This window comes from Spermophilus citellus, assembly GCF_964194105.1.
Source record: "Spermophilus citellus genome assembly, chromosome: X".
Classification (NCBI taxonomy): domain Eukaryota; kingdom Metazoa; phylum Chordata; class Mammalia; order Rodentia; family Sciuridae; genus Spermophilus; species Spermophilus citellus.
In genome coordinates, this window is record NC_138190.1 from 47,705,018 (window position 1) to 47,777,106 (window position 72,089).

The 72,089-nt window shown below is 36.6% G+C and overlaps 1 protein-coding gene across 6 annotated transcripts; it reads left to right on the forward strand.

Annotated features, from left to right (window-relative positions):
• Window positions 1-7,069: 7,069 nt before the first annotated feature.
• On the forward strand, window positions 7,070-50,065 carry KLF8 (KLF transcription factor 8; the record flags this gene model as incomplete). Of its 6 annotated transcripts, none has more annotated exons than XR_014019989.1 (7): window positions 7,070-8,014; window positions 21,828-21,901; window positions 31,275-31,839; window positions 34,783-34,894; window positions 35,566-35,705; window positions 43,844-44,082; window positions 49,637-50,065. XR_014019989.1 is itself a non-coding variant. In XM_081277261.1 (7 exons), exons 3-7 carry the CDS (start codon window positions 21,830-21,832, stop codon window positions 44,023-44,025), a joined length of 1,071 nt encoding a protein of 356 aa, XP_081133387.1. In that variant the 5' UTR covers window positions 7,070-8,014; window positions 18,973-19,156; window positions 21,828-21,829. The 6 variants fall into 6 exon arrangements, 4 of the variants coding, with proteins under 4 accessions (XP_081133387.1, XP_081133386.1, XP_081133388.1 ...); XR_014019990.1 differs by having other exon boundaries at window positions 49,846-50,065; XM_081277261.1 differs by lacking the exon at window positions 49,637-50,065 and adding an exon at window positions 18,973-19,156 and having other exon boundaries at window positions 43,844-49,313.
• Between the last annotated feature and the right edge of the window lie 22,024 nt (window positions 50,066-72,089).

Here is a 72,089-nt window from a genome sequence, read left to right on the forward strand (position 1 = left end):
GAAAGTAACCATAAAAATAAATACATACTATTAGAAAATATTTATCTATGTACAACCTAAAATAATCTTTCATACCACTATTGCATGCCACATGTTGAAAAACACTGAATGAAATAACTTCTTCAGGCCCTTCTACACCAACATTCTGTGATTGAGTAAATAACTCTTGCTAGGATGTGTGACTCCAAAGTTTTATTTTCAGCATATTTGTGTATATTCACTCAATTTGTTTCTCATGTAATCCGGATCATTTCAGCATGTCTCCACCATGTAAACAGTTGTTATTGGCTATATCTTCATGACAAAATCGACTTTCAATCCTGATCAAACCATTTATTTCACCGTAGAAAGTGAATTACTACTGATAATCTTCCTGCTATACTCTTTTAAATTCACTACTGGCCAGGCATGAGAAGGAAGTATCCTGTCACTGTGGCTCCATGGTAGACTGCTCCAACTATATTTGTAGTGTTGACCTGAGAGGAGAAAGGACTACTTTAATGCAGGGCTATTTGGTCAAACACAGAACAGGAAATAAAGAACAAAGCTACAATATTTCAATAGGTGTGTTTGCAGAATGGTTTTAAGAAAGCAACAAAGACCCTTCCTTTCTCTTCTCCCTTTCACTTTCTGAGGGAAGTGATAAGACTTCCATGGGCAGAAAAGTAAAGGCCAATCTCCTGTTGGTTTGGGGGACAGTGGGAGATGGACACCACCCCTCTTTGGGGAAGTGAAAACTGCCTGTGGTAAGTAACATGAGGATGATAACTATGAGCCTGCCTCTGGTGGCCTGCAGGGCCCTGACACATCTCTGGATTGGCTCAGTGATAAAGGAGTTCCTGTTCTATTTATACATTTCCTTAGACAATCTCATATTTATTTGTTTAATACAAAAGCAAGAATGCAAGTCTTTTTTTGTACACCCAATAGGAACCTTCCCTGACTCAGGAATATACATTTTGGGGACAAGGCCAAGGATGTTATCCATTTCCTGCAGGTGAGGCTGAGGCTCCCAGTTTTTCTGGTTTGACTTGGTTGCTGATTATGAAGCCTCTTCCCTGCCCCAATTTATGGGTGTGGTGGCTTCTAGGGTATAAAATGGTGTGGAAAATGCATGGACACCCAACTCCCTAACCCTACCCCAACACACACACACACACACACACACACACACACACACAGCCCTAGTCAAGCTCTTAGCTCATAAAGTTAGCAGCCTGAGGCACAACTAACTTATAGGAGTTAAAAGGCCTGCTAGAGCTTGTCTAGGATGGTGGTATGCCAGTAGAATTTCAAACCCTGGCCCATTGGCCATTCCTTAGGTAAATTTAATCATGCCTCCAAATGTCTTGAGCAAGAAGTTTAGTTATTAATTTTTATAAATTAGTTTACTTATATACACAGGGAAAGGGGTTATGTGGATCATGGGATATGTTCTCAATATATTTAGCCAGAGACTCAAAGTTCATAGATTTTATAACTGCCATTGCTAAAAAATAATGGTTAACCTTTACTGAGACCTTCATTTGTGGCAGGTGCTGTGCTTTGTAGGCTACAAACTCCTCAGGGGCTGATCTAGGTTTGGTAGGGCCTAAAGTTTATACGACTATGGGGACCCTTTCTAAGGAAAACATAGGTTGATTCCTTCCAGAGTTTTGGAAAAGGGCCTGAAGGCTCAAATTCATTAGTGTCACTGTGAAAGCCACCTCTGCATCTTATTTAATCTTTTTGATAATTCTGTTAAGTAAGTGCTAGCAGTATCTCTGTAAAAGAAATAGGTGAGAAAGCATGTTTAGAGATATGAAGGCACTTGCTCAAAGTTGCATAGTTTATAAATTAAGCCAATTCCCATAATCTCCTTCAAGGTTTTCTCCTCTTAGCTAAATAGATTTCCTCCTCCGAAATATCCTTATCCTTTGCTGGCAGTAACCTTAGTGCTGTCCTCTGGGACACGTGAGGAACTTAACACTGGTTCAACATTAGCAGTGGAGCAAAAGGTCTCCTTCTAGCTGATTTTTCAGGAGGAGTAGGACCTCTGGGAAATTGCAGAGCAAGAAGAAAAGTGGGTGAGGAGGGCAATTTTGTTCCCACTAGGTCAGAGCCATGCACTAGTTTTAGCAACATTTTTGTTGTTCCGTGAACAACAGTGACTTAAGAATGCATATTTTTCTGTTTATGTACTGCTTGACTTCTCTCCCCCTCCCCAGGCCAGCTCTCCCCAGCTGGGCCCCTAACTCTCCTTCCTTTCCCCCTCCCTTGCTCACTTCACCCTATTCTGCCCCACCTTCCCTTCACTCCCAGCTCTTCAATCCTTCTTTTTAAAAGTGTTGTTGTTGTTCTACTGGGAGCTAGGAGGGTGGAGTCCTCTTACTGAGGCTTTTCCTCCTCCCCTCCCTCTAGCCCTCAGACTGGGCTCCACCCTGGTAGTTTGTCAGTTGGCTTTCTGGAGGAGGAGGAGAAGCAGCAGGATGAAGAAGGGGGAAAGAGAACAGCATCTTGTGAGCACTGACACGTGGTGTGTCTACATACTTCTCAGCTATCTTTCACTAAGTTAAACATTTAATTTAACTCTTATCTTCCTCATCTGATTCTTTGGGTACATAAAGGAAAGTGCGGGCTGCTTCCTCAAGCAGTGGATTTCCCTCAGGCTCTGGGTGGAATGGACAGAGTTGAAGACATTTCAGGTTACTATTTGGTATATTTCTTAAATCTGCTAAAGAAAGGAGAACCTGTGGTGCTTCCTAGAAGGAAAGGGAAAGTGATCACAACTTTTACTTCTTCATACCTGCTCTCAAATCCTTTCTTCAGACATAGGCATCAGTCACATGCTTATTATTAGTATCAAGAAGTAAAGAATATAAAGAAAAAGCCCTGCCTTTCCCACCAAATGTGGTTATGGGGTACAAAGTTCTCTGTGTGTCACTTTTGACTCCTAATTTAAGTGAGACAGAGGCCATACCTAAAATATTCAAAAGGAAAATGTGGACTAATAGACTGAGTATGATAAAATCAAGGGCTCCTTACTGGAGCCCCTTGGATAAAATGAATGCTCTCATTTCTCCCCTTAGCACCTAGCATCGTTCTTGATACAACCCAGATGCTTAATTTACTTTTATTTACTAAATAGATAGAAGAATGGATGGGAAAGAATCTAGAGTTTGTTTATAAAAGGTTCAAGAATTTACTTCATGTTTTTCAAAAGCTGAATTTGTTATATGAGGTCAAGTTTTCTACCCAAGTAAAATTGAGGCATAAAAACAATAACCCAGGGTTGGGCTGGGGTTGTAGCTCAGTGTTTGAGCACTTGCCTCACGTGCGTGAGGCTCTGGGTTTGATTCTCAGTGCTACATAAAATATAAATAAAACAAAGATATCGTGTCTATCTACAACTAGAAAAAATGTTAAAAAAACCAATAACTCAGGGTTAAGATAAATTACTTAATCAGAAAAAAAAGTTTAATAAGAATATAGAATGTTTGGCTATCTGCAAGATAGCTTTTATTTTTTAAACCAGGGACTGAATCCAGGCATGATTAACCACTGAACAACATCCCCAGATCCCCAGACATTTTTATTTTGAGATATGTGTCTCACTAAGTTGCTAAAGCTAACTTTGAACTTGCAATCTTCCTACCTCAGCCTCTTGAGTCACTGGGATTACAGGTGTGCACTACCATGCTGGATAGGTCTTCAGCCTTTCCATATTGAATAAGGAACTCATGGTGACCTTAAGGCACAGCCAACCTAGACTGGGAATTCTAGTGGCTACTCTCCTCAAATTTTTACTATAGTTATCTACTCATCTTCATCTTTACAACATAAAAATGCATTCATGATATAAACAACCTAATACATTTGAATCTGAAACTCTTTCCAGTGTTGCTTAAAATTGCCTTGGTTGGAATGGTGAAAATCTTGAGTAGTACTTCCTAAATTTCATATATTAAGAAACTAAGGCTCGGGGCTGGGGAATGTGGCTCAAGCGGTAGCGCGCTCGCCTGGTATGCGTGCGGCCCGGGTTCGATCCTCAGCACCACATACAAACAAAGATGTCAAAGATGTTGTGTCCGCCGAGAACTAAAAAATAAATATTAAAAATTCTCTCTCTCTCTCTCTCTCTCTCTCTCTCTCTCTCTCTCTCTCTCTCTCTCTCTCCTCTCTCACTCTCTCTTAAAAAAAAAAAAAGAAACTAAGGCCCCAAATGATAAAGTGATTCTTTTTTAAAAAAAAAAATATTTTAGTTGTTAATGGACCTTTATTTTATTTATATGTGGTGCTGAGAATCAAACCCAGTGCCTAACACATGTTAGGCAAGTGTTCTACCACTGAGCTACAACCCCAGCCTGAAGTGATTCTTTTTAAAGAGAATTGTACTCCTGACTATATGATTCCCTGTCATTTACCTTGTAAGCAGGGAAAGGGTACAGGGAATGGTGGAGAGATATGGTATAGTAAGATAAGGAGTTATTTATAAATCCATACTACAGGAACATTCATGCAGCAAATATGTATATATGTTCTCTAATCTCTGTCCCTCGGTTTTCTCTTTTATAAACTGGTGATAGTAGTTTTAAGGTCCTTGCTTAGCATCTGGATGGCCATCTTAAGTGACAGCCATTTTAAGGGAAAAATTTTTGCTTTCCCGCCCAAGGGCCCCAAAGGTATTTCTGAGAAAGGCTTACCACTCCCTCATACCAACCCAACCCTTAACTGCTGCATTAGGACCCACCCACTGTGATTCCTGAGCCTCCCCCATAAAAGTCCTAGAACTCAAGCCTATTTTGCCTCTCTCTTCTATAGAGAGATGGCTTTTATTTGTCAGCTCTGACAAATAAACACTCATGTGTTTTTCTGCCTGGTCTCCCTCTTTCATTTATCACTTACCTGGCTCTCGTTTCTCACTTTCCCTTCAGTAATCCCTACTCACAGGATTGTCAGAGTTTTTAATGATTTAATAGACATAAAGAGCTCTACAACAGAGTTTGTCACATAGTTAGTGCTCAATAACTATTATAATTGTTAAACATAATAATGCCTGTCATCCAAGTTACAGATATTATAGTATCTGGTATCTAACCTCAGAGACTTTATTAAGGGAAGAAATTATATAAACAAATATGTGTTTGGAGTGAAGAAGGCAAAGAGGAAGAAGCTTTGCCTGAAGGAAATAAATAAGAAGGAAAGCTACCTTGAGTTAGTCCTTTTAAGAAGGTAGACAGAGAGTTTAGGCTATTTCAGATACAGAAAGTAAAGTGACTCCAATAGCCAAGCTATGGAACCAACCTAGATGTCCATCAAGAGATGAATGGATAAAGAAAATGTGGTGTATGTATACACAATAGAGTATTACTCAGCCATAAAGAAGAATGAAATTATGATATTTGCCAGTAAGTAAATGGGTGGAACTGGAGACCATCATGCTATGTAAAATAATGCAGACCCAGAAAGTAAAAAGTCAAATGTCTTCTCTGATATGTGGAAGCTAGTCCAAAATAAGGGGGAAAAAAACTGAGGAAGGGGGATTCCATCAAAATAGAAGAAAGATCAGTGGAATAGAGGAAAGGGATTGAGGGAAAGGAGAAGGGATAAGTACAGTCAAATGAAACTAACCAAACTTTCCTATGTACATATATGAGTATACCACAGTGAATCTCACCATCATGTATGTCCATAAGGCAACAGTTTTCAAAAAGTAAAAAGTAAGGTTGGAAACAGGCCAGGATTCTCAAGGATTTGCAATCCAGGGAAGACCTAGGACAGCAGTAAAAGCTCTGGTGCTGGAAAGGTAGACAGGGGCCAGACCACAGCAAGTTAAAAGACCCCAGTCTTGATGTCATTTAGGTGGCTAAACTATGGGAGAAAGAAAAATATGTTTGGGGAGATGAGGATGAAAAATGAGATGCTTAGAAAGTATGCAGGCAGAAATAATAATTAAGTGGGCCTACCTGTTGTGAAGTACTGGGCTTTGACCCTGTTTCCTTAAATTAACAAAGGAGACATGGAGGGTACAATAGTACCTACTTTCCAGAGTTGTTACCAGGAATAAATAGAGAAATGATGAATGTTAAAGCACCTAGTCCAGTGACTTGCCCATATTAAGTGCTGAACCCATAGCAACTATTATTATTTCTCTTTCCTTGCTGCTCCCTCCCTTCCTCTGCTTTGTTTCTTGTCTCTCTTCTCTTTCCTCCTCTTTAGAAGAATTGTGGTAGGCAAGAGCTACTGAAAGGGGGCTGTGGTTGCTTGTTACTTCCTGACCTCCCATTAAAATTAACTAGAGAAGGACTTTCAGGCAAGGGCAAAGAAATCCTGGAAATGTGGCTCCTATCCTATGGATGTAGCTCTACAGGGATCTTCGCCAATGCCTAGCTGAGAGGCGGTCCCAGGGGGTTGAGAACACTATTCTTAGAGATCTGGTATCTGGGAGACTGAGAATGCCTTTCTTAAGTCTCCCAGCTGGGCCACACAGTATTTGCAATTCTTCTTACCCATCCTCTCCTTTACCTTCACCTCTTTCCCTCCTCTGTTAGTAGATAGATATGCAACCAGCTCCAATCTCCTTTCCTCTTAGCATCCTCCCTGAGAAGGCACTGTGACCTCACTGTCCTTGCTGGTGTCACACGTTACCATGGAGAGCTAGGAGGGTAAATATCGCTTCCAGTTGCCAGTTTTCTTTTCTTTTCTTTAATGGAGAATATCATGCTAAGTGAAGTAAGCCAGCTTTCTTATTTCTCTCCTTTCCCTCTCCCTTTCTTCCTAGGCATCCCCAGCCCCAATCTCTACACCCCTCATCGTCCCCTGAGAGTTAGCAGAACGCGAGTAGATAAATGACCAAATAGTGTGTTTACAAGCTTCTTTCTGGGACGGATAAGGAACTGAAATTGATTCGAGTTGTACCTGCTGCTGCTGGAGACACAGAGAGGCAGCCGCCAGGGGCGAGGCCAGCTCTCTCCGCCCAGGGCCCCGCCCCAACCCCTTCCTTCTCCCTCCGCCTTCTCAGCCCCACCCTTCTCCACCTCCTCCTACTTTGCTCTCTCCTCTAGCGGCCGCTTGTCCCTTTTAAGGAACTCCACCCTAGGTGGAGTCCTCACGGTAGTCACACCTCTCTTCTGGGCCTAGCCGGGCGGAGAAAGACGGAATCACTCCACCCACTCAGGTTGCCCAGAGAGCACTTCAGGTTCTGACCCGTGTGGGGCTCGAGGTCCCCAGTGGTGCAGCTAGGTGCCTCCAAGAAACCCCGCCCCAGAAGACCCGCAAGAGTTGCTGCCGTTTTTCGCTGAAGCCCCTTCCCTGGGCTGGTGTTCTATATGTTTCGACCAATCGTCGGCATTTTCTCCTCCCTTCTTTCTTTTTAGGAAGGCGCTGGGGTGTGCGGCGGCAACCGCGGTGGTGAAGGGATCCTCTCATGGTATCTCCTCGTGGGGAACGTTCCTGTCTTGAATGATTCCTTCTCCGCCTCAACTTTGAGTTCAAGTAGTGTTTTGAGGTTTAGGGTGGGGTTTTTTTTTTTTAGCCCCCACCCCGGCCCTCTCCTTTTCAAGGGTGTGCGGAGTTCAGAGGATGGGTGGAGAGTGGGCTTGGCCGGAACTAAATTGGTGGAGGTAAAAGGGGAACGGAGGATCTTTAGCATTGGCCCCTTCGGCCCAGCAAACCCACTTTATTTTTAGCCAAGGAAAAGCTGCAGGGGGAGGATTCTTTTTAGAAAGTCTGCTCTGCCGGCCCTGATTTTTGGGTTGGATGCTTGAGAGCTTTGTTTCCCTTGTTCTAAGGGTGGCCCAGCTGGGGCTGAATCGACTCCCTCCCTTTTCGCCTTCCTCCCCATTTTCCAGCCAAGAGAAAAAGGGGAGGTGGGGGGCCGAGAAATAGAAGGCAAGAGCTAGTCGCCTGGCGCGCTGTCAGACAGGGGCGGGTGTGAGGGGAGCAGCTGTCTTGCGATCAGCTCAGGGGTATGAACCTCCTGGAGGACGGCATGAGCTCCGGACACTTCAGGAGTCCTCAGCTAGAGACATGGGCGGTAAGTGACTCCGGGATTAGAACCCACCCACTCTCATCTCCTCCGTCTAGATTCTACCCCTCCCCCCTACACACACCCACTTCTCTTTGGGTTTTAGAAGTGGAGGGGGCGGGGGCGGGAAGCGGAAGGGTAAGAACACTGTGTGGAATCCAATGAAACTCAAGGGAAATGACTTTGCTAAAGCGTTGAGCAAAGAGGGGCTAAGAAGGGGAAGAGATACTTTTGGGGGGCTTCGTGAAAGTAGTGAAAGAGGACAAGAATGGATGGATTTGTCTAGTTTAGTCCACCCTGGCTCAATGCTCACAAATCCCCCTTAAGCGGTAAAGGTTTGTCTTTGACTTAACCCCACATAGCCAAAGTCGTAGCCAGCAAGAACAGTATTCAGAAAGCCGAACCAGGTAACTCCCTCCACCCCCAGCCAAGCACTAGCCGGTACCTAGAAATGCTTCTAAAAAGGAGGAGGAGGGGGCAGGGGGCTAAGGTGGGAACCTGGGCTATTAGGGACACGAATCGCGAGACCCTGGAAGGAGCCGCAGGGGAGGAGCTGCTTAGGGCGTGCCAGTTCTTTAAGGAGGGGCTGAGCTTGGTTGGAGGAGGAAGCCCAAGCCTAAGGCCCAGCCCGGGCCCTTTAAGACGTGGCCAAGGCGGTTGGTTCGTCTGTGTAGGTGGAAGATTGGGCCGAATTGCTGCGATTGCTTGAGCTAATGGACTTACTCGGCCACTTGGTGGAGCTTTTTATGTGTGTAGGTTTTTGTTTTGTTTTGTTTTACCGTAAGAATTTTGGGGAAAATAAACACAAATAGGTAGCCAAGGAAACGATGTCATATTTCTTTAATATTGTCTTCATTGTGAAGAAAAACATATACTAAGCACCTATCTGTCAGCAAGAGTAATAATAGCTGGAAAAAGAGAATAATCTCCAAATCTGAATTTTAAACTAACAAAAATTGTGATGGTTTGACAGTAACAGAAATATCTGCTTTGAAACCCTACTACCACCCCTAACTAGTTGTGTGACCCTGGGCATTGCTTTTCTCTACAGAATGCAGATTAATAATTATATCTCAAAAGACATTCAGGTAAATTAAATACCATAGTGTATGTGACACAGACTGCTACTTGTTGTATCTTAGTTTCACTTTTCTTACTCAGTTTGGTACTCTTTCTCTGAGCACTCATGATAAAATTGGTACTTTGCTGTCCTTAAAATACCACCTAGGTGAAGTGAAAGGAGGCCTAGGAAGACTGAATTAGCTTGCCCAAAGGCTGAGGCTAGAACATAGGTTTTATTTGCTTCTGATTTAACATTGTTCCCACTGGACTTTATCAGCTCTAAGAGAAAAGGCCACTAAACTGCCTTTCCCCTCATTCTTTGGGTAACTTAACCAGGACAATATAGCCAATGGGACCTTTGGACAACAAAAACCAGTGACACATAAATGACCTCATCGTACTCTTTAAAGTTTGGGGGAAACCCTTACTTTGGTAAAGGTTGGGGACAAAGAGAATACACTGGGAACAGTGTCTTCAGGTTAGCTTAGGGAACAGGCAGGCAGAAAACATAAGAAGGGCAGAAATATAATTTTAAAAGTAAAAGCAACAAATGCATTTATCTAGTCAATTCTCAAGATAGAACTCATGTCTCTACTTTCATAGCACTAGGGAACTATAGGTCCCTTTTGCTTAGGCATTCAGGTTACAATAGAAAGAACATTAGGAGTAACAGAAACATTGGGGGAAAAAACATCAACTAGGTCATCACCTTCACTCTCATTGTTCTAGTATATTCATTTTGATGGGGGGAAATACTGGGGATTGAACCCAGGTGTTCTATTACTAAGCTATATTCCCAAACCTTTTTATTTTTTATTTTGAGATGGGGTCTGGCTCAGTTGCTGAGGCTGGCCTCCAACTTGCAAACCTTCTACCTCAGTATGCACTACCATGCTGGGCTAGTATATGAATTTTAGAGATGGAGTTCTTAGTGGTTCAGATATCTGAATTCTAGTAACCAATATATCAAGCCCAGTCAAGTTGTTCATCCTTCCAGATTGTCTTTGATGATGGGGAATATCAACCATTCATTCTTCCTCTTTCTGGCAGAGGCTCTATTATTATTTGATTCACTTATATGTTCACCTTTGCCCTGAGTCAGTTACACTGTATGGCCTCATTTAATTGGTTAAATGAAGACAAGATTGCCTTTGGATACATAATTTATTTAGTAAATGTATATTGACATACTATGTGTTAGGCACTGAGAAATTTTTTTAAAAAAATTAATTTCCTATTTCTTTTGTCTTGAATGTCTTCTTTATCCTCCCATCCAAACCTGAATCTTCCCTTAAATTCTACCTTTGCCCTGGCCTCCCACAGCATGTCTATTCTTTAGATGTCCTTGTCTGTTCTGTTTCATTGATACCACAAATAAAAATGCTTATAATGTACTTATTTTCATGATTTTTCCTGAACAGTATTTATAGTATTCCTTCCATCATTAATCCCAACTTAAATGCCATTTCTATGATTCTTGCATCTAGAAATGCTCTTTTGAGGTTCCATATTACTTTTCCTGCATTTTCTGGAAACCGCATTACTCTTTGTCCTGCATTACATATCTAAGCCCTTACCCCTTTTTCCGACTGCAAAGGCACTCAGTGACGCATAGTGTCATTGTATCTTTATAATACTTAGCTAATCACCTTTCCCTAGTAAATGCTTTGTACATATTTTGTAGATTATTGTCTGAGGTCTAGTTCTAAAATGCCATTATTTTTGTAAATGAAGGAAAACTTGATTGAGATGATTGACCAAAATGATCATCTAGTACACTTGCCATCTAATTGCTAAGTAGAGTGTATACACTAATGTTTTTTATTTAGGCATTATACCTATAATTCACATTTCCAATCTATTGATTATCCCCAACTTAGCTTCATTATCTAGTCTCTCATTATCATCTCTAAAATTATATTATAATTTGTGATTATAAATAATGTAAGTAAAGCATTGGACTCAGTGCCTGACATGTAATACAAATTTCATAAGTGGAAGGTCTCATCATTTTTGTTTTGTTTTATTTAAATGTTTCTGTGTGTTTGTGGGAGAGGAATATAGATTGATGGGACAGGAAGTTGGATATAAATGTTTGGAACATAGCTGCTGTATGTAATATACTAAAAGATATTGTCTGTGTATTTAAATGAATTGGATATATATATATATATATATATATATATATATATATATATAGAGAGAGAGAGAGAGAGAGAGAGAGAGAGACACAAATCAAACTCTGGGATTTTTATTTTATTTATTCTATTTTGGTACTGGGGATTGAACTCAGGGACACTCAACCACTGAGCCACATCCCCAGCCCTATTTTGTATTTTATTTAGAGACAGGGTCTCACCGAGTTACTTAGCGCCTTGCTGTTGCTGAGGCTAGCTTTGAACTCACAATCCTCCTGTCTCCACCTCCTGAGCTACTGGGATTACAGGTGTGTGCTACTATGCCCAGCTGCCCCAGACTCTTATCCATCCATCATTCAAGACTTCTCCTTTCCACTTCCCTGGTTAAGAAAGTTACATTACATCATTATCATAATCTTGGGGAATTTAATTAAACTTTGTACTTGTTCTCATCTGTGTATTGAGAATAATAATAGAAACTAATTTATGGAGTGGCAGTGAGAAATAAATATGTTAATTTTGTTAAACAGAAGAATGCATGAAAACATAGTAAGCATGTAGTTGTTATGGTTCTTATAACTGATGCTCAAAATGCTGGCATCAGACTTTTCCTTCTTTCTCTGTTTCCTCATCTACCTAGGTGCCAAAGGCTTTTTTTTTTTTTCTCTTTGTATCTGGCATTTTCTTCTAACTGCCACCCCCTGAATTTAGGCAAGCAGTGCAAAAAAAAAAAAAAAATAGCCTATGGATCAAATACAGCTCACATGTATGTTTCCCCTAAAATTTGAAAACTCTCATTTATAAATATATTTTATCTGGGCGTGGTGATGCATGACTGTAATCCCAGCAACTCAGGAGGCTGAGGCAGAAGGATTGCAAGTTCAAAGCCTTCCTCGGCAATTTAGCAGGGCCCCAAGCAACATAGAAAGGCGCTGTTTCAAAATAAAAAGGGCTAGGGATGGGGCTGGAGTTGTGGCTCAGGGGAAGAGCGCTGGCCTAGCAAGCCTGAGGCACTGGGTTCAATTTTCAGCACCACATAAAAATAAAATAAAAGGTATTATTTCCACCTACAACTAAAAAATAAGTGTTAAAAAAAGGTCTGGGGATGTGGCTCAGTGGTTGAGCACCCTGGGTTCAATTCCCACTTCCAAAAAATAAAAAAATGTATTCTAGGTGTGGTAATGCATTCCACAGAGCTTAAAATCCAACATACACAAAACTGTACAGTGGACTCTCTCCCCTATTCCTGTCTTCTAGCCACCCATTTTTGCCTCACTAGAGTTAACTACAGTTATCATTTCATAAGGAGTATTTTCAGGGATATTTAACGTAGGTCAGATAATAAATATGTATGCTCCCACTTCCCTTTTATACACAAATGGTAACACATTCTACACATTGTTCCACAACTTGTTTTGTCTACTTAAAAATATACTTGAGATCTTTCCATATAATACATAGAATATGTCTCATTCTTTTGTGTGTCTGCATAGTTTTTCACTATATGGATGAACCATGATTTATTTAAACAGTTTTCTATGGATTGACAGGCTCTTTCCAAACTTTTGCAATGTTGTAATAGCAATAACAACTTTGTAAGTTCTATATGAGAGGAATAGGGCTGTCATAACAAGATATCACTGACTGAGTCTGCTAAACAACAGAAATTTAATTTTTTGACATTCTGGAATCTAGAAATATTAGATCAAGATGCCAGGATGTTCATATTCTTTTGAGAGCTCTTTTCCTTGTCTACATAGCTGCCTTCTTGCTACATACTCACATGACCTCTATGCAAGGAGAGAGAGAGAGAAAGAAAACTCTATGGTGTTTCTTCTTATAAAGACACTAATTCTATCAGATTAGAACCCTACCCTTATGACCTCCTTTAACCTTAATAACTTCCATAAAGGCCCTGTCTCCAAATACATTCACATTGGGGGTGAAAGTGTTAACATAGCAGAATGTCAATTTTCCTAGTCTCAGACTTTAAAAATTGGTTGACTTCCGACATTTCAGAATCAGATTTTACTTTAAAATTCTAGAATTCAAGATTTTCCAGAATAATCAGAAGATACTAAGCCAGTATTTGCTCCTGGCAAAAATTGCCTAGAGTTTATGAACTGCTCTCTCTATCCCTTTTAGACAGGACATATATTATCTGTTCATTGTGTTCCTCATCTGGCCTAGGTGACCTTAAACTGGTCATTCTAGGTATTGAATTTGTGGCAATTTTGCAAGTTCTTACCATAAAATAAATAGAATATTCTATTAGCTTCTAGTTTTGCATTGATTCTTCCTCCTCTTCATTCTCTGAGGATTATTGCCAGGATATTGTCCTTAAAACACATTTAAAAAAATTATTCCTCTTTTCTTTGCCCAGTCATTTTACTAAGCACCTACAAAATTCTAGGTATCATGCTAAAAGCTGGGGTTATAGTGGTGAATAATTTTAAGTGGGAATCTTCGTCTTCATAGAGTTTATAATCTACTTTTTCTCTCATTTGAATTCCCTTTAGGACTCTTCTTAGTTCTTCAAGCTCCACTTCGTAACAAACAATTCTTTGGGGATTTTTTTTTTCTGACTGTTCCATTTTCAGTAATCTCTCATAGCTTCAAAGGCTCATAACTTCAAGTTACAATTCACTGAAACAGCATCCATTACTTTCTAATGCTTTTTTTTTTATTTATTTGTACAGACATTGAACCCAGGGGCACTTAACCACTGAGCCACATCCCCAGCCTTTTTTGTATTTTATTTAGACAGGGTCTTGCTGAGCTGCTTAGGGGCTCACTAAGTTGCTGAGGCTGGCTTTGAACTTGAAATTCTCCTGTCTCAGCCTCCCAAATGGCTGGGATTACAGGCGTGTGCCACCATGCCTGGCTTCTTTTAATGCATTTTTTGAGGGTTCGAGGAATAGAATCCAGAGCCTTAGGCATGATAGGCAAGCACTCTGACACTGAGCTAAATCCCTAGTCAATTTTTTTTGAGACAGAGTCTCACTAATTTGTGCAGGATGTTCTGGCACTGGTGATTCTGCTGCCATAGCCTCCTGAGTGGCTGGGATTACATGTGTGTGCCACAGTTTCCAGCCTTTGTCTTGTAAAGTTTGACTGCTATCTTTATGCCTAGTTTTATTTTATCACATGAACCTGGAATCTTAAGCTCAAATCTCAGCAAGACCCAGTAAAAAGAGAGGAATGCCATGTCTAAAGGGAGCAGCCACTGATCATCTCCAAATATTTTTTCAATGTATACTCCGTGTTGTAAGATCTGTCAAGTGTTCAGAAAAATCAAGAAATAGATTTTCTTTTTAAATGAAATTTCCTGTATTTGAAAGTTTTTTCAGCTAATCATATTTTAATTTATAACATCTTGATGGGAACCAATTCTGTGACTTCAGTTACTAACCAATTAATATGACTTTGGTATTACTTAGTCTCTCTGACCTTTTATTTCCTCATGTGGAAAATAAGATCAACAATAGTAGCTATCTCACAGACAATTGTGAAGATTACATATCCCCTGTTAGAAATACCATAGGAATGAAATGTTATAGTTTCTAGGATTTACCTAAAAATATCCACTGAGATGGGGCAAGTAATTTGGAGTACAAATAAAATAGGATTTGCCTTTAATTGAATATATTTGAAGCTGGGAATAGACACATAGGAGTCTGTCTCTACATTTGTATGCATTTGAAATCATCCATAATAATTTTAATGCCATTGGAATGAAACTCAAGTTTACATAGTGGTTTGTAGGGAATTTAATTATTTTTCTTGACATCAACCTCACTGGTCAGCAGAAACTTGGATGATTATTATGGATTTTCCATCTATGGACTTTATCATGCAATACCCTGGTGGAATTTTATTTATTTATTTATTTATTTATTTATTTATTTATTTATTTATTTATGAATGAATATTATAACTGGAAGGGGCCTGAAAAAGAAAGTAGTTTCAATAACATTTTGAGTAACAGGTAACAGTGGAGCTTGGTCTAGAATCCAAGTCTACCACCTCCTAGTTAAATTATTTTCCCTTTATTTCACACTGCCTTCTTTAACTAGAGCACTTTTATTATAAATTCTACCACTGGCTGAGTGTGGTGGTGCACACCTCTAATCCCAGTGACTCAGGAGGCTGAGGCAGAAGGTTTACAAGTTGGAGGCCAGCCTCAGCAATTTAGTGAGGCCATAAGCAACTTAACAATACCTGTCTCCACATAAAAAAAATAAAAAGGGTGGGGGTGTGACTTAGTGGTTAAGCACAGCTGGGTTCAATCCCCACTACCTATAAATAAATAAAATTCCACCAGGGTATTGCATGTAAGATTATTATTTGAACATAAATGTACTTGTTTAATGGTGTTTGAGGACAGAGGGACTAATTCTAGAAATCTGAGGTTACATTTGTGCAATTTTAAAAAATCTGTTCTTTCAGGTCATCCTCACAAGGATCCTGTGATGTAAGTGAGAAGAAGTTAATTCCACTTTCCACATTAAGTGATAGGACTTGCCCAAGGTCACCTAACAATTTGGTGATTAAACTAGAACCAAAACTCATATGGGAGTTTATCATCATTCTCTTTAGCTTTTATTTTTTTTCAGAATGAGGATTCCCTAGCACATTTCAAGGTGATTTATCAGTCATACACATTTGTTTTATTTCTTGTAGTAAAGAAAATTGGGCTTAACATCAGTATCTGAGGAGAGGACAAATATGTGAGAGCATTAGATGCCATGCAGGTGATACTATAGAATATGAAGTCATAGGAAATAGAGATAAATATATCAAAAATAATAAGATAGGAATTGTTACTCTAACTGATTTGGATCTTTAAAATATGACTTTGTTTTTGAACTTTATTTTGTGATTTTTCTGACAGAAATCATCCTAAAAATTACATTGAGATCTTACAATTATGTCTTACAAATTATTATATGTGTTACCATGATTTATCTTCTTGACAATCAAATGAGAGGATGTATTTCCATTTTGTGTATGAGAAACTGGGGCATAGAAAGGTCAAATGACTTGCACAAAATCATCCAGCTTTGTTCTGGTGTGTCTTATCACCTTATCTTTTCATTACCTCACACTACTTCACTACTTCAGACTTGACTAACTGTTGTGATGGTATAATATTCAATTTCATTCTTTCTGTCACTGAAATTCACACATGGTATGTGCTGTCAGACCGGACTCATTTTTGTGGTAATGTGTTCTTTCCTTTTAAACTTCTATTCTTTTTACCATCCCAGTTGCCCCCAACACACACATATTTTCTTTTATCTCATTCTAAGTAGCAGGAAATGCAAGTTATAGGGGTTTTCTGTCTTGAAGTCACTTCTGAGTACCTGCTGCGTGTTTGGACTAAGTACTTCAGAAACCCTCCAGCTTTTGTGTATATTGAAATCTTTCCATAGGAAAGTCATAAGGATTTGTCCACTGAGATACTACTGTTGGGATTTCTTTGAGGTTGAGTTTTCTGATAATGTCCAAAGTGATAGATGTGAGGCTCTTTGAAGGAAATAGGATAAATTAGAGGATCTTGCAATCTCCTTTTATTGGGTAGTTTGTTTTTAGCAACCATTTACCCTCTGTTATGGGACCTGCTTCAAGCAGAAGTTGGGGATCCATTTGCCTCCAGATCAAGACGCATTATAACTTTATTATGGCTGTATTATAGCTCCAGGCTGTTGAAATTCAAATCCCCATTCTGCCATTCCTAGGTGGGTGATTTGGGGATAAACCACTTCATCTCTCTCTCTGCTCATTTTTAAAATGGGGAGGATTGGGGTATGGCTCAGTGGTAGAGTGCTGGCCTTGCATGCCTGTGGCCCTGGGTTTGATCCCTAGCACTGCAAAAAATAAAAAATAAAATAGGGTAGTACTCACTACAAGGATTGTGAGGAGTAAATGTGATAAACCATCTAAAATATATATGTACTCTAGTCCTTTAATTATTTTTTCTAATAATAAAAATATAGGTAGCACTTTTCAAAAAATGATCCATAATCTCAAAACACTAAAAGATTGTTTCTCATATTTTAATAGTTTCAGCATTTTTTATGTTCAGAGGATGTAGGTGAATATCTGTATAAGGTCCTCCTAAGTGATTATTTTGTTGTCTTCAAACTTGATCTTTTAGCAGACAGTTTTTCATGAAGAATGTACTCACCAGATTTGAGGTATTCAAAAGTAGTGAGAAGGCACTAAGAGGATAAAAGTTTAAGTTCTGATTCCAGGACTTCTAAACTGTGTGTCATTGAGCCTCCAAATCAGTGATCTGTGAAATGGGAATTATATGAATGCTATCTCTTTCCCTGTTGTAGAGTTGTGCAGATACAGAAGAGGGATTATTATTTGCATTGCCCAAAGTCTCTATTCTCTTAAGGCACTAAGTCCCTTCTTAAATGTGTATACTATTCCCTGTTTCTTTTTAGTTGTAGGCTCTAATAACTCTGCTTTGCTTCCCTCCTTAAAGATCTTATTTCATCTCTAGGCATTTTTCCTCTTCCAAGGTTGGCCAAAGGGTAGGATGTGGTCTTCTTAGTGAGCCATCTCCTCCTATCCCTTGGAGGCACTGTTTACTTTCATAAAACAAGCAGATAATTATAGGAAATGCCAGTTGGGTACAAAAAAAATACACTTTGGAACATGACAGAAGTACATAATCTTATCAACTTCCTGTGCCCATGGTCTTCTATCTTACATATGGGAGACATTGACCACTGGAGATGTGGCTCAATTCTCCTTTATTTCCTTTCTCCAATATCCCTGTCCCTAGAAGAAAGACCAGGAAATATAGCTTCTAAACCCAAAGGCTTGAAGAGCCAAACCAAGCAGAATTATAGTTACCTTAAGTATGTAATTTTCATTTTTGATGCCCTCCTGCCTGGGTGATTCACATCTGAATGGCCCAGACCAGTACTATAACTTCCTTTGCATATTTTCTCACTACTTCCCTCACTGACAGCTTCTGTGCATCTGTCTGGTCTCTCCTAGATACTTAGAGAAGCAATTCTGACTCTATAAAGTAAGAGGTTTATAAAGCCCTCTTTTTCAAAAACAGCTTTTTAAAAAACCCTCAGTGGGCCCTAATTCCTTATTTTTTAATTTTACCTGACTAAACATTGAAGATACAAAATTTTTAAAAGGGAAGTTTTTACATCTTCCCAAAACTTTTTCTGTAGTCACTCCTACCAACATGTAGAATATAGATGAGAATTATCTAATGACTATTTGACTATTCATTTGATGACATTTGGCTATTTATTTTTTTTACCCAACTGGCATTTCCTATAATTTCTCAACCAGAAATGGCTGAGACATTCCTATTTGTCATCTATTCCCTTTGCCGTTTGACTAAAATTTTTGTAATGTAGATAGGGCAAGAGATATTTTTAGGTTTCTTGACAATTATTATTAAAGCTTTAGGAGATAAGCAGCTGTGGTTCTGGATGTGGCTCTAACTTTGCTTATTCCCATGATCATATATTCATTTACTCACCAGACATTAGGTCATAGTATATAGGAGATACTCTGCTAAAAGAGAGAGGAATAAAAGTAGGTAACTATGGATGAGCTTACCTGGTATTCAGAAAAAGAGATAATACTTCTTTGTGCCAGGTTCTGTTGTAAGCACTTGAACATTTACTAACTTTATAAATCACAACAACTCTGTGAACTATTATTATTCCCATTTTACAAATCCTCACAACAACTCTATGAACTAATATTATTCCCATTTTACAGATGAGAAAACAGACACAGGGAGCTGGGAAACTGCCTAATATCTTACTATTAAGAAGTCTCAGTACCAGAATTTGACCTCAGGCACTCACTCCAGAACCCACACATTTTATCACACTTCAGTAACAATATGGAGTGTACGAGAAGGAGAAGTGGCTGGCAAATGATGAAGATCCAGGTTTAAGAGGTATTTCTGGAGTAGAATTTGTTGTGGCTGATGACCAGTTGAAGAGAGAGAGAGTGAGAGCGAGAGCGAGAGAGAGAGAGAGAGAGAAGTGTCAAAGTGAGTGACCCTCAGATTTTTAGCTTGATAGATTAGCTTGATGATGATGCTAGAAATAAAATATGTAAAAATAAATGAGCATTTTGTGAGCTTATTGAGTATAAAGGACCTGTTGGATACTTAGGAGATATTCTGAGCCACAGCTCAAGATTCTGACTATCAGTAATAATGAGGGCTGGAGATTGTAAATTCAGAAGCAGAGTGCTTGCCTAGCATGCACAAGGCCCTGAGTTCAATCCCCAGCACCAAAATAAACAATAATGATAGTAATGGTTGTGGTGATGGTGATGAGAGTGGTTAATAAGGACTTTTTTATATGCCAAGAATTGTTTTGAGTGCAGTTATACGTACTTAAAGGCAATATGATTTTTCCCCATTCTTGGCAGGTAAAGAAAACGAGCTTCATTGAGGCTAAATAGTTTTTCAATGTCATTCTTCTTCCTCAGTCCTGTTTTCTCTTAATCCATAGGAATTAAAGAAAATCAGATAGAACATGGCTCTTGTAAATTGTCCTGGCTAGAAAAATGAGGCTTAGTCAAGGTGTTGTGACTTCAGAGGGACAACTGAATTCTCTCCACATTCTCCTATAAATTTCCCTGGTAACAACAAAGCAAGTTCCAGCTTTTTTGTTTCCCTCCAACAATGTAGACTATATAAGAATTATCTGACCTAACACTGTTTTTCTATCATCACACTCCATTTCCCCATTGCAGGAATCAGAAAATGCTTTGCTGTCCTCTCTGACACCTCTTATTTTGTAGTTAATCATACAACAGGCATCTCTCTTATATGCTCTCTCTAATTTTCTTTCATTCTGTCCTACTGTTTTCCAATTCCTTTGCTTGAGAAAGCATATTTCCTTGCCTTTTTTCCTATCATTATCATCAAAAACATTCATAAACTTATTGAACATCTAACATGCATCAGGCAATGTTCTAGGTCCTTGGAATATATTAGTGGAAAAAGCAAGGAGGTCAAATTATTTTGGAAATTATAATTTTTCTGAGTTCTGGACTCAACTGTTCTTATTCTTTCTCATTTTTTGCTATACTTCTTTCTCCATTATATCACCCCTGAGAAGTTCCATAGAAGCCTTAGGGCTATGCAGAAGATAGTTCAAAATCCTTTCATTCTAGACAGATGAGTTGAATCTTAAAAAAAAAAAAAAAAAAAGGCCTTGTCAAAATTGTGAAATGGTTCTTGTGCATCAGACTACCAGGACAGGATTCTGCTACATTTTTCTGGATCTCCACATGTCTGGTTGGCCCAGAGCCTAAAATCATAGTAATGTTCCTAGTACAGCCTTGGACACACAGTATCTATGTTTGGTGAATGAATGGAGGTTATGTGTACAGTTCTCATATACCTGCATCAAAGATGTCATGAATTTTTAAATAAAATTGGACATATGGTGCTTTAAAATGTTAAGTTTCCAGGGCTGGGGATGCTCGCCTGGCATGCACGGGGTGCTGGGTTCGATCCTCAGTACCACATAAAAATAAAGATGTTGTGTCCACTGAAAACTAAAAAATAAATATAAAAATAAAATAAAATGTTAAGTTTCCTTGTATGTTTCTGCTCTAATTAGGGATGATTTTCTCAATTCTTGACATTCAACAAATGAAATAATTGTTTTCAGGTTCCTCCTTTACATTTTTGTGTTACAATATTATAATTTTGTATCCTTGTTGATTGTGTATTTGTTGTATTTAACTGAATTATGTTTTAAATGGCTGTTGTGATGTGACCTTTAAAATTAATATTTCTGTGTATTTGACATCCCAAACAATTAAGATTTATGAACTTTTGAAATGTAATCAGGTCATAGGCGAGAGAAATAATTGTAATAATTGACTTGGGAACACTTAATGTGATCTTATATCTCACTGATCAAGTCATAAGTGAGTTGTGGATTTGGCTTCCTTACTGTGTTTTTCTCTCTAGGGAGATTGGACTATACACAGATCAAAGAAAATCTAGTTGAAGAAGAGAACTTGATAGGTGCTTTAGGAACAATTGTGATGTTTCAAGGCAGCTGAATGAGGCTACCAACTCTCTCATTTCATAAAAGGAATAGATATCTAAAGAGGAAAGGGAAGACTAGTTTTTATTAGCCCCCCTCCCCGTTTGTTCATTTAAGAGAGGTAAACAGATAAATACTTCTCTGGAGAATATTTAATCCCAATGTATAGATATTTTAATTGGGTCAATATCCATACAGGAGCTTAGAACTCAGGAGAATAGGAACTGGATCAGGAGGAGAGGATTCTGGAAATTATGTAGTTATGCTGATATTCCTATGAAGTTGAACTGGTTGGAGAGGTTGGAAGAAACAGATTACCTGTATGCAGAATTTGGGGGCAAGTGGGAGTCTAATATGTTGGGGACACATCAGGGCTATCTTGATGAGTATAATAAATCTAAATGTTTTAATGACTTTTAAGTATCTATTAAATCCTGAAAAAGTGTATTCTCAGAACACATACAGGGGTAACCAAGGATAAGTGGCATACTGTATATTCAGAGTGGGTTAGGTCTTGTTCTAAAAGTTATCTTTCCCTTGTATTTTTTCCAGATATGGATCAACTCATAAACAACTTGGAAGTCCAACTTAATTCAGAAGGTGGCTCAATGCAGGTATTCAAACAGGTCAGTTATCAGGTACTAATATTGAGCCATAAGAGTGTTGAGGATCAGTAATTATTGCAGAGCTGAAGCTCATTTTTTTTTCTAACATGTTTGGAGTCTGAGACAGGAAGGAGGAAGATAGATTTCCAGGAAGTATTTGAATGCCTGGGGTTTAGTTTCAGCTATAGAGTAGATCTGACCTAAAAGAAACAACCACTGGGATCAAGGCTATAAGAACAATATTAGACCTTTGGTAGACCATAGCAATGATTTATCTAGCACTATCTCATATTTCAGGTATTGTGAAGATTAAATACATTCTCTTTTTTAATCTCCACAATAATCCTATTGAATATTGTATTAGCCAGGGAAATAGAGGCAATAAAATGTATATATAGATAGATACCTAGTAAATATAAAGAGATTTTATGAAATTGGCTCACGTGCTTTACAGAGGCATGACAAGTCCAAAATCTGATGGGATAGGCCAGCAGACTGGAGACACAGGAGGAATTGCAGTTTGAGTCCAAAAGCAGACTGCTGGCAGCAGATGTCTATCCACATTATGAAGGTTAATGTACTTTACTCAAAGCCAGTGATTTAAATGTTAGTCTCATCAAAACTGAACAATCAGTCCATCAGTCAATCAATCACAGAACCATCTACACCAATGTTTGATCAAATATCTGGCACTGTAGTCCAGCTAAGTTGGAACATAAAATTAACCATCACTATTCTCAGGGTTCCCATTTTACAGAAAAGAAAACAGACCTTGAACAAGGATTCAAAACATTATTTTTTATAGATAAGCATTCTGTGCTATATATTGAAGTTCCATCTTTCTCACAGTTAAATTTTAATCCACTGTATAAATGAAACCCAAATACAGTCAAAATTATCTTTGAAAGTTGCCTATAAATTTGAGTATCCAATTTTGTGTATACAGTATTTATCTGTTTTTTTCTCATTCCCAGATAAACTATATGGATTACTTTTGGTTTTAGGAGTCATATTTATCTTTTATTTATCATTAAATATTTGGCCCATGGTATATAATTGAATTTGTTATATATATGTAACAAATTGAATTTGTTACATATATATTGCTGAGACTCCTTTGTAGTATTTTAGCGATATTAAACTCAATTTAATGTCTTGTTTACTTAGCTGTTGTCATTTAGAAACTATTAGCACATAAAAACTTGCTAATTATTGCAAAACATCTGCTAGTTGCTGGAGTTTAGTGATAGTTAATACCAAGAGGAAGGTGAGTTTTTGTATTGTTAGATAAAAATATCTACTGTATGAATGTTGTCCAGCATGCATTGCTACTTTATTTTACAATCTCAGTGTGCTTAACTATGATACCAGATATGTTTTTCCATGCATTATTTAAGTATAGTAAAATTCCAGAATTTGAAGGGACTTTGAAATTGGTTCAGTGTGTAGAAAATTCTAGATAGTAGGTGATTAAAGCACTTTGTATTCTGCCATTTTCAGGATATATTTACATTTAGTAAAATAAGATGCTTGTAGTACATAGCCATAGAACACTAGCCATGTCTTAGGGCACAAAAGCTAGGGGCTGGTGCTCTATAACCACACAATGCTAGCATTGTGGAAAATGCCTCCTGGTTTGGTTCATTATATGGTTTGTTTATGTCACAAATTATGATCTGTGATCGAATGTCTTGCTGAGAGCATATGTACTGCTCTCCCTTCTCTGAATTCTTATATCAACATATCATTACAAATGAGCACTTGGTTGTCACCTGCCCTTTATTTCTAGTTTCTAATTATTTCCTAGAAGTTGGATTTCTTGATTGAAATGTATGAACAGCTTTAGGGTTATTTATTGTTGTTAACATTTTGAAACATATTTTTGCATAGTTTCATATTCCCCCCTCTTTATTTTCTCTTTCCCCACTCCCTTCATCCCTCTCTCTCTTCCTCTCTCTCTCTCATGTTTTCTTACTTTTGAAAGTAAGCTGCATCAGTAAATTTTGCCCCTAAATAATGTAGCATGCATCAACTGCAAATAATGACATTCTGCTACGTAGCTACATGAAAGAAAATGAACAGGATTTCCATAATAAGATCTAATTAAGTGATACATTTCTAAAAGTTTCTCAGTGCTACCTTTTCTTATACTGATTTTTTTTTTCTGCTTGGACTCTGCCTCAGTCAGCCTAATTTACCAACCCCTACTACTTTTTTTAAGGTCCAAATTCCAATTTTATCTTTTCTGTAAAACTTTAACTGACAACCCTAACTCACAAATCTCTAGTGCACTTGCACCCCTGAAATACTAACTTTTTGTACTTTCATGTAGCTCTGCTAGTTACTTGTTCTCCATTGTGAACAAATTCATATAAATATCTTACTAGTGATATTATTCAACTATTAATTTACCACCTTCAAAATTTTTATCTTGTCTCTTGCCATCAATATTATTTATGTTTAAAAATCAACTAAGTATCCAAATAAATAAGTGCATGCATAAATAAAGTCCTATATTAGTTTTGTCCTTAGCAATCTGGAGAATTATGGGATTTACATGAGGTATTAGTTTCCTAGAAATCATGCAGCAAATTACCACAAACTTGGTGGTTTAAAACAAGAGATCCTCACTATCTTGGAGGCCAGAAGTCCAAAATCAGGGTGTTATCAGTCTTGTAGTCCATCAGAAGTTGCTAGGGGAGACTCTATTCATTATTTCTTCCAGCTTCTCATGGATAGGGCATTTCTTGGATTGTGGCCCCATCCCTCCAATGTCTGCTTGTGTTTTTACATCACCTTCTTCTTTTGTATCTATCATTCTTCTGTGTTCCTCTTTTATACATTAGTCATAGAATTTAGATGATACCCAGATAATTCAGGATGATGGCCTCAAGATCCTTAATTATATCTACAAAGAAAACTTTTCCAAATAAGGTATTATTCAAGGTTTCTAGAGATGAGAATGTGGAAAAATCTTCTTTGGGGTCCACCATTCAGCCTACTACAATGTGTTAAATTTTTATTAGAATGAGATTACTTCATCCATATATCATCCAGAAATTTTCTCAGATGCTTTGAGAAAGAAAAATTGTTTTATCTTATTGTTTTTCATTTTCCATAGTTTCATGCTGAATGTTTCCATATTTTATATGAAATACTAAGTAAATACCTAATGAAATAATATAGGCATACATGTAAATATATACATATATATAGCTTATACATATATATGTACATACATACATATGTACATTTCTGATCTCATTTTCCATAGATGTGGCTGCTACTATCTTATTCCCTTAAGATTGCCTAGTTCATCAGTTTGTACAAATTGATGAATTCTTTTGTCTTACAGTGCTTTATTTCCTGATGCTGTTGAGATGGTGGTGATATAAGATTCAAAATTCCTCTTGATTTAGTTTAAGTCTAGCTTTCTAATAATATCCATCTCCATCCACCTCTATTTTCTCTAATACTAACATGTATGATGTCCTTAATGTAGAAGGTTTAGAGTTTCAGAGGGTTAAACTGATTTTTGACCTAAACAATGAATGTGCACAATATATGTGTGTATGCCCACACATGTGCACCCAGGCATGAAAATGATTAGTTTACACCCAGAGAAAAGCTAGGAGAGACCTGTGTACAAAAACAGCATTCATCTTTCTCTTAGGGAGGAGCCTGGGCTTTATCTTGTTACCATGACAACGCTCCTTACTCTCCTTTCCACCTACTGTGCTGTCTGAAGTATTTTGTTCTTTCATTTTCTTTCTAGTCTTGCCTTCCCACTTTAATGTTCCACATCATGGCTGTTTCAAATAAATGAAAGGTGGAAACTTTGTTTTTAATAGTTGATTTTTCTGACCATTCATCACCTAAGGCTTTTCATCGCTATTTTATCAAATACTCAAGAGCTTAAATCTTTGTGAAATTGACCGCCTTTTCTCTGGATTTCTTTCTAGAATCGGGGATTCCTAAGTGCCTTTCTCTATCACCTTTGGTAATATATCAATAAAGATTTTTTTTTAAATTGCCAACTCAGATTGGCTTTAAAAACTGGATTAGGATTCTGGGAATTTGAGGATGAATACTGTGTAAATTAAAGCTTCTCTCAATTTTCTCCCAAGTTTCTGTCTTTTTTTTTTCTCATGCATGACCTTCATAGACTCAAAAATTCTAGAAAGCTGTAGCTTCAGGTTTTAAAATAGAAAATGGGAAAAGTAGCCATTATCTTTCTTGAAGAGTGATAATGATTGGCTAGAGAACACTTAAAATCTGGAGCCATCCCAAAGTATTTGCATTTGTCAAGTTTTTGTTGCTGTGACAAATACCTGAAAAAAAAACAGCTTAAAGGAGAAAAGGTTTACTTGGGCTCATGGCTTCAGAATATTTATGCCATTGCTTGGCTACAGCAATGGCTCCATTGCTTTTAGGCCTTAAGCAAGGAGAAACATCATGGCAGGTTGGCATAGCAGAGGAAAGCTATACACCCCATGGCATCCAGGAAGCAGAGAGAGAAGCAGAGTCCCAGGACAAGATATAGATCCCAAGGGCACACCCCGAAGGACCTACATCTTCTAACTAGCTTCCACTTCCAACAGCTTCTATGACATCTCAGTAGTGAATTAATCCATGGATTAATCCACTGATGAGTTCAGAATCCTCTTGAGCCAATCACTTTCTACAACTTCCACCTCTGAACATTGCTCATTGGGGATCAAGTCTTCAACACATGAGCCTTTGGGGAACAATACATATCCAAACTGTAACAACAATTAAGATGAAAAATGTGACTTAGAGTGAAAAATCTGATGGCAGAGCTTTAAATCAATGCTCAGATTAACTTTCAAAGTTAATATTCAATGAATAGTAGAATAGGGAGCCAATCTGAATCATCTTAGTGAGAATTTTTTTTTTTTTTTTTAGGATGGAGATACTGGGAATTATTCAGAGGCACTCACCCACTGAGCCACATCCCTAGTCCTATTTTGTATTTTAGTTAGAGACAGGGTCTCATTGAGTTGCTTAGTGCCTTACTTTTGCTGAGGCTGGCTTTGAACTCCCGATCATCCTGCCTCAGCCTCCCAAGCTGCTAGGATTGCAAGTGTGTACCACCGTGCCCAGCTTAGTGAGAATTCTTAAAGTCACCAAAGTTCTAGGGTTGAAAACACACCCATTCTTTACATTATGTCTTCTTCAGAGTCTTTAAGTATAATGCACTATGTGGAAAGAGAAAGGAAAGCATATAGTGTGTTTTTTTTTTAACAAGAGGGATCCTTATAGTGATAATATAGAATAAATCAGTGTAATTAGGATCCTATGAAAATAATTTTAATCATGTTGAAAAGAGAATCCTCAGTGCACACAAAAACTTTTCATTATGTGACTGTATAAATATTGAAAACTTGTCTTTAAGCCACAAAGCCAGGAATAGTAAGAATAACCTTGAGAGCTGCTTTCGAGAGTAATCTGTTTTGTTGAGGAAGCTTGCTTGCAGAAGACAGTATTGAAACAGAAAATACTTGCTGTGGGCTGGATTCACTTGGATATAACAAGCACTCTTGAAAGTGATATGTACAGAAGGAAAATGTGATGATATGCTTTGAGGAATTTTACTATTAAAACACAGAAACCCAAACAACTAGCCTTCTAACATTTCTATCAAAGTCATGTGATGATGGTAGGAGAGGGGAATGATTGAAGTCCTGTGGCAGACTGGGTTTTGGTCTGAAAGACTGCAAGGCAGACTTAATCTATAAAGGGCAACTCAGGATGGCTTATTAGAGCAGGAAAATAATATCTCATCAAGGCAATAAGAATAACCTATTTGTTCTTCAGTTTCTATACTTTCATGAGTTAGTTTCCATTTTGGATCTCCCTAAATTATGTGTTTTCAGTGAAATGAATAACTGTAGATCAAATACCAACTAGGCAACAGGCCTTGAATTAATACTATTATTGTAGGTAGTCCTCAGCATCTTGGAAATGGCCTTTGTTTGGCAAAAGAGAGAAAAATTACCCAAATAATTTTCACTTTATATATTTAGAGTTTCAGCCTCATAAAATAAAATCCAGAAAGTCCCTAATAATTTAGCTACATCTTTTCTTGATGTTATTAGCAGATTGTGTCTATTTATATACCTGCACCCACAATACACATTCTTATAGAAAATAATATTATACCTAACTACTTAAGCTTTTTTTTTTGGGGGGGGGGGTACTGGGGATTGAACCCAGGGGTACTTAACCACTGAGCCACATCCCCAGCCTTTTTTTATATATTTTATTTAGAGATAGGGTCTGTCTGAGTTGCTTAGGGTCTTGCTAAATTGCTGAAGCTGGCTTTGAACTAGTGATCCTCCTGCCTCAGCATCCCAAGCTGCTGGGATTACAGGCATACACCACCGTGCCCATTTCTTAATATCATTGACAGCTGTGATAGACTATGGAAACAGAAACCCTTCCTGTTCTCTTTTAGAGATTCCTTGGATTTGGCCTCTTTTATCTGGGAATAAAACAAAACAAGTGGGAAATGTAGGAAAAATAAAAACTTAAATTGGTTTGGGGGATTCAGTGGACTGGGATTTTTATGTCCGGCAAAACTATTCTTGATATTTTCTTCTCTCTTCTCGCTACACCTCACAAATACCACTGCCTAAAGATTCTACTGCCTTCCCCTTCCCCAGATGAATTGAATCCACCCATTAAGGATGGATTATATTAGAAGTATATGCAATAGTATGAAAAATCACAAAAATTATGTCCTGGATGAGTAGACTAAAGCAAGGGTTTAGATTACAAACTAGGCCTGAGTTGAATTAGGGATTTTAAAATCAAGAACCAAATAGTGTCTCAGCATAGCAAAAGGTAAAAATAGGCAACATTCTGGTTAAATTCTGAAGATAAAGCATGGATGCTTTGGGTGCCCTTTACCTCATTCCCAGCATGCTCTGAGGGTTTTTTAAATAAAGTCAGAGCAAGAGAACAGTACCTCCCCAAACCCTTCACCTTTCTCTGAATTAAGGCCCTTATGATCTCAGCTAAATTTAAAAATTATTTATGAACATAATATTATTATCAAACATTACATTTTTTAAAATATTCCTTAGTTATAGATGGACACAATACCTGTATTTTGTTTATTTAGCTTTTTGTTTATGTGGTGTTGGGAATTGAACCCAGTGCCTTAGGAGTGCTAGGCAAGCGCTCTACCACTGAGCCACAACCCCAGCCCCACACATTACATTTAACAATAATTCTTTAATATCCAACATCCAGTCAATATTCAGATTTCTCCAAATGTCTCATAAATATCTCACTAAGATGTTTATACTTGCTTTCTTTTTGGTCCTTTTGTGTCCAATCTTTTCTTTAACACTACCTTCATTGAGGAGCTAGTTAAATCTCATAGAGGGTAGGGATATAGCTCAGTTGGTGGGGTGCTTACCTTGCATGCCCAAGGCCCTGGGTTCAATCCCCAGCAACACACACACACACACACACACACCAAAAAAAAAAAAATCTCATAGGAATAGTTCTGCCATATCACTCCACTCTTCCAAACAATTGTCTTCAACCTTTCCTTGAACTTGACCTTCCCTAATCTTCCAAATATAAAACACCAAAGGATGTTTCTATTTTATATAAAGGATGCATTCTTGAACATCTCTCATAATTTAAAACTATTATGACTCAGAATATCATGGAGACTTGTTGTCAAGATCCAGAGTGCTGCTTGGCAATGGCATACATATTTCACAGTATCTTTTGATGTTTCAAATTACGGAATTCTTAGAAAGTTTTTAGTTAGGTTGGAGCTCTACATTGTTTTATATTACATACAATGGTAATTTATTAGTATTTAAAAATATTTCTTTACTGACATAGAACATAAAATTTTACATAATAATGGGGTACCATGTAATGTTTCAATACACATCTGTTGAGTCATGTTTAAATCAGGTTAAACATATCTATCTCCTCAAATATTTGGTATTTCTTAGTTGTGAAATTTTTCACTCCTTTCTTTCAGCTTTTTGAAATGCTTTATTGTTATCTAGTCACCATAATGGGCAATAAATAGCCCAGAGTCTCTTGTTCCTATCTAAATGTATCTTTTTTTTGTACTCATTGTTCAACCTTTCCCATCTCTCCCCTACCACTGTCCCCAATCTCTGGTAGTCACCTAGAATGGTAGAATCTCTAAACTTCTGTGGAATAAACTCTTAGATTCCACACACGAATGAAATCATGCAGTACATATCTTTCTGTGCCTGGCTTGTAATTTCCAGTTCCATCCATGTTGTTTCAAATGACAGGATTTAATTCCTTTTATGGATGAATACTACTCCATTGCTATATGTACAGCATTTTCTTTACTCATTCATTAGTTGATGGACACTTGGGTTGTTTCCATTTCTGGGCTATTGTGAATAGTGCTACAGTGAATATGGGTGTGCAGGTGTCTCTATGACATATATATTTCATTTTCTTTAAATGTATATGCAGTCATAGGCTTTTGTATTTTTTAAATACAAAACAATTTGGAAGTTGGACGATTTAATTTTTCATATAATACAACTAACTATACTGCATTGATATTCATTAAACATATTTGTTTGTTATATCTCTGCAGACAAGAAACATCTTTCTTACCTCTTTCTTCCTAGAGAAATCCTATTATTTTTAAAACTCATCTAAAATATCACTTCCTCTATGAAGTTTTCCCTGTCTAGATAAAATGAACCATTCCTTTTTCTTTTTCCAAAATACCTTGTTTATGTGTCACATCACATTTATGGTATAATTCATAAGATACTTGCATTATTCTATACTAACACACTAGTCTGTGTTCTGTGTTAGTATGAACTCCTTAGCTGTACCTTCTTTATGTATGCTGTCACTGGACTTGGCATAATGCTTATAGTACATGCACAGAAAGTATCGACTTTAATTAATATTGCAGGATTATTGTGAAAATTAAATGAAATGATTTCTATCAGTTACCTGATATAGTACCAGTACTTACTAAAGCTTAGCAGACTTTTTCTCTTTGGTGTATTTGTACCTAATTTTCCCCAACACTTTGTGCTGGGGAAGGGGCACATGTATTTTGTTGTACTGGGAATTGAACCTAGGGGCACTCTGACACTAAGCTATATCCCTAGCCCTTTTTATTATTTATTTTGAGACAGAACCTTACTAGAGTTGCTGAGGCTGGCCTGAAATTTGCAATCCTCCTGCCTCAGCCTCCTGAGACACTAGGATTATACGTATGTGATTGCACTCAGCTATATTTTTTCAGTGAGAACAGAGATTTTTTTCTTTTGTTTCTCACATGTCTCTTTAGAATACTTACAGTATTTAGCATCTTTCATTTGATTATTTATTTTAGGTCACTGGTCCTGTTCAGATCAGAGATCCCACTGACACAGCTGACGGAAGTAATATGACATCTCCACCACTCCTGGATGCGAGCCCCATGGAGAACCCAGCCCTATTTAATGATATCAAGATTGAGCCCCCAGAAGAACTTCTAGCAAATGATTTCAACTTGCCCCAAGTGGAACCAGTTGATCTCTCCTTTCACAAACCCAAGGCTCCTCTCCAGCCTGCTAGTATGTTGCAAGCTCCAATACGTCCTCCCAAGCCACAGTCTGCTCCCCAGGGCCTTGTGGTGTCCACTTCAACATCTGAAACGACCACTTCAGCAAACATCCCTACTATTCTGACTCCAGGTTCTATACTGGCCTCCTCTCAGGGGACTGGTGGCCAACAGATATTACATGTGATTCACACCATCCCCTCAGTCAGTCTGCCAAATAAAATGGGTGGACTGAAGACCATACCAGTGGTGGTGCAGTCCCTGCCCATGGTGTATACCAGTTTGCCTACAGATGGAGGCCCTGCTGCCATTACAGTCCCACTCATTGGAGGAGATGGCAAAAATGCTGGATCAGGTGAGCATTAATGTTTCCCTTGTCCTCAGCCTTGTTTTCCTCCATCTTTTCAAATCATTCTGTCTCCTGCCTCTTTTCACTCCCTCCAATTATTCTTCCTCACTGCTTTAAGGATAGTCTTTCATATACACTGTTTTTATCATATCTCTTTAATGCTTAAGAATGTATAAGAAGGCGGTGGCGCCTGTAATCCAGAGGCTTGGGAGGCTGAGGCAGGAGGACTGTGACTTCAAAGCCAGCCTCAGCAATGGCAAGGCACTAAGCAACTCAGTGAGACCCTATCTCTAAATAAAAGAGCTGGGGATCTGGTGTAGTTATTGAGTGCCCCTGAGTTCAATCCCCCATACCCTCCCCCAATATAGAATGTATAATGAGCCAGGTGTGGTTGTAACCCCACTGTAATCCCAGGGTCTCAGGAGGCTGAAGCAGGAGAATTGCAAATTCAAGGCCAGCTTCAGAAACTTAATAAGTCCCTAAACTACTTAGAGGGACTCTGAAAAAAAAAGGGGGGGGGGACAATTTTTTTTAAAATTTTTTAGTTGTAGATGGACATAATGTCTTTATTTTTTAAATTTTTATGTGGTGCTGAGGATTGAACCCAGGACCTAGCATGTGCTAGGCAAACGATCTACCACTGAGCCACATACACAATTTCTACTTCTGTGATACTTAGTTAACTTATACCTTTTTTCTTTCCTACAAAATAGTATCTTTAAAATATTGCCATCTTTCCTGTATTTCACCTCATTGAGCATCTATTACCCCCCTTTTATTTTTTGATTACCTGTATCATAAGTATATGGGCCTTATTCCCTACTGAATTATAAATTCCTCAAGAATAATACTGTCTTCTTTTGTGTGTGCATGTGCCTTTCCAGAGACCTTAACACAGTGTTACATAGTAGTTATCTTACAACATATAATTTAATGAGCAAACAAATGAATATTTGTCCAGAAGAGAAATCATATGCTGTAATCTTTCTTTTTATTTAATTTTTAAGTTCAGAATTCATAAGAGTATAAATAAAGTCTCCTTTTCACCATTATCTCCCAGCAATGCTGTTCCCCTCCTAGAGAGGTATACCTATTTTAGTTTGTAATCAGGAATGATCAAAGAAAATTATATGGCCTCAGAGGTGGTACAAGATATTTAGCTTCACCACATCTGTAGTATTACAGTCAGTTTTGTGCATTGTGCCTTAGGAAAGACATTTACAAATTGGGAGGATCATCAGAAGATTGAAATCAGGATGATAAGAGGATTCAAACCCATGTCAATTGTAAAGTTGACAATATTTAGCATGAATTAAAAGGGCCAAAGGGAAGAGATGTGGATGGAAATTATTAGGAACAAAATTTTAGCTCATTACAATAAGGAATTTTCAAGGAGTTCTCTTCCTTTGAAATTCAATGTCCTGTGATCATTCCATCACTGAATGTAGAGGTTAAAAACCAACATACAAAGCCTCAAGTTTCTGAGACTCTGCAGTGCTTTTCTAAATAAAAATATTATTATAGAATAGTGGTTAATTGTGGTATTGATAAATATTCATAATTATCTTGTTTTTGAGATATGATATCAGTTTCTGTATAAGAGGAGCCCAGAAAAAGGTAATAAACTTTCCCTGTGTGAAAATTTTCTGAGATAAGGCAGTTGGATCATCAAGGGGTGATTTGAAGGAGCGTTGAATTCTTCCCCACCCCCACTCAAAGTATTCATCAATTCACCAGAGCCACCTTAAATAAACAAACTAAAATTTTTTTAAAGGTGTAAAATAGAGTTCCAAGATAAGGACATTAATTCAATGGCCTCCAAAATGGGGTGTTTAAACCTTAGGGAGGCACACAAAACAACTGGAGTGTAATAACAAATTACCAAAATTTATATTCTTACCCTTTTTCATGTCACTTTTTGTTTTTCATAATGTACACAAACTTTTAAGACACCAGTACATTTATATCACATTCACATACAGACAGAGAGAGACAGACATGTACATATACTGAGATGTATGTTTAAAATGATTTAGTGATTAATAAAGTATAAAGACACCTGGACTAGCCAAATACTTCCTCTCAACCTATACCCACCCTCAGGTGGGTGTAAATTTTGAAGCTTTCAGTGGATCTGGGCGTCTATTGAGCACCTGACTGAACTTTGCTAGGAAATGAAAACAGCAGTGGTTGATAATAGGTTGATAATAAGGAATGTTTGAGGGCTTCTCCCAACAGTAGCACAAAAGAAGAGTGCTAACATGTGTCAAGCATCTACTAGGTGCTAGGTACATGTTTTATTGCACTTATTATTTTCATTTAGGAGCATGAAGGCCAAAGGAGATGTTCAAACCTCTAGGATAATCCTAGAAATTATTTTAGAACAACCAAGGAACCATTCAGAGAATTCAGTTCAACAAACATATTGAATCTGACTTTTCAACAGACCCTGTCCTGGAATCTGGAGATGGAGACATGAATCATACTCAGATCCTATCCTAGAGAAATTCACATTCTAGTGGTACCAAAATAATTCTTACCACTCTTCTTTTAAAGGCATTTCTGTTCTTTGCTATGCTAAAATTTTATATATTATCATCTTCTTTCCACACATATACACTTCTCCCAGCTCTCCTCTTTCTTTATTTTTCTATTGGGGGCAGGGGATTGAACCCAGGGGCACTTAACCACTGAGCAACATCCCCAGCCTTTTTTACATTTTATTTAGAGACAGGGTCTCAATAAGTTGCCAAGGCTGGCTTTGAACTCTCAATCCTCCTGCCTCAGCCTCCAGAGCCATTGGGATGACAGGTGTGCACCACCACAGCCAGCTTTATTTTTCTTTCTTGCTGATACTTCTCAATATTGATCAAACTGAGAATCCTGAAAATGATTGTGGAGGCACATACATTCTTTCTGGCTCATACTGCTTTTTTTCTTTGCTTTTAGTGAAAGTTGATCCCACCTCCATGTCTCCACTGGAGATTCCTAGTGACAGTGAAGAGAGTGCAATTGAGAGTGGATCTTCAGCCTTACAGAGTCTACAGGGACTCCAGCAAGAGTGAGTACTTTTGTCTTTACTTCAAGTCTGTATCTTGTGTGTGTGTGTGTGTGTGTGTGTGTGTGTGTGTGTGTATGTGCTTGAGTGCATAGAGATGGACTTAATTTTCAGAAACAGGGTAAAAAAAATTGGTAATATAGGCAAACTGCCTTCCCAGAGAAGATATATGAGTTCATGTGCACACATATGCATGAACACGTGCATAAAGGTTATGGTAGATTTATATTCTAATTGTAGATCATTAATTTTACCCTTGAAAACAATCTCCAAATTCCTCATAAATTCAGTTGTGTACTCTTTTTCTCTGTAAGTTTAAAACAACCTGACTTTCTAATGTTGAAACTAATTGGAAGTAATTGGTTTGTGTTTAGCAACCATGTGTATGAAAAATGACACTCATCAGGTGAAATGTTTGCCCTATTTGGGAACACAACCACCCAAGGAAACGTTACCATTTCCCATGCTTTTTCAGGAACCTACACTTCCTGAATAGAATGGCCTAGTTGAAAGAATTGCTTGCATTATTCCAATTACTTCTTCACTTGTAGAGCTAACATTAAATTTGCATAAATTAAAAACTGGTATGAGGTAGAACCACTTTAATAAACTCTATTTCTTTAGATTCTACTTTAAAGCCATTCTTTGGCCTATCTCTCTCTTTCTTTGCTCAGACCAGCAACAATGGCCCAAATGCAGGGGGAAGAGTCACTTGACTTGAAGAGAAGACGGATTCACCAATGTGACTTTGCAGGATGCAGCAAAGTGTACACCAAAAGCTCTCACCTGAAAGCTCACCGCAGAATCCATACAGGTCTGCCTGCCCCCAATTCAACTCCAAAACACTCTCTCTCTCTCTCTCTCTCTCTCTCTCTCTCTCTCTCTCTCTCTCACACACACACACACACACACACACACACACACAGAGAGAGAGAGAGAGAGAGAGAGAGAGAGAGAGACAGAGAGAGAGAGAGAGACACACACACACATATGAATCTTTGAGAGCTAGGAAGAGAAGGAAGTCTTGAGGCAAAGATGGATTCATTTGGGGGCTGGAGTGGTGGCTCGTTGGTAGAGTGCTTGCCTAGCATGTATGAGGCACTGGGTTCAATTCTCAGCACCACATAAAAATAAATAAAATGGAGGTCCATTGACAACTAAAAAAAAATATTTTAAAAAGAGATGGATTCATTAATATTCATGGACAGGCCCAACTCATGGTTTTAACCTCCATGTCTCATTCATGTTCTATGACAATATTTATAAAACGAGACTAGCAAAACATGAAACCTGGTTTCTTATGAGTGGTCGTCATTCCTGGTGAGCACCCATGGGTCTTTCTAATTAAGAAGCCATAACACTGAAGCAAAGATTAAGGCAGCTAAAACATTATTACCTCCTGTGTGACTAGGGTCCCCAAAATTTTAATGAGCATGGAAAAGCACAAAAGCAATTTAAACTTAGTGATATTAAAGAAGGCTTTTGGAGCTCAGCTCTGTACACTAACCTATAATTTATCTTTGTTTACATCTGAAGAAAAATGCACCTAAATAATTAAAGCAGACTGGGTAAGGATTATGTCAAAGGGGACTCCTGCTTCATTTGAAGGACAGTTGCCACCCTACTCCAACTGAGTATTAGGAAATCTCCTAAGTTTAAATCAAGGTTTTTTATTTGAAGTATCTTAGTTGTTGGTGAGTTTTTGTTGTTGTTGTTGTTGTTGTTTTGGGGGGGGGGTACTGGGAAGTGAATCCACAGGTGCTTTACCACTGAGCCACATCCTCAGCCCTTTTTTGTATTTTATTTAGAGACAGGTCTCATTGAATTACTTAGGGCTTTACTAAGTTGCTGAGGCTGGCTTTGAACTCACAATCCTCCTGCCTCAGCCTTCCAAGCCTCTGAGATTACAGGTGTGCACCACCACACCTGGCTAAAATGTCTTAGATTTTGAATGTTGACATCTAGTTCAAAAATTTTTTAATAATTTTATAACATTAGCAATTGAAAGAAACCTGCCCAGAATCCAGACACAGAATGTCTGATCATTTTGTGTACTTTGCCTTAATGACTGCTCTCAGCAACCTCCAGCTCAGAATTGAGACTTAGACACCTTGAACAAAGAAGATGCCCTCTATCTATTGTGTTTTATTTGCTGTGTTAGAATTCATATAGAAGAGCCCAGAGCCTTAGTGACTATATCTTCAGATTGCATGGTACTATTTTTATTTATTGATGTTTTTGTTTGCTTCTTCAGCAGGTGGATGCTAACTCCACTGACTATATATATGATATTAAGTATTTAAATCTAAATTTTCAACATGAAAAGGCAGAATAGTTTATTAGACTTCAATGTACCCTTCATCCAACTTTAAGAATTTCATTAATTTACATGGACAATCTTGTTCCTTCTATACTCCCACTGACTCTCCCATTTCCCATTATATTATTTTATTTTACTTTTGGGGGGATACCAGGGATTGAACTCAGGGGCACTCGGCCACTGACCCACATACCCAGCCCTATCTTGTATTTTATTTAGAGACAGGGTCTCACTGAGTTGCTCAGCGCGACACTTTTGCTGAGACTGGTTTTGAATTTGTGATCCTCCTGCCTCAGCCTCCTGAGCCACTGGGATTATAGGTGTGCATTACCACACCCAGCCCATTATATTGTTTGAAAACAAATTCCAAACATCCTGCAATTTCAGCCATAAATACTTCAGAATATGTTTTTAACAGACACTTAAAATAAGCACAATAACATTAGCACATAAAATTTCTCAATATCAAGTTTCCCCTAAATATCTAATAACTATTTTTAAAAGGTTGTTCAAATCAATATCTAAATGCGGTCATTAATTGAATTTAGTTAATATTTCTCTTAGTTATCTTTTAATTCTTTAATTGTTCTTCCTCTTCTGTTTTATTTGTTGAAGAGCCCAGGTCATTAGTCTAATCCAATGTTTCCATGTTCTAAGTTTCTCTGGTTACATCAGTCATTTTAAATTATTCCTTGTTCCCCATAATTCCTACAAGCTGATAACTATACCTGGAAGATTAATCAGATTTACATTAAGTTTTTGGCAACAATATATCAAAGGGTGCTGTGTACTTTCTATTTCATAGCATTTTGGCACATGCTTCTTAGTTGTTTCTGTGTGAGTTAAGATAGATCCATGGGTTTGGGTCTCTGAACTGTATTTTCTAGATAGTTATAAAGCTATAAAGCAGATCTGAAGGCAGTTGAATAAATTCATTTAATGAGAGGCAATGTGGTATGGTTTTAGCATGTATATATCGTAGATTTATTTAGATAGTAGGGTTCAGATGACCTTTCCCAATTTCAATTCATTCTTCTACACTCAACAATACATCAGATCACATCTGTTCACATATTCCTCTTTAATCCTTAAAATTGTTCCCCTTGAAGTTATCGAGGCAAAAACAATAAACAGGGGGTATAGAATGCCTGAGTTCTAATCCTACCTCTCCGACTATCCAGGGTTTCTTCAGCTGTAAAATGAAGGGGTTGAACTGGATGACCCTATCTGACTATTTTATCTGCAACCCTATGGCCTAAATTTCAATGTATCCTAGTGTTTACCCTTCTAGAAGATCCCAAGAATTAACACGCAATCTTTCCATGGATATATAATCTCAAGGGTAATCTTGAAGGCACTTCTCAGAAGCAATTTAATTTGCCCTAACAACTTGAGTCACAATAGGGTTAGCCATTTTGGGGAATGAGGTGGCAATTTGTTAATTCATCTCCTTCCCTGGACTAATGTAGTAGTAGCCTAACTAATCTTCCTGCCTTAATGCTTTTCTCACTACAATTCATTCTTCATACAGTAGTCAGAGGATTTTCATATGTTTTTGTTCTGTTTAGATTAAATGTAAATCAAACCATATAACTGCTTCTGCTTAAAATACTTTCCATCATACTCTGAATGAAATCCAAATTCCTTACAATATCCTAAAAGGCCCTGTGGAATGTGGCCTCTGACAAGTTTCATCTATGACACTTCTTATCTGTCATATCTCAGTTTAAATGTCTTCTGATCATGAAAGTCTTCCTTAAGCCTAAGCAGTATCCTCTCCCAATTATCAACATAAGAATACCCTATTTAATTTGTTGGTAGGAAGGATTTTTAAGTTGGGAAATAACATAATCAATCTGAGAAGGGGTCAACTATACAAAAAAAAAACTGAGGAAAGAGTGTTCTTAACTAGATGGAGTACAAAATCTGCAAGATGGGAATAAGCTTGCATTTTTAACATAACTGACAGAAGTCCAGCACAGCTAGAGCATACTGAGTATGATGGTGGGTAGGGGAAGCATTGAGGTGCAAGAGTGGAAGGGAGGGAGACCATTTAAGAGGCTAAGGTAGCAACCTAGGCCAAAAATGAGGACAGTCTGATTAGGATGTTGGCAGTGGAGGTACAGAAAATGATATATATACATGATGATTGAGGGGACTCTGATGACTCAGTTTTCTGTTTGGGCTGATTGGGTAGATGGAAGTGCCAGTTACAAAGATGGGTAGTTTGTCAACAATCACACAGCTAGTAAGCAGGAAAACTTCCTTGAAATGAAAACTTACTAGGTATCCTTTTCTCTATTGCTACTATTCTACATGTTCCTTGAGACTAAGGCAGTTGCAGAAATGCCTAATTCTTTTTAAAGCTCCCCATTTTCAGTCAAGACTAAGCATCACTAACTTAAGGATTAATTTTATATGTGGAGAAACTATAGTATGGAATGGAAAAAGCAATGGTGGAGAATCAAATTTCCCTGGATTTGCCATTAAAAAGTTAACCATGTAGATTGGGGATATAGCTCATTTGGTAGAGTGCTTGTCTTGCATGCACTCAAACCCCAGCACCACACACACACACACACACACACACAAAGTTAACCATGTGAATCCGGGCACAATAGTACCTGTAATCCTAGCAAATTGGGAGGCTGAGGCAGAAGAATCACAAATTCAAGGCCATCCTCAGCAATTTAGTGAGACCCTGTCTCAAAATTAAAAATAAAAAGGGCTGTGGATGCAGCTCAGTAGAGCACCTGTATTCTACAAAGGGGAGAGAGAAGAGGGCAGGATTGATTTCAGCTCATTGCTATAAATCCTAAGAATAATATCCCTGTTTTTGGTAGAAATTCTTTTAGAAGAGATCCAAGAATCTCAGAGACCCTTCTTGCATGCAGTGAAACCCTCATCTCTAAGCTTGCACTCATGTAAAGGAGGAAATACAAATACAACAGGTCCCATTAAACATACCTTCAAGTCCCATTTTTTAAATAATAGCATAACTCATTCACTCAGAGTCAAAACTTATCATTGTTTTTTTTTTTTTTTTTTTTTTTTTGGTACTGGGAATTGAACCCAGGGGCACTTAATCACTTAGCCACATCTCCAGCCCTTTTAAATATTTTATTTAGAGACAGGGCCTTGCTAAATTGCTTAGGGCCTAAATTGCTGAGCCTACTTTGAACTTCCAATCCTCCTGCCTCAGCTCCCCAAGACGCTGGGATTATAGGTTTGTGCCACTGCGCCTGGTTTATCATTGAATCTTAATATTCTCTTATATACTTAGACATTTTTCTTAAAGCTCTATTATTTCTTTCTTGTTTTGAATAATTTTTTCATTGGGGGATGCAAGTATAATGGCTAAGAGCATGTATTGTAAACTACACTGTCATATTTGACATCTTAGTCTCCTACTAATTGCCAAAAGTTATTTCACCTTTCTTTACCTGTTTCCTTATCTGGAAACAGTATAGTGTAAATCTCTTAGAATCTGACTATAGTAAACACTTGATAACTTTTAGCCATTATTAATATTCTTTCCTCCAGTCCCACTGCACCCCCATAGGTTTTTTTCTTACATTCATTCTTGATTTCTTTATCTTTTCAACAATTTGATCACTTACTTTGTGTCAGTAGCCTCTTATTCATTACATATCATGGCTAGATAATTTTAACATACAACTTTGAATAAGTAACCCTTAAGTTTAAAAAAATCTTCAGTGTTACCCCAATATATACCCTATTGCCTTCATGAAGTGCTTTACCAAAAGGAGAAGATAGTCGGAGCTCTATCTCCTAGTGGGGAGAGGAATGTCATGGACATGGTTTAAAATTGGTGCATGGTAATAATAAAAGCAGACCAGCTGGGCATAGTGATGCACGCCTGTAATCCTAGCAGCTCAGGAGGCTGAGACAGGAGGATCTCTAAATAAAATACCATACAGGGTTGGGGATGTGGCTCAGTGGTTAAATGCCCCTGAGTTCAATCCCCAGTACCCCCACCCACAAAAAGCTGACCAACTCAGCCTATTTTATTATTATTTTAAAATTTAAAATTCTGTATAGTCAATACATCTTGATTACAGCCTGTATGCAGTACAGATTGCATACTTTCTATGTTATATTACTGCTTTTTATACTTAAGCCCAAATTCCTTTTTACTCCCCAAGATTTTTGGCCTGGCTTTTATAATAGGGTTCATCTTATAGTGCTTCTGAAAAGATGCCTCATGCTCCAGGATCACTGACCTTATATTACCATTCACTGCACTGCCTTACCAGAGCTTGCCCCCAGCTGATTGGGTTGCTTTTTGTCTTCTTCATCACTCATATGAAACTTACCCTTCCATTTTAATGCCTTAACACTAGACCAGAGGTTATAATATCTATTCTTGGAACTTACACCACACTATCTTTGTCACATTGTGTGTGAGCTTTTAATTATGAATTAATTTTCCCTATATGTTTTGTTCTTCAATTCACATAATAAATTGATGGAGGTTTTGGGTTGTGTCATATGAAATTAGCTCAAATAGGAGCTTGTTCAATGATAATAAAAGGTAATGCTTTTGAAATAGGAAAATTCCTATACCTTGTGTGTTCTAGCAATGATCCCAATTGCCACAGGGTGTCACTGCTTTACAATTCAAATTTTCTTCATTTAGATGTAGTGAAGATAGGAATTCTCAAGGGAAATTCTTGAGAGATCACAAAAATATGTATAGGTAACAATGAGGCAGTTTGAAGGTGTGTAGATGTACAAAATTATATAGAATAAAAAGTGAAAATCACGTTTACATATTCTATACCCTTTGAAATTTCATTCTCTTTCCTGCTCTAAATACTTTCTGTATAGCTTTCCACATATTTTCCCTTTGTCTGGTGTGTGTGTGTGTGTGTGTGTGTGTGTGTGGTTATTCAGTAGCTTTTTCTTTTCATTTGATAATATTTCATTGGTCATCTTTTGGTCTCAATACATATAGCTCTATTTCATTTTTCTTAGTTGCTAACAAAATTCTGCATATTGAAATAATTAGTAACTGACAATTTCAATCATCAAAATGATTGCCTGGGTATAGTCCAAAGCTGTGAGGTAGGACGGATGCATTCTGTTGTCCATTATATGAAAGCTATAAAGTTAATTAGTAAACACTTGGGGGAGTTAGTAGATTGTAAACAGTAAATTGAAAAACAGTATGTGCATATCGGGTTGCCACCAAAATTTAAAGTAGCAAAAATGCAAATGTCCTGGAAAATTTATGAGGAGAAATAGAAAGGAAGGAGAAGCATTGAAAAACAGAATTTTAAAACAATGTGTTCATGTTATCACTTGTTTCTGATTATAAAATAATACATGCTCATTGTAGCAGATAGGACAGCAAAATACATTCAGAAGAAAGCAAATATTACCATAATCACAAACCCAGACTTAACCATAATGAGTATGTATTTGTACTCACATAGCTCCTTCACTTTTTTATTAAATTTTTATAAGATACACCATGATTTTAAAACATTCAGACAGTACAAAAAGATATTTTAAAAAAGAAAAAATACTCTTCCCACCAGCTCTCATCCTCACTGTTAACAATTTCTTTAATAATTTACATTTAAGTGTATAGGTGTTGGTATTGCCTTTATTCTGAGTATACAAATGTGTATGTAGCGTGTGACCTATACATATAATGGAGACATAACTATGTTAATGTTTTTATACTTCTTTTTTTTTTCATTTGGCTTTCTATCCTGAGCACATTATATATATATATATATATATATATATATATATATATATATATATATATATATATATATATATATATCCCAAATGCAACCAAAAGACTCTAAACATAGAGGTATTTCAGGAATTTTCACCTGAGCCCTCTCCCCATACCATTTGATGCATTAGAAATTCATTTCTAACCATACACAAAAGAAGGCCTGTAGCTTTAGCTGAGGGCCCTTTCTACTGAGTCATAGATTCTTCTTGAGTATGGCTCTGTTTTAGACTGTTCAGTGGGAGGTAATAGAGAGAAGATGTGGTTACTATCATATAGTACAGTGGAAAGTATCAATGAAGATCTAGTTTGGGTCCCAGTTTTATTATTTAGTAGCTATCATTAAAAGAGAAAATGTTTTAAACAACACTGTAAGATATTTTTGCTCCCATTTACAGATGAGAAAACAGAGACTCAACCAGGGAATGGTGATTTTTTAAGCTCACACAGCTAGTGTGGTAGAGCCAGGATTCAAAAAAGGGTCTCATTGAGTCAGAGGCTATATGCTTTCCACCCTACCATCTTGACCTTGTTTTATGATTTCTGTAAATAAAAACATATTGTATTGTTGAAAATTGATGGCAGTAAATTTTAAGGGTTCTCATCACAAAAAAATTTATGTGAGGTAATGCAACAGCCAATCCACAATCGATACATATTTCAAAACATCATGTTGTACGTGATAAGTATAGGTGTTTGTTGAATTAATTAATTAAAAAGGTGAACCAGAGCATGCTTTCAAAGTGATTGCCTTGCCTTTTGACTAAAGTTTTGATTTAAAAAAATTATGGATTGTGTTATCTTTCTAGGAGCCAAGCATCTCTCTGATTCCCATTGTTTTGGCAAATTCCCTTTGTAGGAGAGAAGCCTTATAAATGCACCTGGGATGGCTGCTCCTGGAAATTTGCTCGCTCGGATGAGCTCACCCGCCATTTCCGGAAGCACACAGGCATCAAGCCCTTCAGGTGTACAGACTGCAACCGAAGCTTTTCTCGCTCTGACCACCTGTCCCTGCACCGCCGGCGCCACGATACCATGTGAACTCCATAGGCCACACTAGAGGAGCTGCACTGGTCTCTTTCCTGTGTGTGTGCTGAGGTCAAGACCATATCTTCCTCTTTGACTTCAACTTGCCTCTGGGATGGGGTTGGAGGATCCTACTGAGCCAGGTTGTGGAGACTGGAGAAAAAAATAGCTAGTCTCCCATGGGGCTCTTCATATTCCACCTTCACCTCTCCACTATCCAGACTTCAGTTTTTTCAACCTCCGCATGGGTTGAATTCCAGTGCGGCACCCATGGCTGCCCCTGCCCCAACACCCCTTCCCTGAAATAGACATTTTTCCTACAATAACAAAACAGGAATCAAACTCAAGGCTGTGAACAAACATACGCTGCTTTTTCCCTCTATTTTTTCTCTTGTTTTCTATAACTTTTATCCATATCCATATATATGTACATATATGTGTGTGTATATGTATATATACACACGTATGTATTTTTAATCAGTACTTAAAGGCAGTTGATGGGGTCTTAAAATGACTTTTCTCAAGTTCCTAGATGAAGGAGGCATAACAATATAGTGGACTGGTAAGATTTACAGGAATTTTGGTCCTAAGTATAGGGCATCTTCTCAGTGAATAAGGTGAATTTCACACCAAACTTAAAAGTTTTATAAATCCATTTCAATTTCTTCTTACAGTTTGGTTTTCAGACAGTCCTGGTGCTTCTTAAGTCCATCAAAAGGAATGAAAGGATCTTCTTGTCCTCTCCTCTTTCTCCTCCTGCTCCTTTAAGATTCAAGATTTTGTGGCACAGTTACATTCTTTGTTAGGTTAGATTTGGACAAACATTCAAAGCACAGTTCAGTTCAGTAGGGAGAAAAGTGTTCCAGGAAAATATGTTGGGCAGTGACAGGAACAAGCAAACCTGGGGCAAACCTGAGAACAAATAAAAGGTGACTTTAATTTGGATAGAATATTAAAAGTGCTGTTAATCACAAACCTCATTCAAATGCCAGCCTGTTGAGACAGTGTCTTGAGGGGCTTCACTGTACTGTTTATTCTTTTGTTTACATAAAGCAACTATTCAGTATAATACATGATGAGAAATCACACATTGAGGCCATGTTATACAGAGGTGAGAGGTTGAAAGAAAGGAATTATGTTCACTTCATAGCATTACTGGCATTCATTCCTGTGTTTTGAATGGAATATAAGGGGCTTTTGTGAAAACTGACATACAAAAAGCAATTTGATGTTTTATAACTGCATGACCACCTAAGCCATTTCTTTTAGCCATTACAGCAGGTTGCAAAATTCACATTTGGTTGCCTAATCAGTCTGTTTCATGATATTATCTGGGGCATGAAATCCCCTGTTCCTGGCCCTGGACCTCAGATCTACCTCCACATAGCATATTTCCTCTCCCAGAATGAGGGGAAGGGGGCTTTGTATCAATTGGATTGGTCTCAGCCTCTCTCCTAAAGATTATCTTCATATTGAACCCCTTTTCCTTGGCAGATATTCAACCAGTCCCTGCTTGAATACTTTAGGTTACTACCTCCTGAGGCTGTTCATTCTAAGTCAGATTTCTAGCATCAAGAAGGGATCCTTTTAGCTGTCTAGTCCTACCCATCCCTAGTATTTTACAGATAAGACAAATACGGGTCAGATTTTTTTCTCCAGATGTTTCCTTGAGGCCTTATAGACCTGCACACTCATTCTTCCAGGGATCACATTATTAAACCAAATTAAAGACAATTTTTCGTGGTTGGTTGCAATATTTGTCCAATTTTATATGTTATACTTAAAAAAAACTTTACACCACCCAAAAATAATTTATAGTTGATGACGTAGTAAAATGTGCTTGTGGTCATTGCCATATAACATTAGGCTCACAGTTTTTCTATTGTAGCACTTTTATAGTATCTAGATTTTATTTACCTCATTTCAACTTGCAATGTCTTTCTAGACCATAAACTCCATAAATTTAAGACTGCTTGTATTTTTCAAAATGACATGTAGGTTTTTACTATTATCATTCTTATTTTGATATGGGCTTTTTCCTGACTTTTGGTGTGCAAGTTCCAAACTGTATATTAATTACTAAAGCACTAGGAAATATCTAGAGCCAGTATGTTCATGGAGACATCTCTGTAGCTGTAAAACAGGTTGGTAAAGGTAGATTGTCATCATACATAGATTTAAGCTTATGATTGAGTAGTTGGTACAGTATTTCACAATAGAGCCCAAGGGCATATTCATTTTCTCCACAGTTTGGATCCTAGGACTCCTTTTCCAGAGTTCAGACCTGATATATACCCTTTAGACCTCAGGATCATTTGCATTGGGACATTTGGTTTATTTCTAAGCAAAAGCTATCAAACATACTGTTACACTAATTAGGATGACCAAATTATTATCCCAAATATTGGTGTCCCTGACATCCCTAAGACTTTATTCTAAAAATTTTCTTAAAGTAATGAGAGAATTTGTTAATTGTCTTTACTCAAGAAGCATTTTTAACCCTATTCTCATTGCCCTGTCTTCTCAATAAAATAAAATCTTTCCAATTACATAAGCTTTAAGAAACGTGTCAACATTCATGAAAGGAATTTTCATAGAATAAATGTATTCAAATACACTACACAACAGAGTTACTGCACCAAAGCACATAAAACTTTGCTAGGTAGACAGTGAGGTGGAAAGGAACTAAAATGTATCTCTCCTGGGTAGCATTTGGGGTTTAATTGAATTTGATGTGCTTATACCAGCTAAGCACTGTTAGGGTGACAGTTGTCTAGGATATAGAAATATAGAAATGACTTTATCTAATAATTGAATAATATCATGGAATTTGTTACAGTGGAATTCCTTCATCTGTATAAGATTGGCAGTTAAACATAACTTGATAATTAAGACTATAAAATTTGGGGGAAATATGAGGAATGTGAACTGGTTGGATAGATTAGTTGAAGTATGTTATGGGTAAAAAATAAAAAAGTTTATCATATAAACTTTTTTAAATAAACTTTTCATTTTGGAACATTTTCAGATTCACCAAAAAATTGTGAAGATAGTAGAATTCCCTATACTACACATCTAATTTTCTCATTACTAACATCTTACATTAGTAGTGTACATTTGCTACAACTATGAAAAAATATCAATACATTAATATTAACTGAAGTTTATACTTTATTCAGATTTCTTTAGTTTTGACCTCGTATCCTCTTTCTGTTTCAGCATCCCATTCAGAATACCATATTACATTTAATAATCATATCTCCTCAAGTTCCTCTTGGTGTGACAGTTTCTCAGATTTACCTTTCAAGGTCATTTTTAATGGCCTTAGCAGTTTTGAAGAGTATGTTCTTCAATTGGGATCTGTCTGATGTTTTTCTCATGAAGAGATGGACATAATGGGTTTGGGCAAAAAAGATCACAAAGGTGAAGTGCTATTTTCATCACATGGTATTTACATGACTTATGACTTTTGATGTCAACCTCGATGAACTGGCTGAGATTGATTGTATTTGTCAGGTTTCTCCCATATACTCTTTTTCTTCCCTTCCATACTTTACTTTTTGGAAGGAAGTCACTATGTGCAGCCCGTATTTAGAGAGTGTTGAGTTATGTACCACATCCTTTAGAGCAAGTATCTACATAAATTATTTAGAACTTTTCTGCATGGGTGATTTATCTTCATTTATTTATTTATACAATCATTTATTTATATAAGCATGGACTTGGATATTTATCTTATACTTTTATGTAGTAATCCAATGCTAGTTTATTTATTTTGTAACTCAAATTGTTCTGACTTTGGCCATTTGGAGGTCTTTTGGGCTGACTCTCAAGTCCTTTTGACATATGCCCATCACTTTTTTAGAATGTCCTTACTTTCTGACACTGCAAGATGTTCCATTCTCATTTTGCATATTTTCAGGCCCACTACTATAATCAGCCGTTTCATCAAGGAATCCTGGTTACTTTTACTATAGAAATGTATTAGAAACCTAGATCTGGGCATTAAGTATGCTTGTTGCTACTAGAGTGCTATTGCTTTGAGGCCTTCTCAGCTGACAGAGCAAGGAAATATATGTGTGTATACTAACCTATGCATATACACATCTATAAATATTTCTGGATGTAATTATCCATATCTGTTTAGCTATACATGAGTTCATATTGATGTTGCAACCCTAATCCATTACTACATGAATTAGTCTAGCTTTTTGCCCCTTATCTGTAGCCTTTCATTCCAACAGTGGAAAACGTGATTCCCAACTTCTGCCCTCTATTTACTTAATTGTTCAATTCCAGTATATACACATATAACATTATCTGAATCCTTAACCTGGACACCAATGAGAAAGAACTTTATCACTAAAACCCAGTGCTTATGTAGATAATAATAACATTTTTGGCATTCCAACAATTCTTTAAAACAAAGTAGTCTACAACATTCTGGAGTTAGAGATTTCTGTGATCTGAATTCTAAGAATCTGGGGTCTCTCCTGTCCCCAGAAAGTTTTCTAATGTACTTTAGTAAAAGAAATTCCATTGGAAATTGACCTAACCTTGAATAAACCAAGGGAATGTATTTATCTTTCATAGTGTGCTAATCCCTGATGAGGTACTATAGACAGATGGACACAAAAGAAACTGGGTGGGCCCAATTTAAAGAAACTGCACTATCTTTTCTCACAGCTAAATATGGCTCTCTGATAATGAGGTGCTACCCTAAGTTGCCTCTCTTCCATATTTTTCCCAGTCTCTTACATGGTTGACCTTAGGCAAGTCACATCACCTCTGTGCCTCAGTTAACCCATCTGCAAAATGGGAATCCAAGTATCTACCTCACAGGAATGTTGTGAGGCTTCTTCTTAATAGATGTTGGCAAAAATCATGAGAGATCTCTAACTGAACAACTAAGTATTATAAACATTACTATAATGATAATTATTGTACCCTATATTTACCCTATGAAAAGGAGAGGATTAGGCCTCCTAGGAGATAAAGAGCTAAATTTGATTCAGTAAGAAAGATAATTGAAGAGTGGCCACTAGAAGCAATATTATTTCTTGTTCTCACTTTCCCTATATTTTCTTGGTTACTAACTGTAGGATTACCAAGTGTTTCTAGACTTGAAACATAATAGATATAATAGGTATATTCCATTATTTCAAAGCTATATTTTCCTCTTTCTTACTCTGCCTGGACTATATTACATGACACCCTGTCAGAAGCACAAAGGCAGTTTCTTAAAACCTTTCCTTCAGTTCATATTCATTAATTACATTTTCTCCACTTACTGTACTGTAAACAGTAAAGGTAGGAGGGATGAGGGGTGGGATGGTTAGGGTGGGAATGGGCAGGGAAAAGATGAAATTCATATCAGTGGCAGGATATTTCTTTGTTTTTCAAACACTGATTTCACTTTCTGTGGTGGGCTGGGGTCAGGGGAAGAGATATTATTTTGTTAACTGTTAAACTCTCCTTCACTTCCATAGATGTTTCCTAGGGTCACTACAAGTAGCTTTGTTGGACATTACTTTATAACTATGTTGTATGCAGTGCTGTTTTCATTGTATTCCTGAAAAAAAGGTGAAGAGAGTCCTTAGTGGTGTTTATCCCTGTTTTTTCACAGGAAGTCACAGCTGGAGAGCAGTGCCAGAAACTGACTCATTTTTGTGTTGGGGAAAGGAGCCTGCAGTGAAGGGATTGATCGAACTTTTGTCATTGTTAACTTGTTTAAAGAAATTATAAAACAGTATATTAAGCTTTAACTTTTGTGTTTTTGTCTCTTTATTATAGTGCTTTAGAGCAACACCCTGTTTTTCCTCTATTTTATATTAGTTCCTGCTCCAGAAGCATGGCTTTGAGCAATCTCTCATGTACAAGTTTGTCATGGACCTCAAGATCCTCAAGAATTGCTTCAGTTAGCATGGCCACTTAAAGGTTACTTTGTGCTAGTTCCATGGGACTCTCCAGTTGTGACATCCAGGCAGGGTGTGTGCTTGGGTACTAAGCAATCTTGTTTAGTTCTATTATTGTACTTTTTTATTAATAAAAATATTTTAAACTTCAGAATTCATGGCTATTATCTTGAATTTGTCTCCAAATAGTGTTTCTTCAACATGGGATGATTAAATTATTTTATTTCCCTCTAGCTGAGTAAAGTTCTGATGAAACTACTGTTTAATATCATGGGGCAAAAAAGGAAATCAGACTGACTCAAACACAATCAATTATCTGTTTAAGCCCATGAGGCCCAACACATTCTTGGTAATATATTTAACCATGTCCATGAATGGGGCTCCATGAAGACTGTATGCTATTTTCTGGTATAATTCTTGTATGGGATTCCACAAGAGTTTATAGAATACAGGGATATGTGCTCAGTTGATTAGGTTTCTCTACCCAGCCCTGTTCTCACCATTTTGTGTTTTTTCCTAGGAAGAAGGATAAGAGAATATTGGGAAAACGTAAACTCTAAAGATATCTTAATACAGCTATCAGCTTTGTGTAGGGATATGGGAAGTTGGCTCATTGGAAGGTTTTGCCTTTCAGAGAAACACTGGGAGAAAAAGAAAAAAGGGAATTCTGTGAAGGAAATCAAGGCCAAATTGGAAGGAACAATTGAAGTGATGGTTCCCAGAGAATGGGATTTTCACTGCAAATGAGAAAAATAATGAACATCAGATTTTGTGGATTTATCAGAAATATTTCTTTTGTGAAAATAAAAGGAATATTATGATGAAATCAACATTAAAAGAACTTTTAAAAATGGAGTTGAAGGGACCATTAAGAAACCAAGACTTATACACAATTTAAACTGCTGCCTAGGAACATGAACCTTGGTCTCTTCCCTACTTTGACCATAGGCATCTAGAATGACAAGAAGAAGTGAACAATTATATTGTACCCAGTGGCAAAAGATATATATCAAAAAGTTACCAGACTATTATGGAGATCTCCATTCTGTGTGTAAATTATTTTATTTATCTTCTATCAGTCATGTAGCTCCTGTTCCTTCTCAATATCCAATAACACATAGAAGCTCCCACTTTTATTGCTTTCCTTGGAACTCTCACTCAGAGCTATGTGATATTTGTCTCCCAAATTTCAATTTCTGTGAGACCAAATAAAGTCTTTTTACTTTCACAGTTTCTGAGTTTGGATTGATTGTCATTATATTGTGTCAAGAGTGGGATCAAAAGTGACTCATCTCTACCTCCAATGCTGCCAGACATGAGTAAAGAAGCCCTTTTATGCTTCACCATCTCTCTGGCAGCTTCTGGTCGTAGGAGTAAATGGTTTCAGTTTCAGTCAGAGGGGCAAGTTATTTCAGTTTCTGAACCTTCTGTTTCTTTGGTTGAGGTTCCAAAATTTTATCTGGGTATTCTTCATTGTTGGATGCCTGGGAGGGAAATCCTTTATTTAGGTGTTTAGGAGGAACATTCTCCATTTGGATGAGCATTCAAGTTTTTAAGAAGAGCAAATAAAGCATGTATCTACAGTTAAATGAATAATGATAGCATAGACCTACATGTATTCATTAATATTGAGAACAAGACATTTATTGTTCAGACTTCCTGAAGCATCCAGGTACCAATCCCTCATCAGAGGTAACCACTATATTATTTTCAGTGATAATCATTTCCTTCCATTATTTTAAAAATGTATCTTTCCAACTGATGAATGCAAACCTAAATAATACTTTATTTTTGCCTGTTTTTGAACTTTAAATAAATGGAATACTATTTTATGGGGGTTTTGTGCTTTGTTTCTTTTACTCAAAGTTATTCCTGTGAAAATCAATCATGTAGATATGTGTTAATGTAGTACTTTTATTTTTATTGCTGTAAGATATTCCACCACATAAATAAATATATGTATTCCTCTGAGCTTTGAAGTTCCCTTACAGTGCTTCAGATTTAGAAGCAATAATGCTTAGAGAAACAAAACTATAATGAATGTTTTTAAATATCTCTTGGTGTACATGTGTAAATGTTCTCTAAGGAAAATATCTAGTGGCACAATTGTTCATACACAGAGCATTTGCTTTTAAACATTTTAATCTTAGCTGTATAATGCAAAATATTTTAATGCAGTTGTATCAGTTTACATTTCCACAAGTAATGTATAAGGATTTTAATTATCTACATAAGTTGTAATATATGGTACAACCTGGAATTTTTTTTTAAGGTACTGAGGATTAAACCCAGGACATATGCTACATAATATCTACCATTGAGATACATGATCAGAACAATATATATTTAAAAATATTTTAATTTATTTTATTGCTACATTATATACAGAAAACTGGGTTTTATTGTGGCTATTTGTACATATATATAGAGAGAGAAAAAAATTTGATCAATTTCACTCTCCAATAATTACATTTACCCTCCACTCCTCCCTTCCCCAATAGACTTTCTTTGCCCTAACAGTCTTCATTCTACTTTCATCACATCACTTTTCTTCTTTTTTTTCCCCTTTGGCTTCCTTCCACATATGAGAGAAAACATATGACACTTGTCAGTTTTCTGAGTTTGGCTTATTTCACTTAACATAATCGTCTCCAGTTCCATCTATTTCCCTGCAAATGACATAATTTCATTCTTCTTTATGGCTGAATAAAACTCCACTATCTATACACCATGTTTTCCTTACCAATTTATCTTTTGATGGGCATCTGGGTTCATTCCATAACTTGGGTGCTGTAAAATGTGCTACAATAAGCATGGGTATTCATGTATCTCTAAAGTATGCTGAAATAAATTGTTTCGGATTAATACCAAGGAATGGTATCACTGAACCATACAGTACTTTAATTTTTAATGTTTTTAGGAATGTACATGCTGATTTCCATTGGGGCTGTAGTAATTTACATTCCCACCAAGAATGTATAAGGATTTCTTTTTCCCTTTCTCACAAGCATTTATTATTAATATTCTTCTTATGATTGCTATTCTAGTGGAGTGAAAAGAAATCTTGATGTAGTTTGTTGTTGTTGTTTAGGTACCAGAGATGAATCTGGAGGTGCTTAACCACTGAGCAACATCCCCAGTGTTTTTTTGTTTTTAATTTTGAGATAGGGTCTCACTAAGTTGATTAGAGCCTTGCTAAGTTACTGAGACTAGCCTTGAACTTGCAACCCTCCTGCCTCAGCCTTCTGAGTCACTGGGATTACATACACGCACCACCACACTAGCCTTCAATGTAGTTTTTGTTTGCTTATTTTGTATTGGTGAGTAATAATTATACAGAATAAGGGTTTCATTTTGGTTTATTAATAGATGCATATAACAAAATCTCATCAATTTTAATCACCACTACCTCCTCTTGCACTTTCCTCATTTTTCCCCCTGACCCCGTTTCTTTATCCCTCTGGTCACCTTCTATATTCATGAGATTTTTTTTTCTTTTTGCTTTTGTCTGTCTAGCTGTCACATAGAAGAAAAACATATGGCCCTTGACTTTTGCTTAAAATGATGCTCCCCATTTTTATTTATTTTCCTGCAAATTACATGCCTTCATTTTTCTTTATGGCTGAATAAAATTCAAATATGTGTATTATATGGATGAAACCTAGGCTAGCTTCATAACTTGGCTATTGTGAATTGTGCTGCCAGTAAACATGTTTGAATGTACCTTTATAACTTTCTGACTTTAGTTTGTTTTTTTGTTGTTGTTGTTATTTTTTTTTGGTAAATCCCAGGAGGTTTTTTGTTTGTTTGTTTGTTTGTTTTTAATACCCAGGAGTTGTATAGATGCATCATATGGTGTTTACATGCTTTGTCTTTTGAGGAACTTCTTCACTGATTTCCATAATATCCACACTAATGTATATTGCCACCAATAGATATAAGAGTTCCTTTTACTCCACATACTTGGCAGAATTTGTTATTTTTATTCTTGATAATTGCCACTTGAAATGGAGTGAGATGAAATCTCAGTGTAGTCTGGATTTTTAATTTTCTGATGGCTAGAAATGTTGAACACTTTTTCATATAGTTGCTGGATGTTTGTACTTATGATTTTGAGAACTGTTTGTTTAGTGCATTGGCCCAATTATTAAGTAATTCATTCTTATATTAAATTTTATGAATTTATATTCAAAACATTAATCAACTCTAGGAAAGTTAGCTAGAAAAATTCCCCCATACATTAAGTCCTCTCTTCTTGATATTAATAGTTTCCTTTGCTGTGTAAAAGCTTTTTAGTTTGATGGTATCCCATTTAATCATTCTTGGTATTATTTCCTGAGCTATCAGAGTCCTATTGAGGAAGTTGCTTCCTATGCCTGTATGTTGTAATGTTTCCCCTATGTTTTATTCCAGAAGTTGTAAAGTTTCAAGTCTTCCTTCTAGATCTTTGATCCATTTTGAGTTGACTTACATGCAAAGTGAGAAATAGGTATCTAGTTTCAATCTGTAACATATAGATATCCAGTTTTCCATTTGTTAAAAAGACTATCTTTTCTCAAACCTATATTTTTGGCATTTTGTCAAGAATCAAATGACTATGTCTGTTTAGGTATTCTTCCATTCTTTTTCACTGGCTTATATGTCCATTTTTATGTCAGGACCAAGCTGTTCTTGTTAACCTAAGGCTCTGTAGTATTATTTGAAGTTAGATATTATGATACCTCCAGCTTTACTTCTTTTGTTCAGAATAGCTCTAGCTATTTTGAGTCTTTTGTACTTCCATATAAATTTTAGTATTTTTATTCTAGTTCTTGGAAGACCATAACTGGTATTTTGATGGTGATTTCATTGAATCCATAGATTGCTTTTGGTGGTATTGTCAATTGAATATGGGAATTCATTCTATCTTCTGATGTCTTTGATTCCTTTTTTTCAGTGTTCTGTACTTTTCTGTGCAGAGGTCTTTTGTTATATTTATTTCTAAATGTTTTTACTATTGTGAATAGAATTGTTTGATTTCTTTCTCAATAGATCTATATTGGCATATAGAAAAACTATTGATATTTGTATGTTGACTTTATATCCTATTACTTCACTGAATTTGTTTATTGGAAGTTCTACTGGTATTGCTTGTAGGATTTTGTAAATATAAGCTCACATCATTTGCAAACAAGGAAAAATTAACCATTATTTTTTATTGTGTTTTTATTAGTGCATTGTAATTATGCTGTTATGGTTTAGACATAACAGACATATGATTCCCCCAAAAGGTCATATGTGAGACAATCCAAGAAAGTTTAGAGGTGAAATGATTGAGTTATTAGAGCCTTAATCTATTCAGTGCATTAATCCCCTGATAGGTATTAACTGGTTGGTAACTGTAGGTCCCTGGAGATATCTCTCTCTCTCTCTCTCTCTCTCTCTCTCTCTCTCTCTCTCTCTCTCTCTCTCTCTCTCTCCATCCTAGTACCATGTCCTGAGATGATTTTTCTCTACCACATTCTTCCACTAATCTTGCCTATCTCAGGCCTTAAGGATTGGAGTCGGCCATCTATGGACTGAGACCTCCTCTAAAATTGTTCTTATTGGGTCTTCTGGTCATAGCACCAAAAAGCTAACCAAAACATATACATAATAGAGTTCATTGCTAACTAATATTCATATATGCACATACCATAGTTTGCTCCACTTTGATCTCCCCATTCCTTTCTGTTCTCCCTCCCACAATCCACCTCTGCTTTGCTGATCTCCCTTCTAATAATTTAGTTTTTAAATTGATGCTTATAGTTCTACATATCAGTTGGATTCATTGTTTAATACATGAATATGCATTGTGTTATACATGTGTTCATATATGTACATAGCATAATTTGATTGATTTCACTCCCCAGTATCTCCCCTTTCTCTCTCCTTCTCCCTCCCCCTCTATCCTTTTCCTCTACTCTACTATCCCCTCTTGTACTTTTGGGAGATCCCATTTTTTCAAATTCCTTTTTTCTCATTAGCTTCCTCATATGAGAGGAAACATTTGACCCTTGTTTTTCTGAGTTTGGTTTACTTCACTTAACATGATGCTCTACAGTTTCATCCACTTTCCTGCAAGTGACATACTTTTATTCTTCTTTATGGCCAAATAAATCTCCTTTGTGTATATGTATCACATTTTCTTCATCCATTCACCAATTGACTGGCAGCTAGGCTAGTTCCATGACTTGGCTACTATGGATTGTGGTGCTATCCACTTGGAATGTAGGTGTTTTAGTCAATATTTATCACTGTGAGCAAAAGACCTTACAAGAAAAATTAGAAGAAGAAATTTTTTATTTAAAAGTTATTAACATCTCCTGTGAAGGCTTAAGATCCAGTGTGAACCCCTGTAAAAATCTAAAGCAATTCGCATATATCCAATATTCTAGCTTGCATCTTTAAATTTTCAAAATTCCACTTCCCTCAAAACTTTTCCATAGGCTTCTGAAACACATGGTCAAGTTAGTCACAGCAACAACCCTACTTCTTGGTACCAACTTCTGTTTTAGATTTTTTTTTTTTTTGTCACTGTGACCAAAAGACCTGACAAAAACAATTAGAAGAGGCACATGATTTCAGAGGTCTCAATCCATAGATGGCTGATTCCATTGCTCTGGGCCTAAGCTGAGTGGAACATCATAGCAGAAGGGTTTGGCATAGGAAAAGAACTTAGGATATGAAAATCAAGAAAGGTGGGAGGGCGGGGAGAGCACTATGCTCACCAGGGACAAAATATAAACCCCTAAGGCATTGTCCCAGTGATCTACCTCTTCAAGCCACACCATACCAAGTTAATTCATATCAGTGATTGGGTTAAAACTCTTATAATCTAATCATTTAACCTCTGAAAGTTATGGCATTGTCTCACACAAGAACTTTTCAGGGGAAAGCTCATATCTAAGCTATGGTATGCTCATTTTAGTTCTTTTGGACAAATACCAAGAAATCAGATATATGGGTCACATCATTGGTCCATTTTTAGACTTTCGAGATATCTCCATACTGATTTTTATACTGGTTGTACTAATTTTCAGTTGCATTAACAATGTATTTCTCCCCATATCCTCTCCAGAATTTACTATTTTTTGTATTTTTGAATAATTGCCATTATAAATCAAGAGAGATGAAATCTCAAGGTAGTTTTGATTTGCATTTCCCCAATTACTAAAGATGTTGAAAATTTTTAATATTTTTGTTGGCCATTTGGATTTTATATTTTTTCTCTTTATTTATGATTGATTTTGTTAGTGCATTATAGTTATACATAATATTGTGCCTCATTTTGACATCATTATACAAGCATGGAATATGATTTGCTCCATTTCAGTCCCAAGCACTTTTGATTTCCCTCTCTCCATCCCCCTGTTCCCTTCCCTCTACTGATCTATCTTCTCCTTATTTATAGTTCTTTTAAATTCATGCATTATAGATATACATAAAGTGAAATTCATTGTGGTATATTCATATGCACATAGGAAACTGGTTGAATTCATTCTACTCTTTCCCCATTTTTTTATTCCTCCACTCTCCCCCTCAACCTCCTTCTCCTACTCCACCAGTCTCTTCTGTTTTTATGGGATTCTGCCACCCTTCTTTCACCCCCTTATTTTGATCTAGCTTCCACGTATAAAACACTCAACCCTTAAACTGGAAATCCATATGCAACAAAATGAAACTGAATCCCTTTCTCTCGCCATGCACAAAAGTTAACTCAAAATGGATCAAGGAGCTTGATATCAAATCAGAGACTCTGCGTCTGATAGAAGAAAAAGTTGGCTCCCATCTACATATTGTGGGGTCGGGCTCCAAATTCCTTAATAGGACACCCATAGCACAAGAGTTAATAACAAGAATCAACAAATGGGACTTACTTAAACTAAAAAGTTTTTTCTCAGCAAGAGAAACAATAAGAGAGGTAAATAGGGAGCCTACATCCTGGGAACAAATTTTTACTCCTCACACTTCAGATAGAGCCCTAATATCCAGAGTATACAAAGAACTCAAAAAATTAGACAATAAGATAACAAATAACCCAATCAACAAATGAGCCAAGGACCTGAACAGACACTTCTCAGAGGAGGACATACAATCAATCAACAAGTACATGAAAAAATGCTCACCATCTCTAGCAGTCAGAGAAATGCAAATCAAAACCACCCTAAGATACCATCTCACTCCAGTAAGATTGGCAGCCACTATGAAGTCCAACAACAACAAGTGCTGGCGAGGATGTGGAGAAAAGGGTACACTTGTACATTGCTGGTGGGACTGCAAATTGGTGCGGCCAATTTGGAAAGCAGTTTGGAGATTCCTGGGAAAGATGGGAATGGAACCACCATTTGACCCTGCTATTGCCCTTCTCGGACTATTCCCTGAAGACCTTAAAAGAGCATGCTACAGGGATACTGCCACATCGATGTTCATAGCAGCACAATTCACAATAGCTAGACTGTGGAACCAACCCAGATGCCCTTCAATAGATGAATGGATAAAAAAATGTGGCATCTATACACCATGGAATATTACACAGCACTAAAAAATGACAAAATCATGGAATTTGCAGGGAAATGGATGGCACTAGAGCAGATTATGCTTAGTGAAGCTAGCCAATCCCTAAAAAACAAATACCAAATGTCTTCTTTGATATAATGAGAGCAACTATGAACAGAGCAGGGAGGAAGAGCAGGAAGAAAAGATTAACATTAACCAGAGACATGAGATGGGAGGGAAAGGGAGAGAAAAGGGAAATTGCATGGAAATGAAGGGAGACCCTCATTGCTATACAAAATTACATATAAGAGGTTGTGAGGGGAATGGGAAAATAAACAAGGAGAGAAATGAATTACAGTAGCTGGGGTAAAGAGAGAAGATGGGAGGGGAGGGGATGGGGGGATAGTAGGGGATAGGAAAGGTAGCAGAATACAACAATTACTAATAGGGCATTATGTAAAATTGTGGATGTGTAACCGACGTGATTCTGCAATCTGCATTTGGGGTAAAATTGGGGGTTCATAACCCACTTCAATCTAATGTATGAAATATGATATGTCAAGAGCTTTGTAATGTTGTGAACAACTAATAAAAAAATAAAATAAACACTCAACCCTTGACTTTCTGGGTATGATTTATCTCAACTAGCATGTTGTTCTCCAGCTCCATCCATTGACCAACAAATGCAATAATATCATTTTTTATGGTTCATTAAAACACAATTGTGTATATATATATATATATATACCACATTTTATTTATCCATTCATCTGTTGACAGGCATCTGGTCTGGTTCCATAGATTGGCTGTTGTGAATTGTGTTACTATAAGCATTGATGTGGCTGTAATGTGCTGATTTCATATCTTTTGGATATACACCATGTAATGGGATAGCTGGGTCATATGATGGTTCCATTCCTAGTTTTTTGAGGAATCTTCACAATGCTTTCCAGAGTGGTTATACTAATTTTTAGTTCCACCAACAATATATGAGTGTACCTTTTCTCCCACATCTTCGCCAATATTTATTATTATTTGTATTGTTGATGATTGCCATTCTTACTGAAGTGAGATGAAATCTCAATGGAGTTTTGATTTGAATTTCCCTAATTGCTACAGAATTGAACTTTTTTCATATATTTGTTGTACATATGTACTTATTCTTTTGAGAAGGGTCTCTTTAGTTTTTAACTTGGTTATTTATTTTTTTTTTTGTTTGCTTTTTAAGTGTTTTGAGTTCCTTATATATTCTGGATATTAATTCTCTGTTGGAGGAACAAGTAACAAAGAACTCTCATTGTGTAGATTCTCTCTTCACACTCTTAATTGTTTCCTTTGCTGTGCTGAAGAATTTTAATTTGATGTTATCTCACTTACTGATTCTTGATTTTATTTCTTGAACTTTAGGTGTCTTGTTAAGGCAATCAGAGTCAGTGTCAATATGTTGGAAGGTTAAACCTCCATTTTCTTCTAGCAGTTGCAGAGTTTCTGGTCTGATTTCTAGGTCTTTGGTCTACTTTGAATTAATTTTTGTGCATAGTGAGAGATAGAGATGAAGTTTCATTCTACAAATGAATATCCAATTTTCCTAGCACCATTTGTTTAAAAGGCTATTTTTCTCCAACATGTTTTTGAAAGCTTTGTCAAGTATCAGAAGACTGTACCTATATGGATTTGTCTCTGTCTTCTATTCCATTCTGCAAGTCTTCATGTATGTTTTAATGGTAATATCATTTGAGAGCTGGTATTGTGATACCTCCAGCATTGCTCAGAATTGCCTTGGATAGCTGTGTCTTTTATTCTTCCAAATAAATTTTAGAACTGCTTTTTTTTCTAGTTCTGTGAAGAATGTCATTGGTATTTTGATTGTGATTGCCTTGAATTTGTATAATGATTTTGGTACATGACCATTTTGATAGTGTTAATTATGCACCTTCAAGAACATGGGAAGTCTTTCCATCTTCTAAGGTCTTTTTCAACTTCTTTCTTCATTGATCTGCAGTTTTTGTTGTAGAGGTTTTTCACCTCCTTGCTTAGATGGATTCCTAAGTATGTTTTAAAATTTTTATTTGTTCTCTTTAAGTATTTTTTAGGTTATTGCCAATAGGATATTTTTCTAAATTATTTTTTCAATAGATATAGTATGTTGATCTTATATCCTGCTATTTTGCTTAATATGTTTATTAGCTCTAGAAGTATAGAGGAGGGTTTCGGGTCTTCTAAATATAGGATAATATCATCAGCAAACAGATTTAATTTCCCATTTCCAGTCACACAAGTCACTACTCATTCTTCCCAGATACAACCCCAACAACTTGTGACCTGTGTACTCCCACGGCAACAAAGTGCCGCTGCACTCACACCATAGTACTTCTATATTAGACCACCATACCACACAAACTCGAAAACACATATGAGAACCAACGTTGGATTTGACAGTGTTGTATACACAGAAATTTTCTTCAGGAGGACATACAAAACTACACCCCCTAATAAAGAGTAATCTGACTTCTAAGTCACAAGAAATTAAGGAACATCTCTTCTGAACCAGCAGAAAGCTAGTAGTTACCCAGACACATCAAAGATAAAAAGTATATATTATTCCAAGCCTTCCTGACATTTAGAGTTTGGGCTGAGTGATCAGAGGAAGCCTAATTGGCTTCCTTCTAAAGTGAGTTGCTATATTTTCTCTTTGGCTTTTAAAATTATATCCTTGTTCTGCACATTAGACATTTAATTATAATGTATCTTGGACAGAATCTTTTTTATCTTATTTGGGATTCAAAATGACTCTTGTATTTTGATCTCTAACTCATTCTAAGGTTTGGACAATTTATGATATTATTTTATTGAAAAGATTATGCATATTTTTAGATTCTATCTCGGTGCCTTCTTTTATGCCAATGATTCTTAAATTTGTTCTCAATGTTATCCCAGATTTTTTTAAATATTCTGGTTTCTTAACATATTTTCTTGTCATTATGCTTTTACTGTTATGATATGCTATGCTTTATTCTTTATTTTCAAGGTTACATACTATGTCTTCAAGACTTGATAATATTCTACATGGTCTAATATATTTGCAAAGCTTTCAACTGAATTTTTAATTTGATTTATTGAGTCTTTCATTTCTAGGATTTCTGTTTAGTTCATTTTCAGAATCTCTATTTTTTCGTTGAAATGTTCTTTTACTTCCTGTATTTTCTCTTAGTTTATTCCATAAATCTATTTTTAGTGCACTGAAAATTTTAACTATGAACATTCTAAATTTTTTACCTTATATTTCCTCCATTGTGGTGTCAATGTGATCAGTTGTTGAAGTATTGTGGATTTCTTGGAATGACTTGTTTCCTTGCATTATAATATTGTTTATATTTTTACCCATCAACTTGGATGACTATCCCTTCTACTTTTATGCAAGGGAGCTTTCATCTTTTATGTGCCTAAGGATTGGCAAATATCTGAGTATTGGTACTCCCATTCAACATGTACCCACTACTATGCTGAGTATGCAGCATCATTTTGAGAGAATATACTAAACTGCAATCACTTCAGAGCAAATCCATGTACTAATAAACCTTTGAAATAAGCTTATTGAAAACACATTTCACACTTCTTTTGATTAAAGTATAAAATTAGATGATATTCTTGAATAGGTTGAGAAATTAGTGGTTTAAAGTAGTAAAGTTATTATTGAAAGGGGGGGAGAGAAAATAGGCAAAGAAAGAGAAAAGAGAAATAAAATAATACAAACTAAGATAAAAAGAAGAAAATAGGGGAATTTGAGACAGTAGTGGGTAATGCAATAAGGAAAAGAGGAATTAAGAGCAGCAAGTGTGGGGCTGGAACTTTGGCTCAGTGGTAAAGTGCTTGCCTAGCACACGTGAGACACTGGGTTAACTCCTCAGCTCCACATATAAATAAATAAAATAAAGGTATTGTGTCCATCTACAGCTAAAAAAAAAGTTTTTTTAAAAAATCATACTTTAAAAAAAGAGTAGCAAGTGTAAACTTGAGCTAAGAAAATAAAGATAGAAAGAATGATCTTAGTTAAAACAGAATATGATCATTTGTATGAGGACTGCAATGAAAATAATAAGGGAACATATATTAAACATATATTCAATACAAAATGCATTATCTAAATCAAACTGACATAAAATCTACTTATGATATACCATGCTAAGATATCTGAGATGGAGTGATTTCTTTTTTTAGGTATTTTTTTATTTCTATATGACAGCAGAATGCATTACAATTCATATTACATATATAAAGCACAGTTATTCATATTTCTGGTTGTATACATAGTATATTCACACCAATTCGTGCCTTCATACATGTACTTTGGATAGTAATGATCATCACACTCCATCATCATTAATTACCCCATGCCCCCTCCCTTCCCCTCCAACCCCTCTGCCCTATCTAGAGTTCGTCTATTCCTACAATGCTCCCTCTCCCTATCCCACTATGAATCAGCCTCCTTATATCAAAGAAAACATTCAGCATTTGATTTTTTGGGATTGGTTAACTTCACTTAGCATTATATTCTCTAACATTTACAGGCAAGTGCCATGATTTTATTCTCTTTTATTGCTGAATAATATTTCATTAAGTATGTATGCCACATTTTTTATCCATTCATATATTGAAGGGCATCTAGGTTGGTTCCACAGTTTAGCTATTGTGAATTGTCCCGCTATAAATATTGATGTGACTATGTCACTGTAGTATGCTGTTTTTAAGTCCTTTGGGTATACACCGAGGAGAGGGACAGGAGTGATTTCTTAATGAGTCTTCCTTATTTGGATTTCATCAGGATTTGGGACCTTTAGAAAAATGCCCAACATGCCTTGGCTTTACCTCAGTGAGAAGTAAGTGATCACACTAACTCACCTCTGATAGAAGGGCCCCATCCAGGAGGTCAGATAAATGTGTTGTTTACAGCAGGGTATATGGATTACACCTTCTGGGATTGATCTTCTATACTTGACAGCTCTGTATGTTCTGAAATGGTATGAGATTGATCTAGATTGAGGGCCCTTGTAGGTGTGGTATGCACAAAGGTTATGTTATTTATTTTTGCTATTGCTTTAGGAGAGGATGTCTATTAATGAAGCCTAAAGCCCCTTCCTATCCATTCCTACTTGGGGCCTGGTTATTGGTTGGAGGCTTTCCTTCCCCTATTCTTTGTGTTAAAGTATTGCTGAAGTTTGAATGTGAGTTAGATGTGTGTCGAACAATGTGCACTGTCTCTTATCAAGGTTGGAGTGTAGCTCAGAAGCAGAATACCTACTCTGTGAACTTGTAGTGTCACACTAGATTCACAGAACCTCACAGTAAAGAGTAAATCAATCACATCAACAATGGCAACAAAAAAATATAGCATTAAATTAAACACCAAATGCTTTTTATTACATCTATAGCACTAATAACCACAAAAACTGAAATCATGGGGTCAGAAAATTTAATATCAGAAACAAAGAAGTCATGAACTAGATATAGTCTTGTAATATACACCAGTTGTCAACTATGACACCCATAGTACTAACAATAACAACATGAATGATGAGGCAGAAATTTTATAAGATAAGTATTTTTAAAAGATCATAAACGTGCAGATCATTAAGAGAAAATAAAATGTGGTGGGAATGCAAAAGGTGAAGAAGAGGAGGCAGAAAAGAAGTAGAAATTAAAGGCTATAATGAAGGAGAAGACAGGAAAAAAGAAACAAAATACAGCAAAGCAGGGAGAGAGAGGAGAATTTGGCTATTAGATGGAGAAGAAAAGAATGAATAACAAATGAAACAAAATCAAAGAAAATATAAGCCCAACACCAACCCTCAAAAACAAAACAAAATAACAAAAGGATAATAAAAAGGAAAACTTATAAAAACAGAAACACAGAAACACACACAAACCAATTAGCAAATACAAAAAGAAGAAAAAATCTTAATGAAATGTAAAAATTGTTTCCACTTAGGTAATCAAAACTGTGGACAAGGATGGATATTCACTGCCTATGCCAGCTGGTCCTTTCTATTTATTCTTGAGCTGTGCACCCCTTAGAGAGAGAAAGGTCTAGATGTTATTAAGCCATTACTCCTTTGGTGTTGCTCACCAAGGTGCAGACTAGAGTGGCCTGCTGCCAAAGGTGATTGAAATGGCTCTCAGCTTCCCTGCTCACAAGTTCAAGGTAAAAAGGAATGGGAAGTACCTCTATTGTAGTTATATACAGAGAGAGACTAAATTGGTGTACTCCCAGGGTAGGCTGATGCAGAGTTTTAAATGAGAAGTTGTAGTAACTGGGATCTGATTGAAAGTTTGGAATTTTGTCAGGTGGTATCTACTGTGCAGTGATTCGGTCAACACACCCAAAGAACTGGGCAATTGCTGATCTTTGCTGGGCATCTGGATCTCAGAGTCCTCCCAAGAATTTCATTAGTAGTGTGGGGTAACCAACAACCCTGGGTGGAGGCAGTAGGGTAGTTCTTGTTCGTGCCACCATCCAGAAACCTAGTTGTCTGAGGTTCTGAATATAACCATGCCCTACTGTTCAGTTTCATGACCCTCTTCAGCTGGTTGCACAAGCCACTATACTGAAAGGGAAAGTGAGTTGTATTCCCCTCAATATCTCTGCCTTGAACCCCACATCCCTCCAGGATACAATCTTATCTGTTTCTGTTTTAATTGCCTTCTGCAAGCTGTACCCTGAACCACAGAGTAGACAATGGCTGTGAAAGTGTGGAGATATTTGCTACATGCTCCTGACTTCTCCCAGCAAGTTCCTGAGTAACCTCCACAAAGAGGCTCCCAGCTTGAGCACTCTACTCACAAGTTGAGAAACAGAGCATTTATTGAAGACCAGCTAACTGTGCAGCCTCTGAATTAGCAAAATTTAGACTATTTTTTAATCTACCAATATTCCCCTGTCAAATTTGTCCTTTGTTTCTTTCTTTTTCTTTTTGTTGCACCTCCCCTCTGTAGTGACTAAGTGTTGCTGTTGCCACAAGCTTGGTTCTTATGTATTCCTATTTGTTCTCTGTTCAAACCATCAGAATTTCTGGGTCTCTTTATGTCATAGTCTAATGCTGAATTTCACTGAAATCCTTGAATCACTCACTACACTGAGAAACAGTATTCTTACTGCTTCAATTCCAAGCCATGGAGCAAATGGAAAGTGCAGACTTTCTCTACTCTGCCATCTTTGCTCTCCCACTCCTATATTTTTTGTCAAAGTATATCTCACCAAATATAAATATGCTACTTCTGCTTATTTAAGATTTCCATTTGCCTAGAATGTTATCGTACATTCTTTCATTTGCAGTCTGTGTGTGCTTTTACTGGTAAGGTGAGTTTCTTATGGGCAGAAAATCTGTTAGTCTTGAATGCTTTGTGGTTCTTTATTGTCTTGCACTTTTAATAGTTTTCATAGGTTAACTATAATATGGCATACTGAAGATCTTTTCTGGTCATGTCCTACAAGCCTCCTGTATAAAAATGGCCATATATTTCCCAATATTGGGGAATTCTTCTGTTATTTCACTAAATAACATTTCCATATCATTCCTTTTTTTCACGTTGTCTTCAGTTATTACAAAAATATGGAGATTTGTTCAATTAATGGTGTATCAGAGAACTTGAATGTTCTCTTCATTCTTTCATTTTTTCCTTAATTTTTGTCTAATTGGGATATTTCAAAAGACCTGTCTTCAAGTTCAGACATTCTTTCTTCTCCTTGGTCTTATCCCTCAATGGAGCTTTCAGGTGTATTATTTATTTGACCTATTAAGCCCTTAATCACCAAGATACCTATTTGCTTCTTTTTCAACATCTCTTATCACTTTGATGGATTTCTTATTCATACCATGCATTGTCTTCCAAGTTACATTTAATTGTTCACCTACATTCTCTTAGGTCTCATTGGGTTGTTTTCATAATCATTCTTTTCCCCACATTTTTATTGATGTATTATAGTTGTACATAATTATGGGATTTGTTGTTATATATTCATACATGCACACAATATAACAATATAATTTGGGCATCATCATCCCAGGTATTTCCTTTTTCCATTACATCCAACCTCACTGGGTCCCTTTATTCTATTCCACTAATATCTCTTTGATTTTCATGAGATCTCTCTATATTTATTTTCCTTTGCCTCTCTAGTTTCCACATATGAGAGAAAACATATTGCCCTTAACCTTCTGAATTTGGTTGCCTTCTTTTGTTTAATATAATGTTCTCAAGTTTCATTCATTTTCCTGGAAATGACATAATTTTATTTTTCTTTTTGGCTATTATATATATACATACATATATGTGTGTATGCACATATGTGTGTATATGTGTATGCACAAAAAAACACACATGCATACCATTTTTTCCTTATTCATTCATTCTGTTGATAGACACCTAGGCTGGTTTGATAGTTTGGTGATTGTGAATTGTGCTGCTATAAATATTGGTATGCATGTATCACCATAGTATAATGATTTTAATACTTCAGGATAAATGTCAGGGATTGGTACAGCTGAATCATATAGCAGTTCCATTCCTCATCTTTTGAAGAACCTCCATACTGATTTTCGTAGTAGGTGTACTAATTTACAATCTCACCAACAATGTAAAAGTGTTCCTTTTTCTCCATATCCTTTCGGCATCTATTATTGTTTCTATAGTTGACAAAAGCCATTCTGATTGTTTTGAAATGAAATCTCAGTGTACATTTTATTTGCATTTCCCTAATTGTTAATGATACTGAACAATTTTTATACATTTTTGCCATTTATATTTACTCTTTTATAAAGGACCTAATTCATTTGCACATTAATTGGGTTATTTAGTTTTTGGTGTTAAATTTTTTGAGTTCTTTATATAGCTAGCAAAGATTTTTCTCACAGTCTATAGGTTTTATGTTCACAGTCTTTGCTGCTTCCTTTACTGTATAGAAGCTTTTTAATTTGACACTATCCCATATATTAACTCTTGGCATTTTTCCTGAATTTTAGAGGTCCTATTGAGTAAGTTGTTGAATGTGCCTATATTTTGGAGTGTTTACCCTACATTTTCTTCTAGGAGTTGCAGAGTTTCTAGTCTAATTCTTAAGTTTTTGCTCCATTTTGAGTTGATTTTTTTTTCAGGGTGAGGAATAAGGGTCTAGTCTCATTCTTCTACACATGGATAACCAATTTTCCTAGCACCATTTATTTAAAAAGGATGTCTTGGGCTGGGGTTGTGGCTCAGTGGTAGAGCACTTGCCTAGCATGTGTGAGGCACTGGGTTTGATTCTCAGCACCACATAAAAAATAAATAAAATAAAGGCATTGTGTCCATCTATAACTAATAAAAAATATTTTTTAAAAAGATGTCTTTTCTACCATCTCACTCCAGTAAGATTGGCAGCCATTATGAAGTCAAACAACAATAAGTGTTGGTGGGGATGTGGGGAAAAGGGTACACTTGTACACTGCTGGTGGGGCTGCAAAATGGTTAGGCCAATTTGGAAAGCAGTATGGAGATTCCTGGGAAAGCTGGGAATGGATCCACCATTTGACCCAGCTATCGCACTTCTCGGACTATTCCCTGAGGACCTTAAAAGAGCGCACTATAGGGATACGGCTGCATCAATGATTATAGCGGCACAATTCACAATAGCTAGACTGTGGAACCAATCTAGATGCCCCTCAATAGATGAATGGATAAAAAAAAATGTGGCATCTATACACAATGGAGTTTTATGCAGCACTAAGAAATGACAAAATCATAGAATTTGCAGGGAAATGGATGGCATTAAAGCAGATTATGCGGGCTGGGGATGTGGCTCAAGCGGTGGCGCGCTCGCCTGGCATGCGTGCGGCCCGGGTTCGATCCTCAGCACCACATACCAACAAAGATGTTGTGTCCGCCGAGAACTAAAAATATAAATATTAAAAATTCTCTCTCTCTCTCTCTCTCCTCTCTCACTCTCTCTTTAAAAAAAAAAAAGCAGATTATGCTAAGCGAAGCTAGCCAAGCCCTAAAAAACAAATGCCAAATGTCTGCTTTGATATAAAGAGAGCAACCAAGAACAGAACAGGAAGGAAGAGCATGAGGAAAAGACTACAGTAAACAAAGACGAATGGGGGGAGAGAAACGGAGAGAGAAGGGAAAGCATATGGAAATGGTAGGAGACCTTCAATGATACATAAAATTATAAGAGGTCATGAGGGGCAAGGGGGAGGGAAAAAAAAAGGAGAGAATTGAACAACAGCAGGGGAGGTAGAGAGGGAAGATGGGAGGGGAGGGGAGGGGAGGGGGGATAGTAGGGGATAGGAAAGGTAGCAGAATACAACAGTCACTAATATGGCATTATGTAAAAATGTGAATATGTAACAGATGTGATTCTGCAATCTGTATTTGGGGTGAAAATGGGAGTTCAAAACACAATTTGAGTCAAATGTATGAAAGATGATATATCATAAGCTATGTAATGCTTTAAATAATCAATTTTAAAAAAAAGATGTCTTTTCTCCAATGTATGTTTTTGGTAACTTTGTCAAGGGTCATATGACAGTAGATATGTGAGTTTGTCTCTCTTTTCTGTATCATTGGTCTATGCATCTATTTTCATGCTAGTACCATATAGTTTTTGTTACTATAGCTCTGTAGTGTAATATTGTGATGCATCCCAGCATTGCTTTTTTGGCCTAGAATTGCTTTGGCTATTCTGAGCCTTTTATTCTTCCAAATAAATTTTAGCACTGTTTTTTTTCTTGTATGTGAAGACTGTCACTGGTATTTTGATGAATATTGCATTGAATCTATATATTGCTTTTGGTAGTGTGGCCATTTTAACAAAATTAATTCTCTCTGTAAATATGGGATGTATTTTCATTTCCTGAGGTCGTCTGCAGTTTCTTTCTTCAATGTTGTATAATTTTTCATTGTAAAGGGTTTTTTTTATACCTCCATTGTTAGATTTATTCTTAGTATTATTGAGACTATCTTGAATGGATAATTTTCCTGATATCTTTCTCAGGAATGAAGATGAAAATAAGAACAAAATAAAGGGAAAGAGAAAAGTAGTGTCTCTTTTATGTATATGTTTGCACCCACATTTGGGGCAGATTCAGTGTTGGGATATAGGAGAGCTATTGATTTTTTAATGTTGATTTTATAACCTGCTACACTGCTGAATTTGTTTATTAGATCTAGCAGATTTAGAGGGGTGGATCTTCTAAATATAGGATCATATCATCTGCAAACAGTAATAATTTGGCTTCTTCCTTTCCCTTTTTAATCCCTTTTATTTCCTTCTCTCCTCTAATTTATGTAGCTAGAATTTCAAGTACTATATTAAATAGAAGTGGTGACACTGGATAGCCTTGCCTTGTTCCAAATTTAAAGAAAATGCTTTCAGTATTTCCCCATTACTATAAGGTTGACTTAGGGTTTTTCATATACAGCCTTTATTATGTTAAGATACGTTTCTTCTTTCTCTAGTTTTTTCAGTGGTTTTATCATGAGTGGATCCTGAATTTTTGTTGAATGCCTTCTCTGCATCTGTTGAGATGACTAAGTGTTTTTTGTTCTTAATTCTATTTAAAGTGGGGAGTTACATTTATTGATTTGTGTATGTTAAAGCATCCTTGCATATCTGGGGTAAAGCCAACTTTTTCATGTCTTATTACATTGTTGAGTATGATATGCAAATGAGTTTTTGCATCTAAGTTCATCAGGATTATTGGTCTGTAGATTTCTTTCTTTGAGGTGTGCTTATCTGGTATGAGTACCATAATGGCTTCATGGAATGAATTTGGAAGTGTTCCACCATTTTCTATTTCATGATATAATTTTAGGAGCATTGGCACTAGTTCTTCTTTAAAGATATGGTAGAATTCAATTAAGAATCCATCTGGTCCTGGGCTTTCCTTTGTTGTGAGGTTTTTTATTACTGCTTTTTCCTCATTGCTAGTTATTGATCTGTTTAGGGTTTTTTATGCCCCTTTTCCAGGTCATATGTGTCTAGAAATGTGTCCATTTCTTCTAGGTTTTCCAATTTATTGGATTTTTAAGTTCTCTGGATTTCTGTGATAGCTGAGGTGATTTCTCCTTTTTCATCTCTAATTTTATTAAATGGGTCTTTCTCCCTCCCCCTTTCTCTCTCTCTTAATTTGGATAAGGGTTTCTCAATCTTGCTTGTCTTTTCAAAGAATCCACTCTTCATTTCATTGATCCTTTGTAATTTTTATTCTTAATTTCATTGCTTTCAGCTCTGAAATTATTTTCTTTCCTCTACTGATTTTGGATTGTTTTGTTCTTCTTCTTCAAGAGCCTTGAGATTTATCATTAAGTTGTTTATTCTGGATCTTTCGGATTTTCTTATGTAGGCACTCATAGCTATAAACCTTCCTCTTCAAACTGCCTTCATAGTGTCCCAGAGGTTCTGTTATTTTGTATCACTATTCTCATTTGAATCAAAGTCTTTTTAAATTTTTATCCTGATATCTTCTATCATCCACTCATCATTCAAAAGTGTATTGTTCAATTTCTATGGGTTTTTATATTTTCTGAAAGGTTTTTTTGGTGTTTCTAATTTCCTTTATTATCTGATAAGATGCAAGGAATTATGTCAATTTTTTGTGTGTTTATTAAAAGTTGCTTTATGGCCTAGAATATGGTCTATTTTGGAAAAAGTTCCATGAGCCACTGAGAAGGAAGTATGTCAGTTCTCATTGAATAGAATATTCTATAGGTTTCTGTTAAATCCATTTGATTTATAATATTTTTATGTCCAAAGTGTCTGCCTAGTTTGTGTCTGGATGACCTACCTATTGGTGAAACAGTTGTGTTGAAATCACTCAGTATTATTGTACTGAGGTCTATCTGAGAATTCAATTTGAGTGGTATCTCTTTTTTGTAAATGGTTGCACCCACATTTGGGGCATAAACATTTATTATTGTTATATTTTCCTGTTGGATAGTTCCCTTTACCATTATGAAATGACCTTCTTTGTTTCTTCTGATTAATTTTGGTTTGAAGTCTGCTTTTTCAGATTTGAGATTAGGTACTTCTGCTTGTTTTTGTGCTCTGTTGGCATGGTATATCAATTTCCATCCATTCACATTCAGCTGTTGGCTGTTTTTGCCTATAAGGTGAGTCTTTTGCAAACACATAGTTGGGTCTTGTTTTTAATCCATTCGGCCAGCCTATATCTTTTAATCGGAGAGTTGAGACTATTTACATTCAATGTTATCATAGAGAAATGTTTATTTCCTGCCACTTTGATTTACTTGTAATCCTTAATTTGGTCCTGTTTCTCATTTGCTTAGCAGTTCTTCAAGTGAGATTTATTCACTTGTGAGCTCTGGGGTTTGTTTTTCATTTCTTCTATGTAGAGGTATTTCTTTAAGCAAGTTCTGTAGTGCTAGCTTAATAGTGAGGAATTCTTTTAGTTTCTGCTTATCTTGGGTAGTTTTTATTTTTTCATCAATTTTAAATAATAATTGCCGGATATAGCAATCTTGGCTGACATTTTTTTTTCAGGTCTTAGAACACATCATTCCAATCCCTCCTGGCTGTTAGAGTTTGTATTGTGAAATCAGAAGTAATTTTGATTGGCTTACCTCTAAATGTGACCTAACATTTTTCTCTCAAGA